General features: G+C 38.9%; 1 protein-coding gene and 2 long non-coding RNA genes across 4 annotated transcripts; 2 read left to right on the plus strand and 1 right to left on the minus strand.

The window, feature by feature from the left end:
• Window positions 1–8,335: 8,335 nt before the first annotated feature.
• Window positions 8,336–9,774, minus strand: LOC144009563 (uncharacterized). The gene is made up of 3 exons (XR_013280963.1): window positions 9,337–9,774; window positions 8,881–8,967; window positions 8,336–8,799 (listed from the first exon to the last, which is right to left on the minus strand). It is a non-coding gene; the product is annotated as an uncharacterized LOC144009563 (long non-coding RNA).
• An 8-nt stretch (window positions 9,775–9,782) lies between these two features.
• Window positions 9,783–59,088, plus strand: alg14 (ALG14 UDP-N-acetylglucosaminyltransferase subunit). 2 transcript variants are annotated; one of them, XM_077509368.1, is made up of 4 exons: window positions 9,783–10,016; window positions 51,125–51,276; window positions 58,458–58,580; window positions 58,699–59,088. In XM_077509368.1, the coding sequence occupies exons 1-4, from the start codon at window positions 9,869–9,871 to the stop codon at window positions 58,927–58,929; spliced, it is 654 nt and encodes a 217-aa protein (XP_077365494.1). In that variant the 5' UTR covers window positions 9,783–9,868; the 3' UTR covers window positions 58,930–59,088. The 2 variants fall into 2 exon arrangements, with proteins under 2 accessions (XP_077365494.1, XP_077365495.1); XM_077509369.1 differs by having other exon boundaries at window positions 51,209–51,276.
• Window positions 41,761–43,037, plus strand: LOC144009562 (uncharacterized). The gene is made up of 3 exons (XR_013280962.1): window positions 41,761–41,956; window positions 42,397–42,627; window positions 42,913–43,037. It is a non-coding gene; the product is annotated as an uncharacterized LOC144009562 (long non-coding RNA).
• Window positions 59,089–72,089: the final 13,001 nt, after the last annotated feature.

Raw genomic sequence — 72,089 nt, forward strand, 5'->3', positions numbered from 1 at the left:
TCGGTGAGTTTTCGTGAATATTTAGGTACCCAAAATCGCGATTGTTTGCGGAGAATAAAGAAGAAGAAGAAGAAGAAGAAGAAGAATTTTTACAAAAACAATAGGGACCTCGCAGCGGTCGCTGCTCGGGCCCTAATAATAATAATAATAATAATAATTTTTACAAAAACAATAGGGACCTCGCAGCGGTCGCTGCTCGGGCCCTAACTAGAGCTGCGAGCAGCTATAAAGGGCCCTCGCAACCCGGGCCACGTTGGGGTACTTGCACGTCGGGGTACTGGCACGTTGGGGTACTGTCAAATAGGACAAGGACCATCTAAAATGTTTTTGACAAGCCTTGTGTGTGCAAAGTTGAATCAAAATGCAAAATATGGTGTGCAATTCCCAAAATAAATTCAAAATGGTGGACTTCCTTTTAGGTTTAGCATACGGCTACAGAATACCTTTTGTAGGTCTTAAGCTAATAGGTATGCCTCCCAGTTTTCATAAATCTTGGTCAAGTCATCTTTAGTTGTGTATCGCTTGAATCATACAATTGGAAATGCTCCGTAAAAATGCATAGAGGGCGCTATTGAGCACAACGTTGGGTTACTTGCACGTCAGGGTACTGGCACGTTGGGGTACTGTTACATGGAACAAGGACCATTTAAAATGTTAGTTTTTTCCATGCCTTGTCTGTGCAAAGTTTAATGAAAAAGGCCAAAAATGATGTATAATTCCCAAAATAAAATCAAAATAGCGGACTTCCTCTTTGGTTTGGCAAATGGCTACATAATACTTTTTTGTAGGTCTAGCATAATCATAAAATCGGAAATGCTTCATAAAAATGTCTAGAGGGCGCTATTTATTGCAAATTGCACAATAAATCTCTGAAAAATTCATGTTCATGACAAGTCTGATGTGTTTCATGAGTTTTCATGTGTATAAAAAAAAAAAAAAAGCAGCACTTGACAACTGTTACATGGAACAAGGACCATTTAAAATGTTAGTTTTTTCCATGGCTTGTCTGTGCAAAGTTTAATGAAAAAGGCCAAAAATGATGTATAACTCCCAAAATAAAATCAAAATGGCAGACTTCCTGTTTGGTTTAGCACATGGTTCCAAGAGACTTTTTTTGTACATCATGGGCTCTTATGTATGCCTGCAAATTATCATAGCGCTAGGTGAAACGTACAACCGGGAATGCTTCGTTAAAGAGGAGTTTTTTAGCTCAAAATGTGATGCCCGGCCCCTGGGGGACTTCCTGTTGGGTTTAGCACATGGCACCAAGAGACTTTTTTGTACATCCTGGGCTGTTACATATGTCTACAATTTTTCGTCGCTCTAGCTGCTTCGTACAACTGGGAATGCTTCATTAAGAAGGATTTTTTTCCTTTGCAAAAAGTGCATGCCACGACAACAGCGTGTGACGAAATAAAAAACTTTCAATAACTTTTCATTTTCAACATCTTAAGATGAATCACACCAAGTTTGAAGATGATCGGATAAACACTGTAGGAGGAGTTCGTTAAAATAAGACCCCAATGAAATGGCCAAAAAAATGGCAACACGTTCCAAAATAAATCAAAACCGTGGACTTCCTGTTAGGTTTAGCATATGGTTCAAAAAGAGTTTTTTGTAGGTCATAGCCTGTTACATATGTGTACCAATTTTCGTAGCTCTAGATTAAACGTACAACCGGCAATGCTTCGTGAAGTAAGAATTTTTAAACTCTAAATTTGATGCGCCGCCGCCGTCATATAGTATATCAAAAACTTTTCATTTTTCACAATGATGTTGTCCCAGGTGTTGAGATGGTACATCCCAAGTTTGAAGTCAATCGGGTTAACCGTGTAGGAGAAGCGGGCAAAAGTATGACCCCTGTAAATGTGCAAAAATTGGCAAAAATTGGACATTTAAATACTCATAGCTCACTTTCTGTCTATTTTAGGGTACACACTTCAAAGAGGTTTTTGTTCATTGGGATGTGCTACAGGTGCCACACAATTTTCATAGCCGTCGGACAATCGTAGCGGGACAGGGATCCGTTTAACCTATGTAGGGGGCGCTAAGGAGCCATTTTTCTGTTATCATGTATGGCGACTTTAAAATATCAAATTTTTCAACAGGCCTGATGTGCGTGTAAAGTTTGGTGAGTTTTCGTTCACGTTTAGTGTCTCAAAAATGCGATTGTTTGCGGAGAAGAAAAAGAATAATAATAAGAAGAATTCCTACAAAAACAATAGGGCCTCGCAGCGGCACCGCCGCCGCCGCTCCTCGGGCCCTAATAATAATTTTTACAAAAACAATAGGGACCTCGCAGCGGTCGCTGCTCGGGCCCTAATAATAACTAGAGCTGCGAGCAGCTATAAAGGGCCCTCGCAGCCCGGGCCACGTTGGGGTCCTTGCACGTTGGGGTACTTGCACATTAGGGTACTGGCACGTTGGGGTACAGGCATATTGGAAGCAAAATTTCTTTGAAAATGGCATAATAAACGTTTACATGTAGAATATTTTTTTTGCCAGTGTCTGTCAAGCTCAACGGGTTTTGGTGATTGTTAAGACCTGCAAAAATCAGCGTCCTTATTTATTTTTAGGCAATGAGTTGCCCTGATTGGTATTTTTTGTAAAAGTGTATATATACATCATCGCTCGTTGTACTCATTGCACAATGTTACTTTTATTGTCCAAAGGGGCAATCAAAAATGAACAAAACAAAATGGAAACGTACATACGTTTGGATCGGTGTGAAGCCAGTGAACAATTTGAGTGGTGGAAACTAAAAGAATATTCATAAATGACTTAGTTATCACACTTAGAATGAGTTTACATTTTTTGTACAAAATACCGTATGTGTTTTATTTTTATTTTTTATATATATTATGCCTCAAGGGCTAGGTGGCGCTGTATTTATAACTGAATGTTGTCATAGAAATACCTTCAGGCCTTGATTATAAGCATACATGTCAAGTGTGGGATTTTTTTTGGAGCATGTACCGTGGAGTTATTATGCATATCCTTCATTCACGATATTGCTTTTAATGTCCACAGAGGCTATCAAAAATAAATAAAACTAGAGCTGCGAGCAGCTATAAAGGGCCCTCGCAGCCCGGGCCACGTTGGGGTCCTTGCACGTTGGGGTACTTGCACGTTGGGGTACTGGCACGTTGGGGTACTGGCATATTGGAAGCAAAATTTCTTTGAAAATGGCATAATAAACGTTTACATGTAGAATATTTTTTTGCCAGTGTGTGTGTCAAGCTCAACGGGTTTTGGTGATTGTTAAGACCTGCAAAAATCAGCGTCCTTTTTTATTTTTAGGCAATGAGTTGCCCTGATTGGTATTTTTTTGTAAAAGTGTATATACACATCATCGCTCGTTGTACTCATTGCACAATGTTTACTTTTATTGTCCAAAGGGGCAATCAAAAATGAATAAAACAAAATGGAAACGTACATACGTTTGGATCGGTGTGAAGCCAGTGAACAATTTGAGTGGTGGAAACTAAAAGAATATTCATAAATGACTTAGTTATCACACTTAGAATGAGTGTACATTTTTTGTACAAAATACCGTATGTGGGGTATTTTTTTTAATTTTTTTAATTTTTTTTTTATATAAGCCTCAACGGCTAGGTGGCGCTGTATTTATAACTGAATGTTGTCATAGAGATACCTTCAGGCCTTGATTATAAACATACATGTCAAGTGTGGGATTTTTTTTGGAGCATGTACCGTGGAGTTATTAAGCATATCCTTCATTCACGATATTGCTTTTAATGTCCATAGAGGCTATCAAAAATAAATAAAAATATATATATGTTTGGATAAGTCTGATGCCAGTGAACATTTTGAGTGGTGGAAACTAAAAGAATATTCATAAATGACTTCGTTATCACACTTAGAATGAGTTTACATTTTTTGTACAAAATACCGTATGTGGGGTATTTTTTTTCATGCCTCAAGGGCTAGGTGGCGCTGCATATATAACTGAATGTTGTCATAGAGATAACTTCAGGCCTTGACGATAAACATACATGTCAAGTTTGGGATTTTTTGGAGCATGTACCGGGGAGTTATCAAGCATATCCTTTTTCATTGCGAAACACAAATTTTGATGCCCCGCCCTCATCATATAGTATTTCGAAAAGTCAAAATTTTTCCCCCTGTCGTTGGCTCAGGTCTTGACATGGTCCAGGCCAAGTCTTAACTCAGTAAGATAACTCAGTGAGATTTTTTGGAGCTTGAACATGGGAGTTATTAAGCATTTGCTCTTTCTGGACAAATGAAATTTTAAAGGCAATATTTGATGCCCCGCCCCCATCATATAGTATTTCGAAAAGGCAAGACTTTTTGCCCAGTTGTTCTCTCAGGTCTTGAGATGATAAATGCCAAGTTTGAAGTTAATTGGATGAAAAATGTTTGCAAAGGGGGGAAAAAGCATGACCACAGTGAATGTGCCAAAATAGGCCAAAATTGGACATAAAAAAGTTCATAGCTCATTTCCTGTACATTTTAGCTACATGGTCCCAATAGACTTTTTTTCTTGTGCGTCTCGGGGTGCTACACGTGCCTGCCAATTTTTGTTGCTCTAGCTCAAACGTACCGGGCTTGGTTTTTATTTTTCTACGCTAGGGGGCGCTATAGAGTCGCGTTGTTATGACGACTTCATAATATCAAATTTTTCGCCGGGCCTGAGGAGTGTGCAAAGTTTGGTGAGTTTTCGTGAATGTTTAGGTACCCAAAATCGTGATCGCTTGCGGAGAATAAAGAAGAAGAAGAAGAAGAAGAATTTTTACAAAAAAAATAGGGACCTCGCAGCGGTCGCTGCTCGGGCCCTAATAATAATAATAATAATAATAATAATAATAATTTTTACAAAAACAATAGGGACCTCGCAGCGGTCGCTGCTCGGGCCCTAATAATTTTTACAAAAACAATAGGGACCTCGCAGCTGTCGCTGCTCGGGCCCTAACTAGAGCTGCGAGCAGCTATAAAGGGCCCTCGCAGCCCGGGCCACATTGGGGTACTTGCACGTTGGGGTACTGGCACATTGGAAGCAGAATTTCTTTGAAATTGGCATGATAAACCATTACGTGGATTTTTTTTTTCCAGGTGTGATGAGTGTGTCAAGCTCAATGGGTTTTGGTGATTGTTAAGATCTGCAAAAAACAGTGTCTTTATTTTTTTTTATTTTTAGGTAATGAGTTGCCCTGATTGGTATTTTTTGCACAAGTACATATACACATCATAGCTCGTACTCATTGCACAATGTTGCTTTTATTGTCCATAGAGCCGATCAAAAAAAAATGAAACTAAATTAAAAAAGTACATATGTTTGGATCGGTCTGATGCCAGTGAACATATTGAGTGGTGGAAAGTAAAAGAATATTCATAAATGACTTAGTTATCACACTTACAATGAGTTTACAATTTTTGTAAAAATACCGTAAGTGAGGCATTTTTTTTTTTTTTGCCTCAAGGACTAGGTGGCGCTATATTTATAACTGAATTTTGTCAATAATAGGCCTTGACTATAAATATACATTTCAAGTATGGGATTTTTTGGAGCATGTACCGGGGAGTTATTAAGCATATCCTTCATTCACAATATTGCTTTTAATGTCCAAACAGGCTATCAAAAATCAATAAAACTAAATAACAAAAATATGTATGTTTGGTTAGGTCTGATGCCAGTGAACATTTTGAGTGGTGGAAAGTAAAAGAATATTCATAAATGACTTAGTTATAACACTTAGAATGAGTTTACATTTTTTGTAAAAATATCGTAAGTGGGGTATTTTTTTTTCATGCCTCAAGGGCTAGGTGGCACTGCATATATAACTGAATGTTGTCATAGAGATTGCTTCAGGCCTTGACTATAAACATACATGTCAAGTTTGGGATTTTTTGGAGCATGTACCGGGGCGTTATTAAGTATATACTTTTTCATTTCGAAACACAAAATTTGATGCTCCGCCCTCATCATATATTATTTCGAAAAGCCAAGATTTTTCCGCCTGTCGTTGGCTCAGGTCTTGACATGGTCCAGGTCAAGTCTGAAGTCAGTCGGTTTAAACGTGTAGGCGAAGTGGGCAAAAGTATGCTCCCTGTAAATGTGCTAAAATCCTAAAAAATGGGACATTCAAAAATTCGTAGCTCGCTTCCTGTTCATTTTAGCACATGGGTCCAAGAGACTTTTTTGTAGGTCTTGGGCTCCCTCATACACCTAAAAATCTCCAAAGATCTTGCTTAAACGTACAAGCGGGGCTGCTTAGATAAGAATTTCTAGGGGGCGCTATTGAGTCATTTTTGTAAAAATAGCACAATACATGATAAAATATTACTCATTTTACCAGGCCAGATGTGTGTGCCAAGTTTCATGAGTTACTGTGCATGTTTAGACCCTCAAAATCGGCGTTGTTTTCTTGGCGAACAGTGCTTTGCCACGCCCACAGCGTTTTGCGAAAACTCACAAACTTCGTGTTGTAACATCATGAAGGCCGAAACCCTCTTCTGAGCAAATATGAGGTAGTTCCACTTCATGTGTTTGGAGAAAAACATTGAAGAAAATTCGTAAGAAAATTTTTTCCCACTTGGTGGCGCAATAAGTAAGATGAAATATAAGTTCGTAGATGTCTTAAGGCCTGGACTCTCATCAAATGTGTGAAATTTTGAGAAGATAGGATCATCTGGGTCAAGTTAAAGCAACTTTTATTGTTACAAAAAATCTTCAGATTTTGCGGCACTGTAACGGCCACGCCCTTTAGCGAAAAGTTACAATATTCGGTGTGGGGCATGATCAACATCTTAAGGCTTTTCTGACCAATTTTCAACTGGATCCCTTCAACGATCTCGGCACAGTAGCTAAAAACGTAAAGTATGACATTTATTGTCACCACTAGGTGGCGCTAAATGTATAACTGAATTTTATTATATAGATGTTTTCAGGCCGTGACTATTAAGTTGCATGAGATGTTTGAGATTTTTTGGAGCTTGTACATGGGAGTTATTAAGCATTTGCTCTTTCTGGACAAATGAAATTTTAAAGGCAATATTTGATGCCCCGCTCCCGTCATATAGTATTTCGAAAAGGCAAGATGTTTTGCCCAGTTGTTCTCTCAGGTCTTGAGATTATAAATGCCAAGTTTGAAGTCAATTGGATGAAAAATGTTTGCAATGGGGGGAAAAGCATGACCACAGTGAATGTGCCAAAATGGGCCAAAATTGGACATTCAAAAATTAATAGCTCATTTCCTGTACATTTTAGGAAATGGCTTCCACTGACTTTTTTTTGTGCGTCTCGGGGTCCGACACGTGCCTGCCAATTTTCGTAGCTCTCGGTCAAACGGGCCGGGATTGGTTTTTATTTTTCTACGCTAGGGGGCGCTATAGAGTCGCGTTGTTATGACAACTACATAATATAAAAATTTTCGCCGGGCCCGAAGAGATTGCAAAGTTTGGTGAGTTTTCGTAAATGTTTAGGTCCTCAAAAATGCGATCGATGCAGCCAGATGGCTCCAGTAACCTGTACCCTCAAGTACCGCTGACATCATTGACTCTGGTATGCCACTCAGAATTCATTACATTGTATGCATGAATGAATGTATGTGTTTATGTTTGTGTGTGTACACGCACCTTATATTTTAGAGACATTTGGAAGTGTTTATAGAAATAAGTATTTGCCTGTAGGAATGTTCATACATTAAAAAATGCAACAAAATGTGTAAATTTCTTTTACACTGACAAAAAAAAAGGCTGGTTACAGGAACAGTACTATATTAAACCTATTACTGGTACCTTTTTTTTTTTGTGATCTTTTTTTTTTTTTAATTTTTATGTCTTTAGGGATCTCATGCCAAACCGACTTGATTGCCAATGACATGATGGAAACGAAGGCGAGCATCAAAGCATTGGAGGAGGACAACATGCGACTGTTTGTTTGGAGCTAATAAAGGCAGCGATTATACAAATTCTATTGTTGGGTTTGTTTACAAAGCTATACATAATACAAATGACAGGATTTGACTCAATGTGCAATATGGTCCCTCTTAAAATAATGGCATAAATCTCTATTATTTCTAAAAACACAAAAAATGAAGTGAATAAAGATTAGATGTAGTATTTTCACGGATAAAATTGAACTGTTAATTAATGTAGTTTATTTTAGCACAGATGCATACCATCCTGAAATATTTACATAAAAAAAATAAAATATATATATATATATATATATTCATTCATTCCTTACTGCTTAACCTCACGAGGGTTGATAATTTGTGTCAAAATATTAGGCCATTATTTCAAGAGTATGACGGTATGATGTAATGTTGATGGGGTACGCAATGACTTTCATTATGCTATGTACAGAGGAAAAAGTTGCTCTCTTTTAAATTTGTTTAATGTAAGACAAGTACCAGTACTGTGTTACAGTTTTCCCAATAATCCTTGTTTCACACTTGTCACAAAACCACTGTCCTTTTGGCAGTCTAGATTGGCACACTTCAAGTGATATCATTTGATTTTACAATCTGCTGCAGCACAAAAAACTACTTTACTCCGCGTCTTTGAAGTACATAAGCAAGTGGTAGGTGACAGCGGCTGAGCAGGAACACTGGAAGTCCACTGCTGATCTAGTAAATGCTCTCCCGAGCAGTTCAGGTAAGGGGGGCTTTTTTGAAAAAAAAAAAAAAAAACTCTGGCTTTTCCAGCTGGCCAAAACGAGCGATCTGGGTGGACTCGCTCAATGTAAATATCACACTTTGTCCACACCACAAAGTCGCAGAAGTCCCGTCCAGTTAAACTCATCTGTGCCTGAATCTGAAAATATTACAAACATTGTAATGAAAATATGAAACATAGAATTAAATAAGAAACTACAAAAAGTAAAGCCATACATACCTGGTAATAATATTGGTGTTGTCGTGACAAGTGATGGGAATTGTTGCCATCCGGCACCAGACAGAAATTGAGTGTTGTGACAGCCTCCTTAACCGTGAGATCATAAGAAAAGCTGTCAGTATGCTCAGTAGTTACCATGAACACGTTTTATTGTACTGGAAACTGAAACTAAAAATACGTCCTCTGAGAGTGGTTAACCTTAACCATTTAGAATAAGTTGATTAAGTAACATGTAACTAGTGAAAGGGTAGCATTAAATTTAATTAAGCCACGGGGAGGCTGTGCATAATTACTTTTTATTCTTATACGCTCTGCCATATTTGCCTGTTATAAATTTGTTAGAAAAACCACATCAGGTAAACCCAGCTGTGCATGTAAACACAATGATAACAGGAAGCCTGAGAACAAATCAACATTTTTGTGTGCAGAATTACCAACACCATGTGGTTTACTTACGTGCAACAACAACAGTTTATTCTGATGCGATGTTAAAGTTTACACTGTATCCACCCGCTTACAAAATAATTGTAAGCCTCCAGGGATTTGTTGGCGCGTTATGGAGCATGTTGTCAACACGAGGTAGTGAAAGATGTCCAGAGAAGTCACATTTGGCCAGCAAGCTTTCTCCGTAAAAAAAAAATCAACCTTGGTCAGGACGTAATTAGGATCAATCCCGCCACACAGAGACACCTTCTGCCTGTATCGTTGTTTTTGATCTTCCGGTAAATCGTGAAAATACTGCGAAAATTACATCAGGTTGATAAGCTCTACCGTGTAACTCGCGAGTGTACCTTGTGAACCGGCGGACCACCCAATATGGCGCCCGAAGAAAAAACTCCCATGATGCATTACGATGTGCAAGCGACCGAAGAAGGAGCGTAATTGTTTGTTTGTTCTAGTGAAGTTGCCGTAGTTGGCGATCCAAGATGGCGTAATCTTGTGCGCATGCGCGTTACCGATCGTGCCGAGTCGCCGTAGAGTGTGGACAATGCCCATAATGTTTGCAGTATTAGGTTGCGTTTTAGTTGTAGCGTGTATGCTACTTATTATCCGTGTATATAGAGTTGTCAGGAATGGGCAAAACAGCAAACCGGGAAACAAAGGTCGGATTACGCTCCTTGTCGTTGCGGGATCAGGTAAGAGATACGTGGCAATGTACTGTGCTGAGGTTGAGGTTGAGGTTGAATGGCACCTGTCGCCTTGTGGTTTGTTGTGGATTCTTGAACGTTTCATGCCTGGAAAGTTCCACGTTATAATTGACCAAACTGCAAATCAATTAACAACCGCTAGATTTTGGGGTGTTTTGTTATTCTTAATTCACCCTACCAGGGCGAGCAGAAATGTGTTTTGTATCGTACCTCCTAGCAAATTTATGAACGCAGTTCTCAATTATGAAACTTGTTGAATTTGAAAGATCGAGAGGCAAGTCGTATTATAAAAAAAAAACCTTACAAACAGCTATCAGTTGGAATTAAAACAAAGCTGAAAGCGTAGTATTTTTTTTAAACAATACCTTATTTAACAAATTGAAATCAAGTGACAGAACATGGCAAACATAAGCAGCACAGTAAACATAGAAGACATCATACATATCAAACTCACAATAGCAATAAAAATGACAGTTGGGAAACAAATCTATTAGGTCTTTGTTCAAAAGGGAAGTTGTGACTGTTCCATATGTGATGTCATACTGCAATAAATTTGTGGAACACATCGACTGGAAAAGGGTCTGGCCGTTACCCAGTCATTATTTGATAACAGACAAAATTAGAGAAATTTCCTATAAACTCATTCATAGATTCTACCCCTCAAATGGTCATATTGTCAAAAGATTCAAGAAAGATATTGATGAGAAGTGCACTTTCTGTTCCACGGAGGTCGAAACTGTGACTCATTTATTTTGGCTCTGCCCCTTTGTACAAAGCTTTTGGAGTGACGTTTGTACATTTATTGCTGAAATGATTGGTGAAGAGTTTTTGTTTTGGAAGGATGTACTATTTGGTCTTTATGACTTTAAAAGAAGTAAATTAAAACACAAGGAAATGTACATGATTAACCTCATCATTCTTATGGCTAAATTTTACATCCATAAGTGTAAATTTTTACATAGGAAAACATATTTTGTTGCATTCCATTGTGATTTCAAACAGTACGTTGAGTCCATTAAATATTCTCATAACCAAAAAGCGATTAAGACTAGAGATAGACCAATAATCGGGGCCGATATTTGACATATTGGTACATATCGGTATCGGTCTGTTTTATTAATCTGACGGCCGATATGAGCGATCCATTTAAAACTCCGTCTTTTCGCTTCGAATGCAGCCCAGAGCGTCTCTGTCTGTTATGGAGTCCAACTCCAGCAATGTAACGCCCATAGCAGCATTTGATTGGTTAGCCGTGCAAGAGCCAGAACCAATCAGTAGTGTATGCCTGTATCACAGTAGCCGGTCACACACGCACCCACGGACACAACGCGACAGACACATGCTTCGAAGGTAAGTTAAAAGAGAAGAGACTCCGCCGATCGTTTCACCATGATAAGCTAAACACATTGAATTATGTTGTGTATTAAATGCACTATATGAATGGAGCTGCATTGCCTTGCATTGAATCCCCGCTAGCTAACAGTGGTGTGTTCAGCTTAGCATGTAGGCTAACACCCAGTAGCTAATTCGCTACTTGAACTACTCGGGGAGGGAATCACACACATTTTCACTTAATTAAGTAAATAATGTTTGTTAGAAAGGTTCCAAATATTAACAGTTGTCATTATTATATTGTCTAGTTCCATGTTAAGAGTAGAGTAATGTCATTATATTTACCTCTCGTGACGCACACATTGCATTCTGTGGTCACGTCCACTACTTGTTGCATAGAGGTTATTATGCAGTGAGATGCCACAGTGACACTAAATAGCGTTTAGTTACTTTATATTGTGTTTATTTGTCGCACTGGTTTGCCATTGTGTGCCTTAAGCTTCGACGTCGATTTGATTGACAGCTCGTTGTGCACCTCGTTAAAGTCCGCTCCGTAACTAATTGTCTCAAACACCGTTTAACTACACGAACGTGTTCTCTTCCGTATGTTTGGCATTAGTAGAGAAGTGCACTAAAGTATAGTGTGCTTATTTGCTTGTTTTGTCTCTCTTTTCACGTCATGTCTGCTGTGAGTTGGGACATTATGCTCTCAATGGATGCCACTAATATGTAACATCTACGGCCGTAGTCGGCTGCAATTAATGTTCAGTGATGTAATTTCGTTACGTGCCTCATACTTTGAATAATGAGCTCATGTTTGGTGTGTTGTATAACTTTCTCGTGTGTTAGTAACTATTCATGTGGACAGCTAAGACAGTGCTTGTTAATGTGAATTAGCAATGTTGCAGCCCAGTTATTATTTAGACAAGTACATCTGTGCCATTAAGTGATACAGTACAGTACAGTAGTGAGAGAATAGTGGGCCCATATACACACACGTGTCTATAAGTGTAAAACACATTAAACAGCAGAAAGTGGCAGCGGTCCACCGCAACAATGTCTGTTTAACCAAGTTATTCTTACTATTATTATAACCACGTTATTTTACTCTACCTTTTTCTGCGTTGATTGGGGCATCCTAAGTGGCAGTAAACTACATGATGAAGTGTCTTTTGACAGTTCTCTTGTAGAGAGGAGTAGCATGATATTGCTGTTCTCGATTTAAGATCCTCAGCTTATCAAAACTGTCTATATGGTAACAATAACAATAATTATAATAAGGTCTACAAGAACTGTATGGTGTTCAGGGATGAATAGTTTTTCTCATGGAATTTTTTTTATTTATTTTTTTGCTGTAGTAATAAGTAATGCCACAGCTGATGCACATTTTGAATGACAGGGTTCCTCCTATTACTTCAAAATATAAAAATATAACATTTATAGAATAAAACTACAAGTATCCCAAATGCTATAAAAGGTAATGTCACATTGGCCCCCACATTTAACTCCCCCCGCCACCAACGTCTTATTGCAGATAGAAGGATGTAAAATGAAAAGTGCAGTGTGAGAATCCATTGTAAAGAAGGGTTAGGGTTTGCATTATTCAAAAATTTGGTGCCAACATTTTAACTTTTACTGCAAATGAATATCGGCTTCAAATATCGGTTATCTGCCTCCTTGACTACCGATAATCGGAATCGGTATCGGCCCTGAAAAAAGCATATCGGTCTATCTCTAATTAAGACATATAATTTGTGTAAACATTTTGGTGTTTTCTTGTAATGTTCACCCCCTGGCATTTTATGTTTTATGTTTTATGTTTTGTTCCTGTTTGTTTCTTTGTAATATCTAAATTTTGTTCTGTATAGACAATATTGTTTCTTGTTTTGATATATAAGCTGTAAGAGTGGCTATTGTAATTTTTTGTGTTGCAATAAAAAAAAAAAAAAAAAAAAAAACGACAGTTAAAAAAAAAAAAAAAAAAGAAGAAATGCCAGGGAAGAGATATTGAAAACACCGAAGTTTGAAAACAAATGATAGTCTTGATCACTTTCTTATTTTTAGAAAGAAATGGAAAGTAAACATACATCTATCTCTTTCAAAAACGGGGAAAGAATAGGTTTTGACAGCAAATTTACATTTATGAATATAAAATTTAGTAAGATATATTAACTCTTTGACTACCAGCCATTTCACTGGATTTTGACTGATCTTGCAACGCGCACAGAATATTGAGTTCTAAAGCTATTTAAAATAAGACTTAGAATTTGACTCATAACAAAAGAAAGATTAGACTCTCTTCTTTCGGAAAAAAAAAGTACATTTCTATCTTATTCCGTTCTTTAGTTATCAGTGTTTTAATATGGCTAGGTTTTGTGAAAATTCCCATTTTTGACCAAGAAATGGGAGAAAATGGGCTTTTTGTAAAAACAGACATTTCAAGCACAACTTTGACTTTAACACTGCTATTTTTTCTTCTGTGACACCTCAATCTAAATAATGTTTTCCTTCGATAAAACATTACAAAAAGTTTGACAACAAAAATAACAGTTTATTGAACATGAAGAAAGATTGAACTAACGACGTGAACTATGTACATAAGTGCCTGACCGTGCATGTGGAATGTCTTCCCCACAACTTCTAGATGCACCACCTGTACATTGTAGAACCATAAACAATTTCAAATATTAGATATTTTATTGCTGCAATATGAAGTATAGTAGGCTACTTTTATTCACCTTTCATTGCACCAGCAAAGGAAGGCCAAGCTCTTTGGCTGCTGGATGCATCTGTAATTGATAAAAAAAAAAAATATATATATATATATATATATATATATATTAGGGCTGGGAATCTTTGACTGTCTCACGATTCGATTCAATTACGATTGGGTCTACGATTCGATTCAGAATCGATTTTTGATATTTAAATGATTTGTTTGACAAATGATTTCTGCTTCAATTTACAGATATGCACAACATTGTCATGATCTACTCCAGTCTGCTTTGCAAGACAAAATAACAGAGACATTAAAGTGCCTTTTTTTTTTTTTACATTTATTAGGGCCCGAGCAGCGGCGGCGCCGATGCCGCTGCGAGGCCCTATTGTTTTTGAAGGAATTCTTCTTATTATTATTATTAGGGCCCGAGCAGCAGTGGCACCGGCGGCGATGCCGCTGCGAGGCCCTATTGTTTTTGAAGGAATTCTTCTTCTTATTATTATTATTAGGGCCCGAGCAGCGGCAGCGGCGGTGCCGCTGCGAGGCCCTATTGTTTTTGTAGGAATTCTTCTTATTAGGGCCCGAGCAGCGACCGCTGCGAGGTCCCTATTGTTCCTGAAGGAATTCTTATTATTATTATTAGGGCCCGAGCAGCGACCGCTGCGAGGTCCCTATTGTTTTTCGTTCGAATTATTATTATTATTATTAGGGCCCGAGCAGCGACCGCTGCCAGGTCCCTCTTGTTTTTGTAAGAATTATTATTATTCTTCCGCTTCTTCTTCTTCTTCTTCTTCTTCTTTATTCTCCGCAAACGATCACATTTTTGAGGACCTAAACATTTACGAAAACTCACCAAACTTTGCAATCTCTTCGGGCCCGGCGAAAAATTTGATATTATGTTGTTGTCATAACAACGCAACTCTATAGCGCCCCCTAGTGTAGAAAAATAAAAACCAATACCGGCCCGTTTGACCTAGAGCTACGAAAATTGGCAGGCACGTGTAGCACCCCGAGACGCACAAAAGAGTCAGTGGAAGCCATTTCCTAAAATGTACAGGAAGTGAGCTATGAATTTTTTTTCTCGTTTTTAGGTGTATGAGGGAGCCCAAGACCTACAAAAAAGTCTCTTGGACCCATATGCTAAAATGAACAGGAAGTGAGCTACGAATTTTTGAAAGTCCCATTTTTGACGATTTTTGCACATTTACAGGGGGCATACTTTTGCCCACTTCTCCTACACGTTTCATCCGACTGACGTCAGACTTGACCTGGACCATGTCAAGACCTGAGCCAACGACAGGCGGAAAAATCTTGACTTTTCAGAATACTATATGATGAGGGCGGGGCATCAAATTTTGTGTTTCGCAATGAAAAAGGATATGCTTAATAACTCCCCGGTGCATGCTCCAAAAAATGCCAAACTTGACAGGTATGTTTATAGTCAAGGCCTGAAAGTATCTCTATGACAACATTGAGTTATATATGCAGCGCCACCTAGCCCTTGAGGCAAAACAAAAAAATACCCCACATACGGTATTTTGTACAAAAAATGTAAACTCATTCTAAGTGTAATAACTAAGTCATTTATGAATATTCTTTTACTTTCCACCACTCAAAATGTTCACTGCCATCAGACTTATCCAAACATGTACTTTATTTATTTTTGATAGCCTCTATGGACATTAAAAGCAATATCGTGAATCAAGGATATGCTTAATAACTCCACGGTACATGCTCCAAAAAAATTCCACACTTGACATGTATGTTTAGAGTCAAGGCCTGAAAGTATCTCGATGACAACATTCCATTATATATACAGCGCCAGCTAGCCCTTGAGGCATTAAAAAAAAAAAAAAAACACTTAATGGTATTTTTACACACAAAAAAAAAAAATCCACATCAAGGTTTATCATGCCATTTTGAAAGAAATTCTTCTTCCAATGTGCCGTACCTCAACTTGCCAGTACCCCAATGTGCCAGTACCCCAACGTGCAAGTACCCTAACGTGGCCCGGGCTGCGAGGGCCCTTTATAGCTGCTCGCAGCTCTAGTTAGGGCCCGAGCAGCGACCGCTGTGAGGTCCCGCTTGTTTTTGTAAGAATTATTAGGGCCCGAGCAGCGACCGCTGCGAGGTCCCTCTTGTTTTTGTAAGAATTATTAGGGCCCGAGCAGCGGCAGCGGCGGTGCCGCTGCGAGGCCCTATTGTTTTTGTAGGAATTCTTCTTATTAGGGCCCGAGCAGCGACCGCTGCGAGGTCCCTATTGTTCCTGAAGGAATTCTTATTAGGGCCCGAGCAGCGGCGGCGGCGGTGCCGCTGCGAGGCCCTATTGTTTTTCAAGGAATTCTTATTATTCTTCTTTTTCTTTATTATTCTTTTCCGCAAACAATCAAATTTTTGAGACACTAAATGTGAACGAAAACTCACCAAACTTTACACACACGTCAGGCCTGGCGAAAAATTTGATATTTTAAAGTCGCCATAGGTGATAACAGAAAAATGGCTCCATAGCGCCACCTACATAGGTTAAACGGATCCCTGTCCCGCTACGATTGTCCGACGGCTATGAAAATTGTGTGGCACCTATAGCACATCCCGATGAACAAAAACCTCTTTGATGTGTGATGGCATATGCTAAACCCAACAAGAAGTCCGCCAGAGGCGGGGCATCAAATTTTGCGTTTCAAAATTCTTACTCAAAGAAGCTGTACGTTTCACCTAGAGTTACCAAAATTTGAAGACATATGTAACAGCCCTCAAGGTACAAAAAAAACCTCTTTTTGAACCATATGCTAAACCTAACAGGAGGTCCACCATTTTGATTTACTTTGGAACGTGTTGCCATTTTTTTGGCCATTTCATAGGGGTCTTATTTTAACGAACTCCTCCTACACTGTTTATCCGATCATCTTCAAACTTGGTGTGATTCATCTTAAGATGTTGAAGATGAAAAGTTATTGAAAGCTTTTTATTTCGTCGCACGCTGTTGACGTGGCATGCCCTGTTTGCAAAGGAAAAAAATCCTTCTTAATGAAGCATTCCCACTTGTACGAAGCAGCAAGAGCTACGAAAATTTGGAGACATATGTAACAGCCCACAATGTACAAAAAAAGTCTTTGAGTGCCATGTGCTAAACCAAATAGGAAGTCCGCCATTTTGATTTACGTTGGGATTTGTAGCCATTTTTTGTGGCCTTTTTTTAGGGGTAATATTTTAATGAACTCCTACAAAATTCCTCCGACTGTCTTCAAACTTGGTGTCTTTCATCTTAAGATGTTTAAGATGCAAAGTTATTGAAAGTTTTTTAGTTTGTCGCACGCTGTTGCCATGGCGATGCATTGTTTGCCAAGTAAAGTGCTGCTTTTTTTTTTTTTTGTCTATACGTGTGAAAACTCATGAAACTTTGCACACACATCAGACTTGTAATGAACATGAATTTTTAGAGATTTCTTGTGCTATTTGCAATAAATCGCGCCCTTTAGACATTTTTACGGAGCATTTCCGATTGTATGATTCAAGCGCTATATAACTAATGACTTGACCTAGATTTGTGAAAACTGGGAGGCATACCTATTAGCCTAAGACCTACAAAAAGTATTCTGTAGCCGTATGCTAAACCTAAAAGGAAGTCCGCCATTTTGAATTTATTTTGGGAATTGTTCACCATCTTTGGCCTTTTGATAAAACTTTGTACACACAAGGTTTGTCAAAAACATTTTAGATGGTCCTTGTCCTATTTGACAGTACCCCAACATGCCAGTACCTCGACGTGCAAGTACCCCAACGTGGCCCAGGTTGCGAGGGCCCTTTATAGCTGCTCGCAGCTCTAGTTCTTCTTCTTCTTTTTGTTAGGGCCCGAGCAGCGACCGCTGCGAGGTCCCTATTGTTTTTGTAAAAATTATTATTAGGGCCCGAGCAGCTACCGCTGCGAGGTCCCTATTGTTTTTCGATCGGATTATTATTATTATTATGATTATTAGGGCCCGAGCAGCGATCGCTGCGAGGTCCCTATTGTTTTTGTAAAAATTATTATTATTATTATTTTTCTTCTTCTTCTTCTTTATTCTCCGCAAACAATCGCGATTTTGGGTACCTAAATATTCACGAAAACTCACCGAACTTTGCACACTCCTCAGGTCCGGCGAAAAATTTGATATTATGAAGTCGTTATAACAACGCGACTCTATAGCGCCCCCTAGCATAGAAAAATAAAAACCAAGCCTGGCACGTTTGAGCTAGAGCAACGAAAATTGGCAGGCACGTGTAGCACCCCGAGACGCACAAAAAAGTCTATTGGGACCATGTAGCTAAAATGTACAGGAAATGAGCTATGAATTTTTTTATGGCCTATTTTGGCACATTCACTGTGGTCATGCTTTTTCCCCCTCTGCAAACATTTTTCTCCTACACGTTTTATCCGACTGAGTTAAGACTTGGCCTGGACCATGTCAAGACCTGAGCCAACGACAGGGGGAAAAATTTTGACTTTTCGAAATACTATATGATGAGGGCGGGGCATCAAAATTTATGTTTCACAATGAAAAAGGATATGCTTGATAACTCCCCGGTACATGCTCCAAAAAATCCCAAACTTGACATGTATGTTTATCGTCAAGGCCTGAAGTTATCTCTATGACAACATTCAGTTATATATGCAGCGCCACCTAGCCCTTGAGGCATGAAAAAAAAATACCCCACATACGGTATTTTGTACAAAAAATGTAAACTCATTCTAAGTGTGATAACGAAGTCATTTATGAATATTCTTTTAGTTTCCACCACTCAAAATGTTCACTGGCATCAGACTTATCCAAACATATATATATATTTATTTATTTTTGATAGCCTCTATGGGCATTAAAAGCAATATCGTGAATGGGAGGATATGCTTAATAACTCCACGGTACATGCTCCAAAAAAAATCCCACACTTGACATGTATGCTTATAATCAAGGCCTGAAGGTATCTCTATGACAACATTCAGTTATAAATACAGCGCCACCTAGCCGTTGAGGCTTATATAAAAAAAATTAAAAAAATACCCCACATACGGTATTTTGTACAAAAAATGTACACTCATTCTAAGTGTGATAACTAAGTCATTTATGAATATTCTTTTAGTTTCCACCACTCAAATTGTTCACTGGCTTCACATCGATCCAAACGTATGTACGTTTCCATTTTGTTTTATTCATTTTTGATTGCCCCTTTGGACAATAAAAGTAAACATTGTGCAATGAGTACAACGAGCGATGATGTGTATATACACTTTTACAAAAAAATACCAATCAGGGCAACTCATTGCCTAAAAATAAATAAGGACGCTGATTTTTGCAGGTCTTAACAATCACCAAAATCCGTTGAGCTTGACAGACACTGGCAAAAAAAATATTCTACATGTAAACGTTTATTATGCCATTTTCAAAGAAATTTTGCTTACAATATGCCAGTACCCCAACGTGCCAGTACCCCAACGTGCAAGTACCCCAACGTGCAAGTACCCCAACGTCGCCCGGGCTGCGAGGGCCCTTTATAGCTGCTCACAAATATTCACGAAAACTCACCGAACTTTGCACACTCCTCAGGTCCGGCGAAAAATTTGATATTATGAAGTCGTCATAACAACGCGACTCTATAGCGCCCCCTAGCATAGAAAAATAAAAACCAAGCCCGGCACGTTTGAGCTAGAGCAACGAAAATTGGCAGGCACGTGTAGCACCCCGAGACGCACAAAAAAGTCTATTGGGACCATGTAGCTAAAATGTACAGGAAGTGAGCTATGAATTTTTTAATGTCCAACTTTGGCCTATTTTGGCACATTCACTGTGGTCATGCTTTTTCCCCCTATGCAAACATTTTTCATCCCATTGACTTCAAACTTGGCATTTATCATCTCAAGACCTAAGAGAACAGTTGGGCAAAAAGTCTTGCCTTTTCGAAATACTATATGACGGGGGCGGGGCATCAAATATTGACTTGAAAATTTCATTTTTCCAGAAAGAGCAAATGCTGAATAACTCCCATGTACAAGCTCCAAAAAATCTCAAACTTCTCAGGCAACGTAATAGTCACGGCCTGAAAACATCTATATGACAAAATTCAGTTATACATATAGCGCCACCTAGTGGTTACAATAAATGTCATACTTTACGTTTTTAGCTACTGTGCTGAGCTCGTTGAAGGGATCCAGTTGAAAATTGGTCAGAAAAGCCTTAAGATGTTGATGATGCCCCACACCGAATATTGTAACTTTTCGCCAAAGGGCGTGGTCGCTACGGTGACGCAAAGTCTGAAGATTTTTCGTGACAATAAAAGCTGCATTAACTTGACCGAGATGATCCTATCTTCTCAAAATTTCACACATTTGATTAGAGTCCAGCCCTAAAGACATCTACTAACTTATATTTCATCTAACTGATAGCGCCACCTAGTGGCAATTTTTTTTCTTACGAATTTTCTTCTACGTTTTTCTCCAAACACGTTAACTGGACCTACCTCATATTTGCTCAGATGAGGGTTTCGGCCTTCATGATGTCACAACACAAGTTTGTGAGTTTTCGCGAATTGCTGTGGGCGTGGCTAAGCGCTGTTCGCCAAGAAAACAACGCCAGTTTTGAGGGTCTAAACATGCACAGAAACTCCTGAAACTTGGCACACACATCTGGCCTGGTAAAATGAGCAATATTTTATTGTTGATTGTGCTATTTTTAAAAAAAATGACTCAATAGCGCCCCCTCGAAATCTTTAACGAAGCAGCCCCGGTTGTACGTTTAAGCAAGAACGACGAATATTTTTAGGTGTATGAGGGAGCCCAAGACCTACAAAAAAGTCTCTTGTACCCATGTGCTAAAATGAACAGGAAGTGAGCTACGAATTTTTGAATGTCCCATTTTTGACGATTTTTGCACATTCACAGGGGGCAGACTTTTGCCCACTTCTCCTACACGTTTCATCCGACTGAGTTAAGAGTTGGCCTGGACCATGTCAAGACCTGAGCCAACGACAGGGGGAAAAATTTTGACTTTTCGAAATACTATATGATGAGGGCGGGGCATCAAAATGTGTGTTTCGCAATGAAAAAGGATATGCTTGATAACTCCCCGGTACATGCTCCAAAAAATCCCAAACTTGACATGTATGTTTATCGTCAAGGCCTGAAGTTATCTCTATGACAACATTCAGTTATATATGCAGCGCCACCTAGCCCTTGAGGCATGAAAAAAAAATACCCCACATACGGTATTTTGTACAAAAAATGTAAACTCATTCTAAGTGTGATAACTAAGTCATTTATGAATATTCTTTTAGTTTCCACCACTCAAAATGTTCACTGGCATCAGACTTATCCAAACATATATATATTTTTATTTATTTTTGATAGCCTCTATGGACATTAAAAGCAATATCGTGAATGAAGGATATGCTTAATAACTCCACGGTACATGCTCCAAAAAAAAATCCCACACTTGACATGTATGCTTATAATCAAGGCCTGAAGGTATCTCTATGACAACATTCAGTTATAAATACAGCGCCACCTAGCCGTTGAGGCTTATATAAAAAAAATTAAAAAAATACCCCACATACGGTATTTTGTACAAAAAATGTACACTCATTCTAAGTGTGATAACTAAGTCATTTATGAATATTCTTTTAGTTTCCACCACTCAAATTGTTCACTGGCTTGACACCGATCCAAACGTATGTACGTTTCCATTTTGTTTTATTCATTTTTGATTGCCCCTTTGGACAATAAAAGTAACATTGTGCAATGAGTACAACGAGCGATGATGTGTATATACACTTTTACAAAAAAATACCAATCAGGGCAACTCATTGCCTAAAAATAAAAAAGGACGCTGATTTTTGCAGGTCTTAACAATCCCCAAAACCCGTTGAGCTTGACACACACTGGCAAAAAAATATTCTACATGTAAACGTTTATTATGCCATTTTCAAAGAAATTTTGCTTCCAACGTGCCAGTACCCCAACGTGCCAGTACCCCAACGTGCAAGTACCCCAACGTGCAAGGACCCCAACGTGGCCCGGGCTGCGAGGGCCCTTTATAGCTGCTCGCAGCTCTAGTTATTATTCTTCTTCTTCTTCTTCTTCTCCGTAAACGATCGCATTTTTGAGGACCTAAACATTCACGAAAACTCACCAAACTTTGCACACTCCTCAGGCCCGGCGAAAAATTTTATATTATGAAGTCGTCATAACAACGCGACTCTATAGCGCCCCCTAGCGTAGAAAAATAAAAACCAAGCCTGGCACGTTTGAGCTAGAGCAACGAAAATTGGCAGGCACGTGTAGCACCACGAGACGCACAAAAAAAGTCTATTGGGACCATGTAGCTAAAATGTACAGGAAATGAGCTATGAATTTTTTTATGTCCAATTTTGGCCTATTTTGGCACATTCACTGTGGTCATGCTTTTTCCCCCTCTGCAAGCATTTTTCATCCAATTAACTTCAAACTTGGCATTTATCATCTCAAGACGTGAGAGAACAACTGGGCAAAAAGTCTTGCCTTTTCGAAATACTATATGATGGGGGCGGGGCATCAAATATTGCCTTTAAAATTTCATTTGTCCAGAAAGAGCAAATGCTTAATAACTCCCATGTTCAAGCTCCAAAAAATTTCAAACTTCTCAGGCAACGTAATAGTCACGGCCTGAAAACATCTATATGATAAAATTCAGTTATACATATAGCGCCACCTAGTGGTAACAATAAATGTCATACTTTACGTTTTTAGCTACTGCGCTGAGCTCGTTGAAGGGATCCAGTTGAAAATTGGTCAGAAAAGCCTTAAGATGTTGATCATGCCCCACACCGAATATTGTAACTTTTCGCCAAAGGGCGTGGTCGCTACGGTGCCGCAAAGTCTGAAGATTTTTCGTGACAATAAAAGCTGCATGAACTTGACCGAGGTGATCCTATCTTCTCAAAATTTCACACATATGATGAGAGTCCAGCCCTAAAGACATCTACGAACTTATATTTCATCTTACTGATAGCGCCACCTAGTGGCAATTTTTTTTCTTACGAATTTTCTTGTACATTTTTTCTCCAAACACGTTAACTGGACCAACCTCATATTTGCTCAGATGAGGGTTTCGGCCTTCATGATGTCACAACACGAAGTTTGTGAGTTTTCGCGAATCACTGTGGGCGTGGCTAAGCACTGTTCGCCAAGAAAACAACGCCAGTTTTGATGGTCTAAACATGCGCAGAAACTCATGAAACTTGGCACACACATCTGGCCTGGCAAAATGAGCAATATTTTATCATGTATTGTCCTATTTTTAAAAAAATGACTCAATAGCGCCCCCTAGAAGTTTTTAACGAAGCAGCCCCGGTTGTACGTTTAAGCAAGAACGACAAATATTTTTAGGTGTATGTGGGAGCTCAAGACCTACAAAAAAGTCTCTTGTACCCATATGCTAAAATGAACAGGTAGTGAGCTACGAATTTTTGAATGTCCCATTTTTGACGATTTTTGCACATTCACAGGGGGCAGACTTTTGCCCACTTCTCCTACACGTTTCATCCGACTGAGTTAAGACTTGGCCTGGACCATGTCAAGACCTGAGCCAACGACAGGGGGAAAAATTTTGACTTTTCGAAATACTATATGAGGAGGGCGGGGCATCAAAATGTGTGTTTCGCAATGAAAAAGGATATGCTTGATAACTCCCCGGTACATGCTCCAAAAAATCCCAAACTTGACATGTAGGTTTATCGTCAAGGCCTGAAGTTATCTCTATGACAACATTCAGTTATATATGCAGCGCCACCTAGCCCTTGAGGCATGAAAAAAAAATACCCCACATACGGTATTTTGTACAAAAAATGTAAACTCATTCTAAGTGTGATAACTAAGTCATTTATGAATATTCTTTTAGTTTCCACCACTCAAAATGTTCACTGGCATCAGACTTATCCAAACATATATATATTTTTATTTATTTTTGATAGCCTCTATGGACATTAAAAGCAATATCGTGAATGAAGGATATGCTTAATAACTCCACGGTACATGCTCCAAAAAAAAATCCCACACTTGACATGTATGCTTATAATCAAGGCCTGAAGGTATCTCTATGACAACATTCAGTTATAAATACAGCGCCACCTAGCCCTTGAGGCTTATATATAAAAAAATAAAAAATACCCCACATACGGTATTATGTACAAAAAATGTACACTCATTCTAAGTGTGATAACTAAGTCATTTATGAATATTCTTTTAGTTTCCACCACTCAAATTGTTCACTGGCTTCACACCGATCCAAACGTATGTACGTTTCCATTTTGTTTTATTCATTTTTGATTGCCCCTTTGGACAATAAAAGTAACATTGTGCAATGAGTACAACGAGCGATGATGTGTATATACACTTTTACAAAAAAATACCAATCAGGGCAACTCATTGCCTAAAAATAAAAAAGGACGCTGATTTTTGCAGGTCTTAACAATCACCAAAACCCGTTGAGCTTGACACACACACTGGCAAAAAAATATTCTACATGTAAACGTTTATTATGCCATTTTCAAAGAAATTTTGCTTCCAATATGCCAGTACCCCAACGTGCCAGTACCCCAACGTGCAAGTACCCCAACGTGCAAGGACCCCAACGTGGCCCGGGCTGCGAGGGCCCTTTATAGCTGCTCGCAGCTCTAGTTAGGGCCCGAGCAGCGACCGCTGCGAGGTCCCTATTGTTTTTGTAAAAATTATTATTATTAGGGCCCGAGCAGCTATCGCTGCGAGGTCCCTATTGTTTTTCGATCGGATTATTATTATTAGGGCCCGAGCAGCGACCGCTGCGAGGTCCCTATTGTTTTTGTAAAAATTATTATTATTATTATTATTATTATTATTATTATTATTATTATTATTCTTTATTCTCCGCAAACGATCGCGATTTTGGGTACCTAAACATTCACGAAAACTCACCGAACTTTGCACACTCCTCAGGCCCGGCGAAAAATTTGATATTATTAAGTCGTCATAACAATGCGACTCGATAGCGCCCCCTAGCGTAGAAAAATAAAAACCAAGCCCGGCACGTTTGACCTAGAGCAACAAAAATTGGCAGACACGTGTAGCACCCCGAGACGCACAAAAAAGTCTATTGGGACCATGTAGCTAAAATGTACAGGAAGTGAGCTATGAATTTTTTTATGTCCAATTTTGGCCTATTTTGGCACATTCACTGTGGTCATGCTTTTTCCCCCTTTGCAAACATTTTTCATCCAATTGACTTCTAACTTGGCATTTATCATCTCAAGACCTGAGAGAAAAACTGGGCAAAACATCTTGCCTTTTTGAAATACTATATGACGGGGGCGGGGCATCAAATATTGCCTTTAAAATTTCATTTGTCCAGAAAGAGCAAATGCTTAATAACTCCCATGTTCAAGCTCCAAAAAATCTCAAACTTCTCAGGCAACGTAATAGTCACGGCCTGAAAACATCTATATGATAAAATTCAGTTATACATATAGCGCCACCTAGTGGTTACAATAAATGTCATACTTTACGTTTTTAGCTACTGTGCTGAGCTTGTTGAAGGGATCCATTTGAAAATTGGTCAGAAAAGCCTTAAGATGTTTATCATGCCCCACACCGAATATTGTAACTTTTCGCCAAAGGGCGTGGCCGCTACTGTGACGCAAAGTCTGAAGATTTTTCGTGAAAATAAAAGCTGCATTAACTTGACCGAGATGATCCTATCTTCTCAAAATTTCACACATTTGATGAGAGTCCAGCCCTAAAGACATCTACTGACTTATATTTCATCTAACTGATAGCGCCACCTAGTGGCAATTTTTTTTATTACGAATTTTCTTCTACGTTTTTCTCCAAACACGTTAACTGGACCTACCTCATATTTGCTCAGATGAGGGTTTCGGCCTTCATGATGTCACAACACGAAGTTTGTGAGTTTTCGCGAATTGCTGTGGGTGTGGCTAAGCGCTGTTCGCCAAGAAAACAACGGCAGTTTTGAGGGTCTAAACATGCACAGAAACTCATGAAACTTGGCACACACATCTGGCCTGGTAAAATGAGCAATATTTTATTGTTGATTGTGCTATTTTTACAGAAATGACTCAATAGCGCCCCCTAGAAGTTTTTAACGAAGCAGCCCCGGTTGTACGTTTAAGCAAGAACGACGAATATTTTTAGGTGTATGAGGGAGCGCAAGACCTACAAAAAAGTCTCTTGGACCCATATGCTAAAATGAACAGGAAGTGAGCTACGAATTTTTGAATGTCCCATTTTTGACAATTTTTGCACATTCACAGGGGGCAGACTTTTGCCCACTTCTCCTACACGTTTCATCTGACTGAGTTAAGACTTGACCTGGACCATGTCAAGACCTGAGCCAACGACAGGGGGAAAAATCTTGACCTTTCGAAATACTATATGATGAAGGCGGGGCATCAAAATTTGTGTTTCGCACTGAAAAAGGATATGCTTAATTACTCCCCGGTACATGCTCCAAAATATCCCAAACTTGACATGTATGTTTATCGTCAAGGCCTGAAGCTATCTCTATGACAACATTCAGTTATATATGCAGCGCCACCTAGCCCTTGTGGCATAAAAAAAAAATACCCCACATACGGTATTTTGTACAAAAAATGTAAACTCATTCTAAGTGTGATAACTATGTCATTTATGAATATTCTTTTAGTTTCCACCACTCAAAATGTTCACTGGCATCAGACTTATCCAAACATATATATATTTTTATTTATTTTTGATAGCCCCTGTGGACATTAAAAGCAATATCGTGAATGAAGGATATGCTTAATAACTCCACGGTACATGCTCCAAAAAAAATCCCACACTTGACATGTATGCTTATAATCAAGGCCTGAAGGTATCTTGATGACAACATTCAGTTATAAATACAGCGCCACCTAGCCCTTGAGGCTTATATAAAAAAAAAAAACCACATACGGTATTTTGTACAAAAAAATGTAAACTCATTCTAAGTGTGATGACTAAGTCATTTCTGAATATTCTTTTAGTTTCCACCACTCAAATTGTTCACTGGCTTCACACCGATCCAAACGTATGTACGTTTCCATTTTGTTTTATTCATTTTTGATTGCCCCTTTGGACAATAAAAGTAACATTGTGCAATGAGTACAACGAGCGATGATGTATATATACACTTTTACAAAAAATACCAATCAGGGCAACTCATTGCCTAAAAATAAAAAAGGACGCAGATTTTTGCAGGTCTTAACAATCCCCAAAACCCGTTGAGCTTGACACACACTGGCAAAAAAAATATTCTACATGTAAACGTTTATTATGCCATTTTCAAAGAAATTTTGCTTCCAATATGCCAGTACCCCAACGTGCCAGTACCCTAACGTGCAAGTACCCCAACGTGCAAGGACTCCAACGTGGCCCGGGCTGCGAGGGCCCTTTATAGCTGCTCGCAGCTCTAGTTATTATTATTATTCTTCTTCTTTATTCTCCGCAAACAATCGCGATTTTGGGTACCTAAACATTCACGAAAACTCACCGAACTTTGCACACTCCTCAGGCCCGGCGAAAAATTTGATATTATTAAGTCGTCATAACAATGCGACTCGATAGCGCCCCCTAGCGTAGAAAAATAAAAACCAAGCCCGGCACGTTTGAGCTAGAGCAACAAAAATTGGCAGGCACGTGTAGCACCCCGAGACGCACAAAAAAGTCTGTTGGGACCATGTAGCTAAAATGTACAGGAAGTGAGCTATGAATTTTTTTATGTCCAATTTTGGCCTATTTTGGCACATTCACTGTGGTCATGCTTTTTCCCCCTTTGCAAACATTTTTCATCCAATTGACTTCAAACTTGGCATTTATCATCTCAAGACCTGAGAGAAAAACTGGGCAAAACATCTTGCCTTTTTGAAATACTATATGACGGGGGCGGGGCATCAAATATTGCCTTTAAAATTTCATTTGTCCAGAAAGAGCAAATGCTTAATAACTCCCATGTTCAAGCTCCAAAAAATCTCAAACTTCTCAGGCAACGTAATAGTCACCGCCTGAAAACATCTATATGATAAAATTCAGTTATACATATAGCGCCACCTAGTGGTTACAATAAATGTCATACTTTACGTTTTTAGCTACTGTGCTGAGCTTGTTGAAGGGATCCATTTGAAAATTGGTCAGAAAAGGCTTAAGATGTGGATCATGCCCCACACCGAATATTGTAACTTTTCGCCAAAGGGCGTGGCCGCTACGGTGACGCAAAGTCTGAAGATTTTTCGTGAAAATAAAAGCTGCATTAACTTGACCGAGATGATCCTATCTTCTCAAAATTTCACACATTTGATGAGAGTCCAGCCCTAAAGACATCTACTGACTTATATTTCATCTAACTGATAGCGCCACCTAGTGGCAATTTTTTTTATTACGAATTTTCTTCTATGTTTTTCTCCAAACACGTTAACTGGACCTACCTCATATTTGCTCAGATGAGGGTTTCGGCCTTCATGATGTCACAACACGAAGTTTGTGAGTTTTCGCGAATTGCTGTGGGTGTGGCTAAGCGCTGTTCGCCAAGAAAACAACGCCAGTTTTGAGGGTCTAAACATGCACAGAAACTCCTGAAACTTGGCACACACATCTGGCCTGGTAAAATGAGCAATATTTTATTGTTGATTGTGCTATTTTTACAAAAATGACTCAATAGCGCCCCCTAGAAGTTTTTAACGAAGCAGCCCCGGTTGTACGTTTAAGCAAGAACGACGAATATTTTTAGGTGTATGAGGGAGCCCAAGACCTACAAAAAAGTCTCTTGGACCCATATGCTAAAATGAACAGGAAGTGAGCTACGAATTTTTGAATGTCCCATTTTTGACAATTTTTGCACATTCACAGGGCGCAGACTTTTGCCCACTTCTCCTACACGTTTCATCTGACTGAGTTAAGACTTGACCTGGACCATGTCAAGACCTGAGCCAACGACAGGGGGAAAAATCTTGACCTTTCGAAATACTATATGATGAAGGCGGGGCATCAAAATTTGTGTTTCGCACTGAAAAAGGATATGCTTAATAACTCCCCGGTACATGCTCCAAAAAATCCCAAACTTGACATGTATGTTTATCGTCAAGGCCTGAAGCTATCTCTATGACAACATTCAGTTATATATGCAGCGCCACCTAGCCCTTGAGGCATGAAAAAAAAATACCCCACATACGGTATTTTGTACAAAAAATGTAAACTCATTCTAAGTGTGATAACTAAGTCATTTATGAATATTCTTTTAGTTTCCACCACTCAAAATGTTCACTGGCATCAGACTTATCCAAACATATATATATTTTTATTTATTTTTGATAGCCTCTGTGGACATTAAAAGCAATATCGTGAATGAAGGATATGCTTAATAACTCCACGGTACATGCTCCAAAAAAAATCCCACACTTGACATGTATGCTTATAATCAAGGCCTGAAGGTATCTCGATGACAACATTCAGTTATAAATACAGCGCCACCTAGCCCTTGAGGCTTATATAAAAAAAAACCCACATACGGTATTTTGTACAAAAAAATGTAAACTCATTCTAAGTGTGATGACTAAGTCATTTCTGAATATTCTTTTAGTTTCCACCACTCAAATTGTTCACTGGCTTCACACCGATCCAAACGTATGTACGTTTCCATTTTGTTTTATTCATTTTTGATTGCCCCTTTGGACAATAAAAGTAACATTGTGCAATGAGGACAACGAGCGATGATGTATATATACACTTTTACAAAAAATACCAATCAGGGCAACTCATTGCCTAAAAATAAAAAAGGACGCTGATTTTTGCAGGTCTTAACAATCACCAAAACCCGTTGAGCTTGACACACACTGACAAAAAAAAATATTCTACATGTAAACGTTTATTATGCCATTTTCAAAGAAATTTTGCTTCCAATATGCCAGTACCCCAACGTGACAGTACCCCAACGTGCCAGTACCCTAACGTGCAAGTACCCCAACGTGCAAGGACTCCAACGTGGCCCGGGCTGCGAGGGCCCTTTATAGCTGCTCGCAGCTCTAGTTAGGGCCCGAGCAGCGACCGCTGCGAGGTCCCTATTGTTTTTGTAAAAATTATTATTATTATTATTATTCTTCTTCTTTATTCTCCGCAAACAATCGAGATTTTGGGTACCTAAATATTCACGAAAACTCACCGAACTTTGCACACTCCTCAGGTCCGGCGAAAAATTTGATATTATGAAGTCGATATAACAACGCGACTCTATAGCGCCCCCTAGCGTAGAAAAATAAAAAACAAGCCCGGCACGTTTGAGCTAGAGCAACGAAAATTGGCAGGCATGTGTAGCACCCCGAGACGCACAAAAACGTCTATTGGGACCATGTAGCTAAAATGTACAGGAAGTGAGCTATGAATTTTTTAATGTCCAACTTTGGCCTATTTTGGCACATTCACTGTGGTCATGCTTTTTCCCCCTATGCAAACATTTTTCATCCCATTGACTTCAAACTTGGCATTTATCATCTCAAGACCTAAGAGAACAGTTGGGCAAAAAGTCTTGCCTTTTCGAAATACTATATGACGGGGGCGGGGCATCAAATATTGCCTTTAAAATTTCATTTTTCCAGAAAGAGCAAATGCTGAATAACTCCCATGTACAAGCTCCAAAAAATCTCAAACTTCTCAGGCAACGTAATAGTCACGGCCTGAAAACATCTATAGGACAAAATTCAGTCATACATATAGCGCCACCTAGTGGTTACAATAAATGTCATACTTTACGTTTTTAGCTACTGTGCTGAGCTCGTTGAAGGGATCCAGTTGAAAATTGGTCAGAAAAGGCTTAAGATGTTGATCATGCCCCACACCGAATATTGTAACTTTTCGCCAAAGGGCGTGGCCGCTACGGTGACGCAAAGTCTGAAGATTTTTCGTGAAAATAAAAGCTGCATTAACTTGACCGAGATGATCCTATCTTCTCAAAATTTCACACATTTGATGAGAGTCCAGCCCTAAAGACATCTACTGACTTATATTTCATCTAACTGATAGCGCCACCTAGTGGCAATTTTTTTTATTACGAATTTTCTTCTACGTTTTTCTCCAAACACGTTAACTGGACCTACCTCATATTTGCTCAGATGAGGGTTTCGGCCTTCATGATGTCACAACACGAAGTTTGTGAGTTTTCGCGAATTGCTGTGGGTGTGGCTAAGCGCTGTTCGCCAAGAAAACAACGCCAGTTTTGAGGGTCTAAACATGCACAGAAACTCATGAAACTTGGCACACACATCTGGCCTGGTAAAATGAGCAATATTTTATTGTTGATTGTGCTATTTTTACAAAAATGACTCAATAGCGCCCCCTAGAAGCTTTTAACGAAGCAGCCCCGGTTGTACGTTTAAGCAAGAACGACGAATATTTTTAGGTGTATGAGGGAGCCCAAGACCTACAAAAAAGTCTCTTGGACCCATATGCTAAAATGAACAGGAAGTGAGCTACGAATTTTTGAATGTCCCATTTTTGACAATTTTTGCACATTCACAGGGGGCAGACTTTTGCCCACTTCTCCAACACGTTTCATCCGACTGAGTTAAGACTTGGCCTGGACCATGTCAAGACCTGAGCCAACGACAGGGGGAAAAATTTTGACTTTTCGAAATACTATATGATGAGGGCGGGGCATCAAATTTTGTGTTTCGCAATGAAAAAGGATATGCTTGATAACTCCCCGGTACATGCTCCAAAAAATCCCAAACTTGACATGTATGTTTATCGTCAAGGCCTGAAGTTATCTCTGTGACAACATTCAGTTATATATGCAGCGCCACCTAGCCCTTGAGGAATAAAAAAAAAATACCCCACATACGGTATTTTGTACAAAAAATGTACACTCATTCTAAGTGTGATAACGAAGTCATTTCTGAATATTCTTTTAGTTTCCACCACTCAAAATGTTCACTGGCATCAGACTTATCCAAACATATATATATTTTTATTTATTTTTGATAGCCTCTATGGACATTAAAAGCAATATCGTGAATGAAGGATATGCTTAATAACTCCACGGTACATGCTCCAAAAAAAATCCCACACTTGACATGTATGCTTATAATCAAGGCCTGAAGGTATCTCGATGACAACATTCAGTTATAAATACAGCGCCACCTAGCCCTTGAGGCTTATATAAAAAAATAAATAAATACCCCACATACGGTATTTTGTACAAAAAATGTACACTCATTCTAAGTGTGATAACTAAGTCATTTATGAATATTCTTTTAGTTTCCACCACTCAAATTGTTCACTGGCTTGACACCGATCCAAACGTATGTACGTTTCCATTTTGTTTTATTCATTTTTGATTGCCCCTTTGGACAATAAAAGTAACATTGTGCAATGAGTACAACGAGCGATGATGTGTATATACACTTTTACAAAAAAATACCAATCAGGGCAACTCATTGCCTAAAAATAAAAAAGGACGCTGATTTTTGCAGGTCTTAACAATCACCAAAACCCGTTGAGCTTAACACACACACTGGCAAAAAAATATTCTACATGTAAACGTTTATTATGCCATTTTCAAAGAAATTTTGCTTCCAATATGCCAGTACCCCAATATGCCAGTACCCCAACATGCAAGTACCACAACGTGCAAGGACCCCAACGTGGCCCGGGCTGCGAGGGCCCTTTATAGCTGCTCGCAGCTCTAGTTATTATTCTTCTTCTTCTTCTTCTTCTTCTTCTTCTTTATTCTCCGCAAACGATCCCGATTTTGGGTACCTAAACATTCACGAAAACTCACCGAACTTTGCACACTTCTCAGGCCCGGCGAAAAATTTTATATTATGAAGTCGTCATAACAACGCGACTCTATAGCGCCCCCTAGCATAGAAAAATAAAAACCAAGCCCGGCACGTTTGAGCTAGAGCAACGAAAAGTGGCAGGCACGTGTAGCACCCCAAGATGCACAAAAAAGTCTATTCGGACCATGTAGCTAAAATGTACAGGAAATGAGCTATGAATTTTTTAATGTCCAATTTTGGCCTATTTTGGCACATTCACTGTGGTCATGCTTTTTCCCCCTCTGCAAGCATTTTTCATCCAATTAACTTCAAACTTGGCATTTATCATCTCAAGACGTGAGAGAACAACTGGGCAAAAAGTCTTGCCTTTTCGAAATACTATATGATGGGGGCGGGGCATCAAATATTGCCTTTAAAATTTCATTTGTCCAGAAAGAGCAAATGCTTAATAACTCCCATGTTCAAGCTCCAAAAAATTTCAAACTTCTCAGGCAACGTAATAGTCACGGCCTGAAAACATCTATATGATAAAATTCAGTTATACATATAGCGCCACCTAGTGGTAACAATAAATGTCATACTTTACGTTTTTAGCTACTGCGCTGAGCTCGTTGAAGGGATCCAGTTGAAAATTGGTCAGAAAAGCCTTAAGATGTTGATCATGCCCCACACCGAATATTGTAACTTTTCGCCAAAGGGCGTGGCCGCTACGGTGCCGCAAAGTCTAAAGATTTTTTGTGACAATAAAAGCTGCATTAACTTGACCGAGATGATCCTATCTTCTCAAAATTTCACACATTTGATGAGAGTCCAGCCCTAAAGACATCTATGAACTTATATTTCATCTTACTGATAGCGCCACCTAGTGGCAATTTTTTTTCTTACGAATTTTCTTCTACGTTTTTCTCCAAAAACGTTAACTGGACCTACCTCATATTTGCTCAGATGAGGGATTCGGCCTTCATGATGTCACAACACGAAGTTTGTGAGTTTTCATGAATCGCTGTGGGCGTGGCTAAGCACTGTTCGCCAAGAAAACAACGCCAGTTTTGAGGGTCTAAACATGCGCAGAAACTCATGAAACTTGGCACACACATCTGGCCTGGTAAAATGAACAATATTTTATTGTTGATTGTGCTATTTTTACAAAAATGACTCAATAGCGCCCCCTAGGAATTTTTAATGAAGCAGCCCCGGTTGTACGTTTAAGCAAGATCTACGAAAACTTTTAGGTGTATGAGGGAGCCCAAGACCTACAAAAAAGTCTCTTGTACCCATATGCTAAAATGAACAGGAAGTGAGCTACGAATTTTTGAATGTCCCATTTTTGACGATTTTTGCACATTCACAGGGGGCAGACTTTTGCCCACTTCTCCTACACGTTTCATCTGACTGAGTTAAGACTTGGCCTGGACCATGTCAAGACCTGAGCCAACGACAGGGGGAAAAATTTTGACTTTTCGAAATACTATATGATGAGGGCGGGGCATCAAAATGTGTGTTTCGCAATGTAAAAGGATATGCTTGATAACTCCCCGGGACATGCTCCAAAAAATCCCAAACTTGACATGTATGTTTGTCGTCAAGGCCTGAAGTTATCTCTATGACAACATTCAGTTATATATGCAGCGCCACCTAGCCCTTGAGGCAAGAAAAAAAAATACCCCACATACGGTATTTTGTACAAAAAATGTAAACTCATTCTAAGTGTGATAACGAAGTCATTTATGAATATTCTTTTAGTTTCCACCACTCAAAATGTTCACTGGCATCAGACCTATCCAAACATATATATATTTTTATTTATTTTTGATAGCCTCTATGGACATTAAAAGCAATATCGTGAATGAAGGATATGCTTAATAACTCCACGGTACATGCTCCAAAAAAAATCCCACACTTGACATGTATGCTTATAATCAAGGCCTGAAGGTATCTCTATGACAACATTCAGTTATAAATACAGCGCCACCTAGCCCTTGAGGCTTATATAAAAAAAATAAAATACCCCACATACGGTATTTTGTACAAAAAATGTACACTCATTCTAAGTGTGATAACTAAGTCATTTATGAATATTCTTTTAGTTTCCACCACTCAAATTGTTCACTGGCTTCACACCGATCCAAACGTATGTACGTTTCCATTTTGTTTTATTCATTTTTGATTGCCCCTTTGGACAATAAAAGTAACATTGTGCAATGAGTACAACGAGCGATGATGTGTATATACACTTTTACAAAAAAATACCAATCAGGGCAACTCATTGCCTAAAAATAAAAAAGGACGCTGATTTTTGCAGGTCTTAACAATCACCAAAACCCGTTGAGCTTGACACACACACTGGCAAAAAAATATTCTACATGTAAACGTTTATTATGCCATTTTCAAAGAAATTTTGCTTCCAATATGCCAGTACCCCAATGTGCCAGTACCCCAACGTGCAAGTACCCCAACGTGCAAGGACCCAAACGTGGCCCGGGCTGCGAGGGCCCTTTATAGCTGCTCGCAGCTCTAGTTATTATTATTATTCTTTATTCTCCGCAAACGATCGCGATTTTGGGTACCTAAACATTCACGAAAACTCACCGAACTTTGCACACTCCTCAGGCCCGGCGAAAAATTTGATATTATTAAGTCGTCATAACAATGCGACTCGATAGCGCCCCCTAGCGTAGAAAAATAAAAACCAAGCCCGGCACGTTTGAGCTAGAGCAACAAAAATTGGCAGGCACGTGTAGCACCCCGAGACGCACAAAAAAGTCTATTGGGACCATGTAGCTAAAATGTACAGGAAGTGAGCTATGAATTTTTTAATGTCCAATTTTGGCCGATTTTGGCACATTCACTGTGGTCATGCTTTTTCCCCCTCTGCAAACATTTTTCATCCAATTGACTTCAAACTTGGCATTTATCATCTCAAGACCTGAGAGAACAACTGGGCAAAACATCTTGCCTTTTTGAAATACTATATGACGGGGGCGGGGCATCAAATATTGCCTTTAAAATTTCATTTGTCCAGAAAGAGCAAATGCTTAATAACTCCCATGTTCAAGCTCCAAAAAATCTCAAACTTCTCAGGCAACGTAATAGTCACGGCCTGAAAACATCTATATGATAAAATTCTGTTGTACATATAGCGCCACCTAGTGGTTACAATAAATGTCATACTTTACGTTTTTAGCTACTGTGCTGAGCTTGTTGAAGGGATCCATTTGAAAATTGGTCAGAAAAGCCTTAAGATGTTGATCATGCCCCACACCGAATATTGTAACTTTTCGCCAAAGGGCGTGGCCGCTACGGTGACGCAAAGTCTGAAGATTTTTTGTGAAAATAAAAGCTGCATTAACTTGACCGAGATGATCCTATCTTCTCAAAATTTCACACATTTGATGAGAGTCCAGCCCTAAAGACATCTACTGACTTATATTTCATCTAACTGATAGCGCCACCTAGTGGCAATTTTTTTTCTTACGAATTTTCTTCTACATTTTTCTCCAAACACGTTAACTGGACCTACCTCATATTTGCTCAGGTGAGGGTTTCGGCCTTCATGATGTCACAACACGAAGTTTGTGAGTTTTCGCGAATTGCTGTGGGTGTGGCTAAGCGCTGTTCGCCAAGAAAACAACGCCAGCTTTGAGGGTCTAAACATGCACAGAAACTCATGAAACTTGGCACACACATCTGGCCTGGTAAAATGAGCAATATTTTATTGTTGATTGTGCTATTTTTACAAAAATGACTCAATAGCGCCCCCGAGAAGTTTTTAACGAAGCAGCCCCGGTTGTACGTTTAAGCAAGAACGACGAATATTTTTAGGTGTATGAGGGAGCCCAAGACCTACAAAAAAAGTCTCTTGGACCCATATGCTAAAATGAACAGGAAGTTAGCTACGAATTTTTGAATGTCCCATTTTTGACTATTTTTGCACATTCACAGGGGGCAGACTTTTGCCCACTTCTCCTACACGTTTCATCTGACTGAGTTAAGACTTGACCTGGACCATGTCAAGACCTGAGCCAACGACAGGGGGAAAAATCTTGACCTTTCGAAATACTATATGATGAAGGCGGGGCATCAAAATTTGTGTTTCGCACTGAAAAAGGATATGCTTAATAACTCCCCGGTACATGCTCCAAAAAATCCCAAACTTGACATGTATGTTTATCGTCAAGGCCTGAAGCTATCTCTATGACAACATTCAGTTATATATGCAGCGCCACCTAGCCCTTGAGGCATAAAAAAAAATACCCCACATACGGTATTTTGTACAAAAAATGTAAACTCATTCTAAGTGTGATAACTAAGTCATTTATGAATATTCTTTTAGTTTCCACCACTCAAAATGTTCACTGGCATCAGACTTATCCAAACATATATCTATTTTTATTTATTTTTGATAGCCTCTGTGGACATTAAAAGCAATATCGTGAATGAAGGATATGCTTAATAACTCCACGGTACATGCTCCAAAAAAAATCCCACACTTGACATGTATGCTTATAATCAAGGCCTGAAGGTATCTCGATGACAACATTCAGTTATAAATACAGCGCCACTTAGCCCTTGAGGCATAATATATATAAAAAAAAAAAAACACATACGGTATTTTGTACAAAAAATGTAAACTCATTCTACGTGTGATGACTAAGTCATTTATGAATATTCTTTTAGTTTCCACCACTCAAATTGTTAACTGGCTTCACACCGATCCAAACGTATGTACGTTTCCATTTTGTTTTATTCATTTTTGATTGCCCCTTTGGACAATAAAAGTAACATTGTGCAATGAGTACAACGAGCGATGATGTATATATACACTTTTACAAAAAATACCAATCAGGGCAACTCATTGCCTAAAAATAAAAAAGGACGCTGATTTTTGCAGGTCTTAACAATCCCCAAAACCCGTTGAGCTTGATACACACTGGCAAAAAAAATATTCTACATGTAAACGTTTATTATGCCATTTTCAAAGAAATTTTGCTTCCAATATGCCAGTACCCCAACGTGCCAGTACCCTAACGTGCAAGTACCCCAACGTGCAAGGACCCCAACGTGGCCCGGGCTGCGAGGGCCCTTTATAGCTGCTCGCAGCTCTAGTTCTTCTTCTTCTTCTTCTTCTTCTTCTTCTTCTTCTTCTCCGTAAATGATCTCATTTTTGAGGGCCTAAACATTTACGAAAACTCACCAAACTTTGCAGTCTCTTCGTGCCCGGTGAAAAATTTGATATTATGTAGTTGTCATAACAACGCAACTCTATAGCGCCACCTAGCGTAGAAAAATAAAAACCAATCCCGGCCCGTTTGAGCTAGAGCTACGAAAATTGGCAGGCACGTGTAGCACCCCGAGACGCACAAAAAAGTCAGTGGAAGCCATTTCCTAAAATGTAAAGGAAGTGAGCTATGAATTTTTGAATGTCCAATTTTGGCCCATTTTGGCACATTCACTGTGGTCATACTTTTTCCCCCTTTGCAAATATTTTTCAGCCAGTTGACTTCAAACTTGCCATGTATCATCACAAGACCTGAGACAACAACTGGGCAAAATATCTTGACTTTTTGAAATACTATATGACGGGGGCGGGGCATCAAATATTGCCTTTAAAATTTCATTTGTCCAGAAAGACAAAATGCTGAATAACTCCCATGTACAAGCTCCAAAAAATCTCAAACTTCTCATGCAACTTAATAGTTACGGCCTGAAGACATCTATATGATAAAATTCTGTTATATATATAGCACCACCTAGTGGTGACAATAAATGTCATACTTTACGTTTTTAGCTACTGTGCCAAGCTCTTTGAAGGGATCCAGTTGAAAATTGGTCAGACAAGCCTTAAGATGTTGATCATGCCCTACACCGAATATTGTAACTTTTCGCCAAAGGGCGTGGCCGCTACGGTGCCGCAAAGTCTGGTAATTTTTCGTGGCAATAAAAGCTGCTTTAACTTGACCCAGATGATCCTATCTTCTCAAAATTTCACACATTTGATGAGAGTCCAGCCCTTAAGACATCTACGTACTTATACTTCATCTTACTGATAGCGCCACCTACTGGCAATTTTTTTTCTTACGAATTTTCTTCTACGTTTTTCTCCAAACACGTGAACTGGACCTACCTCATATTTGCTCAGATGAGGGTTTCGGCCTTCATGGTGTCACAACACGAAGTTTGTGAGTTTTCGTGAATTGCTGTGGGCGTGGCTAAGCGCTGTTTGCCAAGAAAACAACGCCAGTTTTGAGGGTCTAAACATAAACAGAAACTCATGAAACTTGGCACACACATCTGGCCTGGTACAATGAGCAATATTTTATTGTTGATTGTGGTATTTTTGAAAAAAAGACTCAAAAGCGCCCCCTAGAAATTTTTAATGAAGCAGCCCCGGTTGTACGTTTAAGCAAGAACGACAAATATATTTAGGTGTATGAGGGAGCCCAAGACCTACAAAAAAGTCTCTTGGAACCATATGCTAAAATGAACATGAAGTGAGGTACGAATTTTTGAATGTCCCATTTTTGACGATTTTTGCACATTTACAGGGGGCATACTTTTGCCCACTTCTCCTACACGTTTCATCCGACTGAGTTAAGACTTGACCTGGACCATGTCAAGACCTGTGCCAACGACAGGGGGAAAAATCTTGACTTTTCGAACTACTATATGATGAGAGCCGGGCATCAAAATTTGTGTTTCGCACTGAAAAAGGATATGCTTAATAACTCCCCGGTACATGCTCCAAAAAATCCCAAACTTGACATGTATGTTTATAGTCAAGGCTTGAAGCTATCTCTATGACAACATTCAGTTATATATGCAGCGCCACCTAGCCCTTGAGGCATGAAAAAAAAATACCCCACTTACGGTATTTTTACAAAAATTGTAAACACGTTTCACAATGAAAAAGGATATGCTTGATAACTCCCCGGTACATGCTCCAAAAAATCCCAAACTTGACATGTATGTTTATCGTCAAGGCCTGAAGTTATCTCTATGACAACATTCAGTTATATATGCAGCGCCACCAAGCCCTTGAGGCATAAAAAAAAAAATACCCCACATACGGTATTTTGTACAAAAAATGTAAACTCATTCTAAGTGTGATAACTAAGTCATTTATGAATATTCTTTTAGTTTCCACCACTCAAAATGTTCACTGGCATCAGACTTATCCAAACATATATATATTTTTATTTATTTTTGATAGCCTCTATGGACATTAAAAGCAATATCGTGAATGAAGGATATGCTTAATAACTCCACGGTACATGCTCCAAAAAAAATCCCACACTTGACATGTATGCTTATAATCAAGGCCTGAAGGTATCTCTATGACAACATTCAGTTATAAATACAGCGCCACCTAGCCCTTGAGGCATATTATATAAAAAAAAAAATACCCCACATACGGTATTTTGTACAAAAAATGTAAACTCATTCTAAGTGTGATAACTAAGTCATTTATGAATATTCTTTTAGTTTTCACCACTCAAATTGTTCACTGGCTTCACACCGATCCAAACGTATGTACGTTTCCATTTTGTTTTATTTATTTTTGATTGCCCCTTTGGACAATAAAAGTAACATTGTGCAATGAGTACAACGAGCGATGATGTGTATATACACTTTTACAAAAAATACCAATCATGGCAACTCATTGCCTAAAAATAAATAAGGACGCTGATTTTTGCAGGTCTTAACAATCACCAAAACCCGTTGAGCTTGACACACACTGGCAAAAAAAAATATTCTACATGTAAACGTTTATTATGCCATTTTCAAAGAAATTTTGCTTCCAATATGCCAGTACCCCAACGTGCCGGTACCCTAACGTGCAAGTACGCCAACGTGCAAGGACCCCAACGTGGCCCGGGCTGTGAGGGCCCTTTATAGCTGCTCGCAGCTCTAGTTAGGGCCCGAGCAGCGACCGCTGCGAGGTCCCTCTTGTTTTTGTAAGAATTCTTCTTCTTCTTCTTTATTCTCCGCAAACGATCGCATTTTTGAGGACCTAAACATTTACGAAAACTCACCGAAATTTGCACACTCTTCGGGCCCGGCGAAAAATTTTATATTCTGATGTTGTCATAACAACGAGACTCTATAGCGCCCTCTAGCATAAAAAAATAAAAACCAATCCCGGCACGTTTGACCTCGAGCTACGAAATTTGGCAGGCACTTGTAGCACCCCGAGACGCGCAAAAAGTCAATGTAGCAAAAATGTACAGGAAGTGAGTTATGAATCTTTGAATGTCAAATTTTGGCCCATTTTTGCACATTCACTGTGGTCATACTTTTCCCCCCTTTGCAAACAGTTTTAATCTGTTTGACTTCAAACTTGGCATGTATCATCTCAAGACCTGAGAGAACAACTGGGCAAAACATCTTGCCTTTTCGGAATACTATATGACGGGGGCGGGCCATCAAATTTCATTTGTCCAGAAAGACAAAATGCTTAATAACTCCCATGTACAAGCTCCAAAAAATCTCAAACTTCTCATGCAATTTAATAGTCATGGCCTGAAAACATCTATTGAATAAAATTCAGTTATACATATGGCGCCACCTAGTGGTGACAATAAATGTCATAATTTACGTTTTTAGCTACTGTGCCGAGCTCGTCGAAGGGATCCAGTTGAAAATTGGTCAGAAACACCTTAACATGTTGATCATGCCCCACACCGCATATTGTAACTTTTCGCCAAAGGGCGTGGCCGTTATGGTGCCGTAAAGTCTGAAGATTTTTCCTGACAATAGGTCGCTTGCACATGTCGTCACTCCCACCACGGATTTGTTGTTGTCGCCATCCTGGGTGGTCTCCACCATCCACGTAGTGATTCGTTCAAACTCGTATCACGTTTGTTGTCTGCGGTTAAAATGGCACATTGTTGCTGCATTATTGGCTATTCGAACAAAGCCAAGGGAGAAAATGGTCGGTCTTTCTTTTCCGAATTCCGAAAATAATTAGGAACCAGGGCCTGGAGACAGAGGAGTGCGGACTCCGGAGGGAAGTCGTTACTTTGGGCTCGTGTGTGCAGCGATCACTTTGTGAGCGGTAAGCTTGTTTACCTTTATTTAATGCATGAGGATTAATAACGTTTCGACCGCCCATATATGGGCAAGTTGCTTATTTTTTGGAGTCATGAGCAAGCAAGTTCGGTAGTACAAGCTGGCTAGCGGACGTTAGCCGAAAGCTAACATCGAACATTTTCACCCAAAGTAGTGCCAGTGCAAAGTGTTTACTGCCGAAATTGGATGGATTAATCTTGGGCTCTTAATGCCGATAACATGTTTTTTGGTGGCAAAATGTAAACTTGGACAAAAAGAGACAGAAGGGGGTGATGCAAGAAAACAGACCCCCGGGGGTGATCCAAGAAAACAGACCCCCGGTAGCCTACACATCATGCTAAAGAACTTATTCACGGCCACCCTACTGCGGCAAAATAACCAGTCTTTCCATATTTTATTTGTTTATATATTTGTTTATTTTAACAGGTCGCCCTGCGCCCGTTTTTCTGTCCAATCATCCCGACTGGGCTCCAACATTAAAGTTGGGTCCCAAGTTACAACATCTATGTCTCAGCCCAGTCGGTGCCAAGATATGAACGTGCACAGGAGACAAGCAAAGAAAAGACGACTCGAAGTGGCAGAGAGTTTGTTGCAGTTATGCAGCCAGATGGCTCCAGTAACCTGTACCCTCAAGTACTGCTGACATCATTGACTCTGGTATGCCACTCAGAATTCATTACATTGTATGCATGAATGAATGTATGTGTTTATGTTTGTGTGTGTACACGCACCTTATATTTTAGAGACATTTGGAAGTGTTTATAGAAATAAGTATTTGCCTGTAGGAATGTTCATACATTAAAAAATGCAACAAAATGTGTAAATTTCTTTTACACTGACAAAAAAAAAAGGCTGGTTACAGGAACAGTACTATATTAAACCTATTACTGGTACCGTATTTTTTTTGTGATCTTTTTATTTTTTTATTTTTATGTCTTTTAGGGATCTCATGCCAAACCGACTTGATTGCCAATGACATGATGGAAACGAAGGCGAGCATCAAAGCATTGGAGGAGGACAACATGCGACTGTTTGTTTGGAGCTAATAAAGGCAGCGATTATACAAATTCTATTGTTGGGTTTGTTTACAAAGCTATACATAATACAAATGACAGGATTTGACTCAATGTGCAATATGGTCCCTCTTAAAATAATGGCATAAATCTCTATTATTTCTAAAAACACAAAAAATGAAGTGAATAATGATTAGATGTAGTATTTTCACGGATAAAATTGAACTGTTAATTAATGTAGTTTATTTTAGCACAGGTGCATACCATCCTGAGATATTTACATAAAAAAAAAAATATATATATATATATATATATATATATATATATATATATATATATTCATTCATTCCTTACTGCTTATCCTCACGAGGGTTGATAATTTGTGTCAAAATATTAGGCCATTATTTCAAGAGTATGACGGTATGATGTAATGTTGATGGGGTACGCAATGACTTTCATTATGCTATGTACAGAGGAAAAAGTTGCTCTCTTTTAAATTTGTTTAATGTAAGACAAGTACCAGTACTGTGTTACAGTTTTCCCAATAATCCTTGTTTCACACTTGTCACAAAACCGCTGTCCTTTTGGCAGTCTAGATTGGCACACTTCAAGTGATATCATTTGATTTTACAATCTGCTGCAGCACAAAAAACTACTTTACTCCGCGTCTTTGAAGTACATGAGCAAGTGGTAGGTGACAGCGGCTGAGCAGGAACACTGGAAGTCCACTGCTGATCTAGTAAATGCTCTCCCGAGCAGTTCAGGTAAGGGGGGCTTTTTGGAAAAAAAAAAAAAAAATACTCTGGCTTTTCCAGCTGGCCAAAACGAGCGATCTGGGTGGACTCGCTCAATGTAAATATCACACTTTGTCCACACCACAAAGTCGCAGAAGTCCCGTCCAGTTAAACTCATCTGTGCCTGAATCTGAAAATATTACAAACATTGTAATGAAAATATGAAACATAGAATTAAATAAGAAACTACAAAAAGTAAAGCCATACATACCTGGTAATAATATTGGTGTTGTCGTGACAAGTGATGGGAATTGTTGCCATCCGGCACCAGACAGAAATTGAGTGTTGTGACAGCCTCCTTAACCGTGAGATCATAAGAAAAGCTGTCAGTATGCTCAGTAGTTACCATGAACACGTTTTATTGTACTGGAAACTGAAACTAAAAATACGTCCTCTGAGAGTGGTTAACCTTAAGCATTTAGAATAAGTTGATTAAGTAACTTGTAACTAGTGAAAGGGTAGCATTAAATTTAATTAAGCCACGGGGAGGCTGTGCATAATTACTTTTTATTCTTATACGCTCTGCCATATTTGCCTGTTATAAAATTGTTAGAAAAACCACATCAGGTAAACCCAGCTGTGCATGTAAACACAATGATAACAGGAAGCCTGAGAACAAATCAACATTTTTGTGTGCAGAATTACCAACACCATGTGGTTTACTTACGTGCAACAACAACAGTTTCTTCTGATGCGATGTTAAAGTTTACACTCTGTATCCACCCGCTTACAAAATAATTGTAAGCCTCCAGGGATTTGTTGGCGTGTTATGGAGCATGTTGTCAACATGAGGTAGTGAAAGATGTCCAGAGAAGTCACATTTGGCCAGCAAGCTTTCTCCGTCAAAAAAAATCAACATTGGTCAGGACGTAATTAGGATCAATCCCACCACACAGAGACACCTTCTGCCTGTATCGTTGTTTTTGATCTTCCGGTAAATCGTGAAAATACTGCGAAAATTACATCAGGTTGATAAGCTCTACCGTGTAACTCGCGAGTGTACCTTGTGAACCGGCGGACCACCCAATATGGCGCCCGAAGAAAAAACTCCCATGATGCATTACGATGTGCAAGCGACCTATAAAAGCTGCATTAACTTGACCCAGATGATCCTATCTTCTCAAAATTTCACACAATTGATGAGAGTCCATCCCTTAACTCATCTACAAACTTATATTTCATCTTAATTATAGCGCCACCTAGTGGCAATTTTTTTCTTCAACGTTTTTCTCCAAACACGTTAACTGGACCTACCTCATATTTGTTCAGAAGAGGGTTTCGGCCTTCATGATGTCGCAACACGAAGTTTGTGAGTTTTCGCGAAACGCTGTGGGCGTGGCTAAGCACTGTTCGCCAAGAAAATACGCCGATTTTGAGGGTCTAAACATGCACAGAAACTCATGAAACTTGGCACACACATCTGGCCTGGTAAAATGAGTAATATTTTATCATGTATTGTGCTATTTTTAAAAAAATGACTCAATAGCGCCCACTAGAAATTTTTAACTAAGCAGCCCCGCTTGTACGTTGAATCAAGATCTTTGGAAATTTTTAGGTGTATGTGAGAGCCCAAGACCTACAAAAAGGTCTCTTGGACCCATGTGCTGAAATGAACAGGTAGCGCTACAAAATTTTGAATGTCCCATTTTTGACGATTTTAGCACATTTACAGGGGGCATACTTTTGCCCACTTCTCCTACACGTTTCATCCGACTGACTTCAGACTTGACTTGGACCATGTCAAAACCTGAGCCAACGACAGTGGGGAAAATCTTGACTTTTCGGAATACTATATGATGAGGGCGGAGCATCAAATTTTGTGTTTCGCAATGAAAAAGGATATGCTTAATAACTCCCCGGTACATGCTCCAAAAAATCCCAAACTTGACATGTATGTTAATATTTAAGGCCTGAAGTTATCTCTATGACAACATTCAGTTATATATGCAGCGCCACCTAGCCCTTGAGGCATGAAAAAAAAATACCACACTTACGGTATTTTTACAAAAAATGTAAACTCATTCTAAGTGTTATAACTAAGTCATTTATGAATATTCTTGTACTTTCCACCACTCAAAATGTTCACTGGCATCAGACCTAACCAAACATACATATTTTTGTTAATTAGTTTTATTGATTTTTGATAGCCTCTATGGACATTAATAGCAATATCGTGAATGAAGGATATGCTTAATAACTCCCCGGTACATGCGCCAAAAAATCCCATACTTGAAATGTATATTTATAGTCAAGGCCTGAAGGTATCTCTATGACAAAATTCAGTTATAAATACAGCGCCACCTAGTCCTTGAGGGAAAAAAAAAAATATGCCTCACTTACGGTATTTTTAATTTTTTTACGGTGAATTTTCACGAATCGGTGTGGGCGTGGCTAAGCACTGCTCGCCAAGAAAACAATGCCAATTTTGAGGGTCTAAACATGCACAGAAACTCATGAAACTTGGCACACACATCTGGCCTGGCAAAATGAGCAATATTTTATCATGGATTGTGCTATTTTTACAAAAATGGCTCAATAGCGCCCCCGAGAAAAATTTCACGAAGCAGCCCCCGTTGTACGTTTAAGCAAGATCTATGGAAATTTTTAGGCGTTTGGGGGAGCCCAAGACCTACCAAAAAAAAGTCTCTTGGACCCATATGCTAAAATGAACAGGAAGTGAGCTACAAATTTTTGAATGTCCCATTTTTGAAGATTTTTGCACATTTACAGGGGGCATACCTTTGCCTACTTCTCCTGCATGTTTCATCTAATTTGCTTCAAACTTAACCTGGACCATGTCAAGACTTAAGCCAACGACAGGGGAAAAAAATCTTGACTTTTCGGAATACTACATGATGAGGGCGGGGCATCAAATTTTGTGTTTTCAGATTAAAAAGGATATGCTTAATAACTCCCCGGTACATGCTCCAAAAAATCCCAAACTTGACAGGTATGTTTATAGTCAAGGCCTGAAGGTATCTCTCTGACAACATTCAGTTATATATGTAGCGCCACCTAGCCCTTAAAAAAATACCTAAAAAATACCCCACTTACAGTATTTTTACAAACATTGTAAACTCATTGTAAGTTTGATAACTACGTCATTTATGAATATTATTTTACTTTCCACCACTCAATATGTTCACTGGCATCAGACCAATCCAAACATATGTACTTTTTTATTTAGTTTCATTTTTTTTTATCGCCTCTACGGACAATAAAAGCAACATTGTGCAATGAGTACGAGCGACGATGTGCATATGTACTTTTGCAAAAAATACCAATCAGGGCAACTCACTGCCTTAAAATTAAAAAAAAGACGCTGATTTTTGCAGACCTTAACAATCACCAAAAACCATTGAGCTTGACACACTCATCACACCTGGCAAAAAAAAAAATAAAATCCATGTAATGGTTTATCATGCCATTTTCAAAGAAATTCTGCTTCCAATGTGCCAGTACCCCAACGTGGCTCGGGCTGCGAGGGCCCTTTATAGCTGCTCGCAGCTCTAGTTAATTTTGTATTCTAAGTGCCTTTTTTTCCCACAAAAACAGCATGTGGGCTGCAACTGCCCTTTCCCCTTCTTCTTCTTTTCTAATTTTAATAAAATTGATTTTTGGATATTAATATCGATTTGATTCATAAATGAGAATCTCGATTCTTTTATGAATCGATTTTTTTTGGCACACCCCTAATTATGAGTAGCGCTAGGAATCGATTCCGATTTCCAGGATTTTTTCAATTCACAAGTGCCGGATTCGTATTCAATACACGATTCACAACGATTTTCGATCCATTTGTGGAATTCATGCAGCACCTATTTTAGACAGTTAAAAGTACCAGTGCTGCAAATAGTAGAAACTTCTTGCATGAGTAAAAATATTAATATTTACATTAAGAATTTGAATCCATTGCAGTTACATTAATACAGTGGTACCTCTACTTAAGAAATTAATTGGTTCTGGAAGAAAGTTCTTAAGTAGAAACATTTTCCATGTAAATGCCCTAATCCGTTCCAAGCCTCCCAAAATTCAGACATAAATGTTTTATAAAGCATAAAAATGCATCAAAACATGTAACAAATACATGTTACAATTAGATTATTACACAATAAATGAGTGCATAATGTAAATAACAAAGAATAGAGTAGAGAATAAAAATGATGGTCATTTACCTTTTTAACTGCTGTCCTCATCGTTTTTTTTTGCCCTCTGGTTCATGTTCTCCTCTCTCAGAAGTGTTTTTTTTTTTTTTTTTTTTTTTTTTGCCTGGTGTTTTGTAAAGAACTGATCCATGGATGTTTTTTGTTGTTGTTTTTTTTGTTTTTTTTTAAAAAACAATCCTTCGTAAATGTCCAAGGCAAACATCATCTTAGTGAGCAAACGCCCGACTGGTGAACACTTTTTCTGGGTGATTCTTTTAAACAAATTCTGAAACTTCATGGAAACTTCCGGTATGGCGAGGCATTTTTTTTTTTTTTTTAAAAAGGCCCGTCTCGTCGCAATTAAAAACTTGACGCTGTATAGACACCGATCTAGTATACGCTCATAGATACCGATGGTAGAGGTTCCTCTTAGCCAATGGGATGCCAGAACGATGCACAAACACCGATCTAGTATACGCTCATAGGTACCTATGGTAGGAAATACCCATAGCCGAAAGTATGTTGCGTTCGGTAATGTATTTTTACCTTTCGTATCTAGAAATTTCTTCCGTAACGAGGCAATATTTTCCCGTTGAGGCGTTTCGTAACTCGAAAATTTCGTATGAAGTTCGTAAGTAGAGGTTCCACTGTACTCTGTTTTATTTAACATGGCCTTATAAAAACAATAAATAATTATTTAAATCACAACCACAGTACGGAATGTTCGGAAGCATTTGTTTGCGTGTGTTAGATGTGTGTGTGGGTTGGGGGCGGGGTCAATATATCGATACATGGTTTTATGTATCGATATTGGGATATGAAAAGGTGTATCGATACTATATCGATATTTTGAACCCAGCCCTAATTCTTAGTATTACTGGCAACTTTATTTTATGGTAGAAAATGATGCATATAACTGCCTTATGAGGGCATTGGAGTTGTGAGCTACGAAGGGGAACTGAGCAAGTTAGAAGGTCTTCTTACCTCCTCGTTCTAGGGCCGGGTTCGGCAACTCCTTTCTGCTTCAACTCCAATCTGAAGGCACATTCTCATCTGAAAGGTCAGGATCCAAATCTGGCTTATACTCGTCATCCTCCAAATCGGTGTGATTGTCGTGATGATCGGTCATCCTCCCGGTAGTTGTCCTCGCTGGACGCGGCCGGCGGAGCGTCACTCAACGGCTGCTCGACACGTTTCTTTGACGTGAAACTTGATCGCCGCCATCATCCTTTGATGACGATGCTTTTACAGCCGAAAATAATGGGGGTAGACCGATTATCGGCCGGGCCGATTATCGGCATGTTGACAAATATCGGCATCAGCCTATTTACGAATCTGAAGGCTGATAAATCTGGAATCTCGCCGAACAGTGAATGCTTGAGAACGTATAGCAATTTTTTTTTTTTATCAGGATTTGTAAGATGTTCACAGGCAATTTTTTACTTGTTGCTAAGACATTTCGAACATATTCAGACAATTTGTCACTGTCTGCAAAGATCTTTTGACGAAAACCCAAAATTAGATACATTTCAATTTAAATACATTTGTCACTATATTTACCATTTATTTATTCACTGCAAACACTGGGAAGTCCCAACCCTATTTAATTCATAAAAAATAAATTAATTTAGAAATTATATTGAAATTTTGGAAAAATATTATTAACAGTAGAACACAGTAGAAAACTATTTACTTATTCACTGCAAACACTGGGAAGTCCCAACACTTTTTAATTCATAAAAAAAGCTAATAATTTTGGCTCCTCATCAGGCGCTAAACTCTCCACGCGTGAATCGATACTGCAAGTGCTGCTGTTCATGTCTGTGTAAGGGACTCAGCCAATCACGTAACTGGCTCCGCCTCATGTCATTTGATTGACAGACCAAATCATTCGGCTTTAAAACGCCATTATGTAAAAGAAGACCATTGTGGAAAAGGACATTATGAAATAAAAACTGACTTTGTAAAACGTTTTATCTTATAAAACCTTGAAAATAAATGAAATGTCCTTATTTTTAAAAAGTATGACGTTGTTAAAATAATCATTATGAAATATTTAATCAAAATAAAATGGTTGTTACATATTAAAGAATAGCATAACACTTTTCATAATAATACTAACACCTCATTTTAAAATTTAATGTCTATATTACATAATTGTCTGTTATTTATCAAAAGGATAGTTATTTCAAAAAGGCCTTTTTATTTATTGAATTTTGACACTTTTGGGCTTCCATAGGAGTGAGCCCAAGCCTATTATCTTGAGATGTGAGGCCTATTTTATTAACAACTCCACAAAATATCTCATACGAGTTCAACTGAAAGTGTCGATGTGTTCACTGCAACAGTAGAGCGGCCTCAGCTGCGTCATGGCGCATCCGAGAACTTAACAAAATAAAAGCATCCAACATCGTGAAAAGAGTCACTATAACACAATTTAGCAGTAATAAATTAAATGATACTGCATATGTTTGTGGGGACTGGCGTCAAGTTGTATTTTACAATTTTAAAATGTCCAGAAGCTAGCAAGTTACTTCTTGTTTAAAATTACATAGCTCTTAATATGAAAAGAACACATCGATCGTTTCTGGTTCCTATGCAGTAAAGATTTGTCATTTTACAATGCACATCCTATTGAAATTAAAATAAAAGCATTCAGCGAATGCATATATTTGTGGGGATGTTGTATTTTACAGTTTTTTTTTTTTTTAAATTGCATAATTTCACAAGTTACTTCATGTTAAAAATTAGGCAGCTCCTAATATGAAAAGAAAAATGCACTGAGCTGTCACCATTGTCTTCCAAATGTATTTATGCCATGTTGTAGTGACAGAAAAATGACCAAAACAAATCAGTCACACTTTGTTTGTTTTTTTACAGTACAGTACATATTTTATTTTTTTAACTTTTTTTTTTTTTTTTTCAATTGCTATGAAATTACTGTATCAATGACTAAAAAATAAACCCATATTTAAATTAGGGGGAAAAATTGTACATTTCATTGTAAATTTAAATATAAATTGTGCGATTAATTATTGAAGTCATTCGATTATTTTAAAATTTGTAATCGACTGACACCTCTAGTTTTCACACATCCATTGCTCCCTTGAAAGGAGCTTTATAAATCTAAGTTGCTTTTATCATTATTTGTTATTGTTGTTGTTGTTCTTTGTTGGTGACAACCAGTTCTATGCGTTTTCAGGTGGTCACACTGCGGAAATCCTGCGATTGATGAGGAGCCTGTCTAGTGCTTACTCACCACGATTTTATGTCATTGCGGATACAGACAAGATGAGTGAAGAGAGAATCCGTGCATTTGAAAAATCCAAACATCTCTTGGACTCTGATCCGCAGGTACTTTGCCCATTTTTCTTGTCTTGTCGTTAGGTTAGACCACTTTCTTGTTTGTAAAAGATTATGTGTGTATTAATAAAATTGCATGTGCAAAATAAAGTAGTATACAGACATGCCACTATTTGGATCAACATATTAATACAATAGCATAGTGGTCCCAAGTGTTCTTAAAAATGAGGTAGAAGTTTTATTCCTAAAATACACTTGCATTTATTCTTCTAGATAGGCCACTGCAACATCATGCACAGTTTAAACATCACACTGTACTTGAATGTAGGAAAATAAAAGTGGACTTAAGTCATGATTACATTCGGATGTATTCAGAATATTGAAGGGAAATCATACTCCGGTTAATGTACAGGTTGATGTTATTTCCTGCTTGGCATTGCTGCCTGTCGCACCTCCTCCGGTGCCCATGGGTCAGCTGCAGGGTCATCAGCCAGGAACCACCAGTCATTGATGTTTCGCCCCTTTAATCCTGGGTAGTGATTCCAGGTATTTTTTGCCAAGTGTCTTTTTGTCAAGTATTTGCAGCGATTTCAAGTATCTTTTATAAAATATTTATAGTGATTCCAACTGTCTTTTGCAAAGTATCTTTTATCAAGTTTTTACGGTGATTTTTACTTTTGTGGGGCTATGGGTTTAGAATAAGTTAGTATTGTATTTTGAATATATAAGTTTTGGCAATAAAGTATTTAAAATGTATAAGTTTTGGCAATAAAGTATTTTAAATGTATAAGTTTTGACTACAAAGTATTTTAAATGTATAAGTTTTGACTACAAAGTATTTTAAATGTATAAGTTTTGACTACAAAGTATTTTAAATGTATAAGTTTTGACTACAAAGTATTTTAAATATATAAGTTTTGGCAATAAAGTATTTTAAATATATAAGTTTTGACAATAAAGTATTTTAAATGTATAAGTTTTAAATATATAAGTTTTGACTACAAAGTATTTTTTTACTACAAAGTATTTAGAATGTATAAGTTTTAAATGTATAAGTTTTGACTACAAAGTTTTTTAAATGTATAAGTTTTGACTGCAAAGTATTTAGAATGTATAAGTTTTAAATGTATAGGTTTTAACTACAAAGTATTATAAATGTCGAAGTTTTGACTACAAAGTATTTAGAATGTATAAGTTTTAAATGTATAAGTTTTGACTACAAAGTATTTAGAATGTGTAAGTTTTAGCAATAAAGGATTTTAAATGTATAAGTTTTGACTACAAAGTATTTTAAATATATAAGTTTTGGCAAGAAAAGTATTTTAAATGTATAAGTTTTAGCAATAAAGTATTTTAAATATATACGTTTTGACAATAAAGTATTTTAAATGTATAAGTTTTAAATATATAAGTTTTGACTACAAAGTATTTTTTGACTACAAAGTATTTAGAATGTATAAGTTTTAAATATATAAAAGTTTTGACTGCAAAGTATTTAGAATGTATAAGTTTTAAATGTGTAAGTTTTGGCAATAAAGTATTTTAAATGTATAAGTTTTGACTACAAAGTATTTTAAATGTATAAGTTTTAAATGTGTAAGTTTTGGCAATAAAGTATTTTAAATATATAAGTTTTGACTAGTTAATGTACAGGTTGATGTTATTTCCTGCTTGGCATTGCTGCCTGTCGCACCTCCTCCGGTTCCCATGGGTCAGCTGCAGGGTCATCAGCCAGGAACCACCAGTCATTGATGTTTCGCCCCTTTAATCCTGGAACGTCTCCTGGTGGCGGAGCAGTGACAGGGACGTCTCCCTGTCACCCCCTGCAGCTGATGTCGGGGTTAGCTCTTTCCCCAGCTCCTGTCCTTCCTCCTCAGCCAGAGCCAAAAGCTGCCTTTCTCTGCCTCCTCTGCCAGATCTTTTATTGCCTTTCGGAGCTTCCCTCCAGTCACTCCTGCATCCCTCAAGAGGCGTGTGGCAGACAGCCCCACATAGCCTCGGTAGCCAACTTCTACTGGATAGATGGTGGTCTTCCAGCCTACTTCCCGGCACTCAGCAGCCAGCTCAGAGTACTTGGCCTTCTTGCCCTCAAATGCGGCCTCGATCTCCCCCTCTGCTGGTACAGTCAGCTCGATGAGGTGAACCACTCTTGCCTCGGTGGACCACACTACGATGTCAGGGCGGAGAGACGTAGTGATGATCTCTGTGGGGAACCGGAGCTGCCTATTGAGGTCAACCCTCATGTTCCACTCATGGCTGGGGGAAAAGGGCCTTGTGATGTTTCTGGGCCTGGTGTACCTTTGCCCCCCTTCTGTGACAAAGCTGGTAAAGTTCTCTGCCGATGGTGATTCTTTGCAGCCCTGTCGACACCCCTCCAGCACCTCAGCAAGCTTCCTCAGGACCTGGTCATGGCGCCATCTATAGCGCCCCTGAGAGAGTGCAGTCTTGCAGCCCGACAAGATGTGCTGGAGCCTTGCGTTGCACGAATGAGGAAGCTGATCCTTGCCTGTGGGATCTTCCACAGGTCGGACCAACTGATGTTTCGGTTGACAACTCCCTCCCATGTTGTCCAGCTTCCTTGTCGGCCCTGTGATACGGCCTTGATCTTGTAGCGCTCCTCCTCCATCCTTGCCACCTCCGCCACCACCATCTGCTTTTGCTCCTTGCGGTTTGCCTTGGACCAGAAGCGTGGTGCTTCTCCCCATCCTAGGCCTGCTCTTCCTGCCTGGACTCTGCCCAGGATCTCTTGGTGATGCAGTCTACTGACAGCTTGGTCAACCTCAGACTGGGCGTTCCACTTTCGGCCAGTAGGAACCTTCGCGTTGGCGTTCCTCACTGACTGATCAGTGGACTCTCTTAGCTCGAGAACCAGCCTGGACTTCTCTTGCATGTAGCCCAAACTGATCGACTGCAGGGGCAACTGCCCATGAGACCCGTCTCAGAAAGGCACCGTGGCAGTCCCAGCCACTCTCTGATGAATGAATTGGCTTTTCCATCCATCTTACTCACGGCGGATGAGGGGATCTCGCTCATTTTCAAGGGCCACATCACCCTCCTGTAGAGTACGAACTGGTAGCACCAGACTTTGTACTTCCCAGGGAGCTGGCTTTGGTCGATTCTTGACAGGCCGTCTGTGAGCTGTTTCATGATGGTCCTCCCCATCTGTTTGTCAGACAGCTCTGCAGTGTACTGCCTCCCCAGGCTTTTGATGGGTTGCTCAGACAAGAGGGGGATTTTCTCTCCCCCGGCGACAAAGATGGTGTTGTCGTTCTTGACTCCCCTTCTGAGTGACAGGCTACGGGATTTGGAGGGTTTGATCCTCATTCTGGCCCATGACATCAACTCATCCACCCTTCTCAGCAGTCGGGATGTACATGCTGCTGTCTGCAGGAGGCTGGTGACGTCGTCCATGTAGCACCTCAATGGGGGTAATCTCTGTCCAGATGGTAGTTTGGTTCCTCCAACCATTTGCCTTGCTCCGATGAGAATTATCTCAAAGGGTGCCACAAATAAGACTGGAGAAATGGCACACCCCATTGCGATTCCCACTTCTAGCTGCTGCCACCCGGTGGTGAAATCCTGGAGGGCAAAGCACATCTGCAGATCGCTGAAGTATCGCGCTATTAGCTTCTTGATGCAGGGAGGCATGTGGAAGAACTCCAGGGCGTAGTTGATCAGCTGGTGTGGGACCGATCCGTACGCATTACCGAGGTCAGGCCAGATGACGTGCAGGTCGGTCTTCTCCCGCTTGGCCTTCTGGAAATCATACTCCAATAAATGTTTAAAAAAAATAAAAAAAATAAAAAAAAAAAGGGGGAGAAAAAGTATGATCATAGTGAATGTGCCAAAATTGGACATTTAAAAATTCATAGCTTACTTCCTGTACATTTTAGCTACATGGTCCCAATAGACTTTGTGCGTCTTGTGGTGCTACCACGTGCCTGCCAATTTTCGTAGCTCTAGGTCAAACGTGCCGGGATTGGTTTTTATTTTTCTACGCTAGGGGGTGCTATAGAGTTATGACAACTTCAAAATTTCAAATTTTTCGCCGGGCCCGAAGAGTTTGCAAAGTTTGGTGAGTTTTCGTGAATGTTTAGGTCGTCAAAAATGCGATCTTTTGCGGAGAAGAATAAATAATAATAATAACTAGAGCTGCGAGCAGCTATAACGGGCCCTCGCAGTCCGGGCCAGTTTTGGGTACTTCCACGTTGGGGTACTGGCACATTGGAAGCAGAATTTCTTTAAAAATGGCATAATAAACCTTCACATATGGATTGATGGATGGATGGATGTGTGATGAGTATGTAAAGCTCAATGAGTTTTGGTGAATGTTAAGATCTGCAAAAATTTGCGTCCTTTTTTATTTTTAGGCAAGGAGTTGCCCTGATTGGTATTTTGTAAAAGTATATATACACATCATCGTTTGTTGTACTCATTGCACAATATTACTTTTGTTGTCCATAGAGGTTATCAATAAAAATAATAATAATAATTATAAAGTACATATGTTTGGATACGTCTGCTGCCAGTGAACATTTTGAGCGGTGGAAAGTAAAAAAACATTCATAAATGTTCTCACGCAATTTGTAAACAACTTTTCTACAAAATACCGGATGTGGGCTAATTTATTTTTTTTTTCGTTCCAAGCGCTAGGTGGCGCTGTATTTCTAATTGAATGTTGTCATAGAGATACCTTCAGGCCTTGACTCTAAACATACATGTCAAGTGTGGGATTTTTTTGGAGCATGTACCGTGGAGTTATTAAGCATATCCTTCATTCACGATATTGCTTTTAATGTCCATAGAGGCTATCAAAAATCAATAAAACTAAATAACAAAAATATGTATGTTTGGTTAGGTCTGATGCCAGTGAACATTTTGAGTGGTGGAAAGTACAAGAATATTCATAAATGACGATATATATATATATATATATATATATATATATATATATATATATATATATATATATATATATATTTATATAAAAACACTTAGAATGAGTTTACATTTTTTGTACAAAATACCGTATGTGGGGTATTTTTTTGTTTTGCCTCAAGGGCTCGGTGGCGCTGCATATATAACTGAATATTGTCATAGAGATACTTTCAGGCCTTGACAATAAACATACCTGTCAAGTTTGGGATTTTTCGGAGCATGCACCGGGAAGTTATTAAGCATATCCTTTTTCATTGCGAAACGTGTTTACAATTTTTATAAAAATACCGTAAGTGGGGTATTTTTTTTTCACGCCTCAAGGGCTAGGTGGCGCTGCATATATAACTGAATATTGTCATAGAGATACCTTCAGGCCTTGACTATAAACATACATGTCAAGTTTGGGATTTTTTGGAGCATGTACCGGGGAGTTATTAAGCAAATCCTTTTTCATTGCAAAACACAAATTTTGATGCCCCGCCCTCATCATTTCGAAAAGTCAAGATTTTTCCCCCTGTCGTTGGCTCAGTTCTTGACATGGTCCAGGTCAAGTCTTTCCTCAGTCGGATGAAACGTGTAGAAGTGTGCAAAAGATGCCCCCTGTAAATGTGCTAAAATCGTAAAAAATGTGACATTCAAAAATTCGTAGCTCACTTCCTGTTCATTTTAGCATATAGGTCCAAGAGACTTTTTTGTAGGTCTTGGGCTCCCTCATACACCTAAAAATTTCCAAAGATCTTGCTTAAACCTACAACCGGGGCTACTTCGTTAAAAATTTCTAGGGGGTGCTATTGAGTCATTTTTGTAAAAATAGCACAATCCACAATAAAATATTGCTCATTTTGCCAGGCCAGATGTGTGCGCCAAGTTTCATGAGTTTCTGTGCATGTTTCGGCCCTCAAAATTGGCGTTGTCTTCTTGGCGAACAGCGCTTAGCCACGCCCACAGCGATTCGCGAAAACTCACAAACTTAAAAAAATATCCAAATGTAAAGGTTTATCATGGCATTGTCAAAGAAATTCTGCTTCCAATGTACCAGTACCCCAACGTGCAAGTACCCGAACGTGGCCCGGGCTGTGAGGGCCCTTTATAGCTGCTCGCAGCTCTAGTTATTATTATTATTATTATTATTATTATTATTATTATTATTATATCTCAAATGAAGGGGTTTAAAACAAATGGTTGTGAAGGTGTTTGTCGCTGAGGTTGTATTTACCTAGGTTTAAAAGCTGTCAAGCTCAGATGAAAATTAGGGGTGTGCCATCTAAGGCGCCCCACGATTCGATTCGATTGCGATTAAGGGTGATACGATTCAATTATTGAACGATTATCACGATGATCATCACGATTTTCGATGCATCTTTTTTTCTCCTTTCAGGATTTTTTTCTTACTTTGTGGCTACTTCATACTTTTAAGGCTGGGGTGTCATGTTAGCTCAGGGGCTGCATGGAAGATATATTATCAAGTGGGCCGCATCGGTAAAATAACGGTATATAACTTAAAAACGATTGCTGTCAGTTATATGCAGATTTTCGATATTTGTGTGCCAGCCCTAAATTACGAAGCTCAGCTATAATTATATTGTTCCAAAAAATAATACAAATGGAATGCGGCAACACTGAGTTCTAGACGTGTTAAATTGAACGGTTTTGCATAAATATTGTTCCCAGAATCCATTGCGTGGCGCAGTTAATGACCTTATAAGGACGCCTAATCCTTGTCATATCTATTTGTGTTACCAGTAATTGAATTTGTGTCATGTTTAACACGTTTGTCGGTCTATGACTAAAAAAATAATAATAATTAAACAAACCGTAACTTTAAGTTGCGTGTAAAATAATGACATCCAGGACGATTATCCCGTACAAGTTGCATTGCTCATCTGAGGACTGCTTGTGAAATTATAAATTTGATATATTTTGATTGTGGCCGGCTGATTAATTAGTCTGACATAACAATTTTTATTTATTTATTTTTTTAACTTTACAAAATCATCTCGCGGGGCCGGATTGAACCCCTTTGCAGGCCTGATCCAGCCTTATGTTTGACACCCCTGTTTTAAGGTATATTTTTTAGTATTCATTAATTAAAGTAGTAGGGGTGTAAAAAAAAAAAAAAAAAAGTCAATTCGGCAATATATCGCAATATTACATCGCGCAATTCTCGAATCGATTCAATAGGCGGCCAAATCAATTTTTTAACATCCATTTTTGATGGAAAAATATTCACCAAAACGTCTTGTTTTCATCCTGCATTCATACATTAGCAATGAAACAAATGCCATGTTTTCTAGTGTACCATTCATTGGATCACACGGAGCCGAGAGGTACATCAATCATGGAGTTCTTCAGTTGTAAGCACACTGAATGCCCACTTTTATTCTATACCCCTGATCTTCAGACTCAGACCAGACATGGTGAGTAAGCATTCTGATAAGTGTGTGCGGGTGTCTGTATAGATAGATATTCCATATCTTGGAAATGTACTCACTGCGCATGTTGCCTCCCTTCCCTTTGTATATTTTGTTGTTTCAGGTGCTGTGCAACGGGCCTGGGACCTGTGTTCCCCTTTGTATAGCAGGACTCCTGCTTGGAATTCTGGGAATTAAGAAAGTTGTAATTGTTTTTATTGAAAGTATTTGTCGGGTGGAGTCACTGTCGCTCACAGGGAAAATTCTTTATCACTTTTCAGACTATTTTTTTGTGCAGTGGGCCAGTCTGAGGGACAGCTATCCAAAGTCCATTTTCCTTGGCAGAATCGTGTAAACGTCTTTTGCAGCAAGACAGAATGTACAGACTAGGGCTGTCAAAGTTAAAGTGTTAATAGATTAACTAGAAAAATTTCCACGGAAATTTTGGATGTGACTGTTGACTCTTGCAAAAAATAAAAAAATAAAAATTGGGAATGAGCTGAACAGTTTAAAATTTGAATGGTTTTAATTGATCAAGAAATGTGGAAGTTAAGCCATAATCGACTAACTGAAAAATAGTTACTGTCTCTTTAACAAATATGCACATTCACGCACACACATTTCGTTATTACCTGGTGGGCAAACATTTTGCTTCAACTGAGTTCTATGAGAAAGCGCACACCTCGAACAAAAGGCTCTCACGACTCACGGTTTAAGATACAGATTTCAGAAATGGCCCGTTCTCATTTTTTTATATCAGATGAAAAATGACCAAATTAGAGCAGGTTGAAACCGTGTGACTTAAAAAAAAAAAAAAATGACAAGAAAAAAGTGGCCAAAATTACATAGGGTTGAATGGCCGAAAAATGTGACTTCTTCTCGCTTGAAGTCAAATAAAAGGTACTAAACGACACTGCCAAAAATGTCAGCAATTTGATGGCAAAATGGCAGAAAATAAGTTAAAAAAAAATAAACACATAAAAAAAAAGACGAGAATGTCAAGAAAGGAAAGTAGAGGCAGAAAATTACCATATGTCCATAAAATTGCCAAAAATGTCAGAAATTTTAGACAAAGGCAGAAAAGTCTAAAAATGTATGAAAAATTACACACACAAAAAAATTCCAAAACTGAAGACAAAAGGTAGAAGAAAATGAATGTCAAAGTATTGGATGCATATTTAGGGCCCGAACAGCGACCGCTGCGAGGTCCCACTTGTTTTTGTAAGAATTCTTCTTCTTCTTCTTCTTCTTCTTCTTCTTCTTCTTTTTTAGGTGTATGAGGGAGCCCAAGACCTACAAAAAAGTCTATTGGACCCATGTGCTAAAATGAACAGGAAGCGAGCTACGAATTTTTGAATGTCACATTTTTTACGATTTTAGCACATTTACAGGGGGCATACTTTTGCCCACTTCTCCTACACGTTTCATCCGACTGAGTTAAGACTTGACCAGGACCATGTCAAGACCTGAGCCAACGACAGGGGGAAAAATCTTGGCTTTTCGAAATAATATATGATGAGGGCGGGGCATAAAAATTTGTGTTTCGCAATGAAAAAGGATATGCTTAATAACTCCCCGGTACATGCTCCAAAAAATCCCAAATTTGACATGTATGTTTATAGTCAAGGCCTGAAGCTATCTCTATGACAACATTCAGTTATATATGCAGCGCCACCTAGCCCTTGAGGCATGAAAAAAAAATACCCCACTTATGGTATTTTTACAAAAAATGTAAACTTATTCTAAGTGTTATAACTAAGTCATTTATGAATATTCTTGTACTTTCCACCACTCAAAATGTTCACTGGCATCAGACCTAACCAAACATACATATTTTTGTTATTTAGTTTTATAGATTTTTGATAGCCTCTATGGACATTAAAAGCAATATCGTGAAAGAAGGATATGCTTAATAACTCCCAGGTACATGCTCCAAAAAATCCCATACTTGAATACTTGAAATGTATATTTATAGTCAAGGCCTGAAGGTATCTCTATGACAAAATTCAGTTATAAATACAGTGCCACCTAGTCCTTGAGGCAAAAAAAAAAAAGAAAAAAAAAAGCCTCACTTACGGTATTTTTACAAAAATTGTAAACTCATTGTAAGTGTGATAACTAAGTCATTTATGAATATTCTTTTACTTTCCACCACTCAATATGTTCACTGGCATCAGACCGATCCAAACATATGTACTTTTTTATTTAGTTTCTTTTTTCTTTTTTTGATCGCCTCTATGGACAATAAAAGCAACATTGTGCAATGAGTACGAGCGATGATGTGTATATGTACTTTTGCAAAACAAATACCAATCAGGGCAATTCACTCCCTAAAAATAAAATAAGACGCTGATTTTTGCAAATCTTAACAATCACCAAAACCCATTGAGCTTGACACACTCATCACACCTGGCAAAAAAAAAAAAATCCACGTAATGGTTTATCATGCCATTTTCAAAGAAATGCTGCTTCCAATGTGCCCCAACATGCAAGTACCCCAATGTGGCCCGGGCTGCGAGAGCCCTTTATAGCTGCTGGCAGCTCTAGTTTTATGTTGTTTTTGGTGCAACTCTCTAATTGGCTTTGGAGCCCTCAGTACTCAGTAAAGTACTAACACAGGGGTCAGTAGGAGGGGGTCAGCAAGCTTTCATGTCAAAAGAGCCATTTGAGGCCAAATAAATAAGCAAAATTGTTTTCTGGAGCCGCAAAACAAAACATTTGAAGATTGTGATGAAGGCAACAATGTGTCAGTGATGGTACTTTCCTGAGTACTCTGAACCAGTTCCAAATGACTGGGACTAGCTGCAATCTACACACGGACATTCAAGATGAACTGAGCAAGCAGTGTCTGAGATGGTATGGGATGGATAACGATAAAAATTAATAACTATTCTAAATAATGTATATGACTGATGCGTTACAGTTATGGATGGATGGGGACGGGTCTCGAATAAACTTCGGCTTCTACCTGTCAGCCCTTCTTTCGGATGTCAATGTTGCAAATGATGTGATGTGATCAGTGTTGGGCAATTACTTTAAAAATGTAATTAGTTATAGTTACAAATTACTTCTTTTAAAAAGTAATTGCGTTAGTAACTCCCTTACTGCTTTCTGAAAGTAATTAGTTATTCAGCTAAGTAATTAGGGCCCGAGCAGCGACCGCTGCGAGGTCCCTATTGTTTTTGTAAAAATTATTATTATTAGGGCCCGAGCAGCGACCGCTGCGAGGTCCCTATTGTTTTTGTAAAAATTATTATTAGGGCCCGAGCAGCGACCGCTGCGAGGTCCCTATTGTTTTTGTAAAAATTATTATTAGGGCCCGAGCAGCGACCGCTGCGAGGTCCCTATTGTTTTTGTAAAAATTATTATTATTATTATTATTATTAGGGCCCGAGCAGCGACCGCTGCGAGGTCCCTCTTGTTTTTGTAAGAATTATTATTAGGGCCCGAGCAGCGACCGCTGCGAGGTCCCTATTGTTTTTGTAAAAATATTATTATTATTATTATTATTATTAGGGCCCGAGCAGCGACCGCTGCGAGGTCCCTATTGTTTTTGTAAAAATTATTATTATTAGGGCCCGAGCAGCGACCGCTGCGAGGTCCCTATTGTTTTTGTAAAAATTATTATTATTATTATTATTATTATTATTATTATTATTATTAGGGCCCGAGCAGCGACCGCTGCGAGGTCCCTATTGTTTTTGTAAAAATTATTATTATTATTAGGGCCCGAGCAGCGACCGCTGCGAGGTCCCTATTGTTTTTGTAAAAATTATTATTATTAGGGCCCGAGCAGCGACCGCTGCGAGGTCCCTATTGTTTTTGTAAAAATTATTATTATTATTAGGGCCCGAGCAGCGACCGCTGCGAGGTCCCTATTGTTTTTGTAAAAATTCTTCTTCTTCTTCTTCTTCTTCTTCTTCTTCTTCTTCTTCTTCTTCTTCTTCTTCTTCTTCTTCTTCTTCTTCTTCTTCTTCTTCTTCTTCTTCTTCTTCTTCTTCTTCTTCTTCTTCTTCTTCTTCTTCTTCTTCTTCTTCTTCTTCTTTATTCTCCGCAAACGATCGCGATTTTGGGTACCTAAACATTCACGAAAACTCACCGAACTTTGCGCACTCTTCGGGCCCGGCGAAAAACTTGATATTATGAAGGCGTCATAACAACGCGACTCTATAGCGCCCCCTAGCGTAGAAAAATAATAACCAAGCCCGGCACGTTTGAGCTAGAGCAACGAAAATTGGCAGGCACGTGTAGCACCCCGAGACGCACAAAAAAGTCTATTGGGACCATGTAGCTAAAATGTACAGGAAATGAGCTATGAATTTTTTAATGTCCAATTTTGGCCTATTTTGGCACATTCACTGTGGTCATGCTTTTTCCCCCTTTGCAAACATTTTTCATCCAGTTGACTTCAAAATTGGCATTTATCATCTCAAGACCTGAGACAACAACTGGGCAAAAAACCTTGACTTTTTGAAATACTATATGACGGGGGCGGGGCATCAAATATTGCCTTGAAAATTTCATTTGTCCAGAAAGAGCAAATGCTTAATAACTCCCATGTTCAAGCTCCGAAAAATCTCAAACTTCTCAGAAAACGTAATAGTCACGGCCTGAAAACATCTATATGATAAAATTCAGTTATACATATAGCGCCACCTAGTGGTAACAATAAATGTCATACTTTACGTTTTTAGCTACTGTGCTGAGCTCGTTGAAGGGATCCAGTTGAAAATTGGTCAGAAAAGCCTTAAGATGTTGATCATGCCCCACACCGAATATTGTAACTTTTCGCCAAAGGGCGTGGCCGCTACGGTGACGCAAAGTCTGAAGATTTTTCGTGACAATAAAAGCTGCATTAACTTGACCGAGATGATCCTATCTTCTCAAAATTCCACACATTTGATGAGAGTCCAGCCCTAAAGACATCTACGAACTTATATTTCATCTTACTGATAGCGCCACCTAGTGGCATTTTTTTTTTCTTACAAATTTTCTTCTACGTTTTTGTCCAAACACGTTAACTGGACCTACCTCAGATTTGCTCAGATGAGGGTTTCGGCCTTCATGTCGTCACAACACGAAGTTTGTGAGTTTTCGTGAATTGCTGTGGGCGTGGCTAAGCGCTGTTCGCCAAGAAAACAACGCCGGTTTTGAGGGTCTAAACATGCACAGAAACTCATGAAACTTGGCACACACATCTGGCCTGGTAAAATGAGCAATATTTTAATGTTGATTGTGCTATTTTTACAAAAATGACTCAATAGCGCCCCCTAGAAAATTTTAACGAAGCAGCCCCGGTTGTACGTTTAAGCAAGATCTACGAAAAATTTTAGGTGTATGAGGGAGCCCAAGACCTACATAAAAGTCTCTTGGACCCATATGCTAAAATGAACAGGAAGTGAGCTACGAATTTTTGAATGTCCCATTTTTGATGATTTTTGCACATTTACAGGGGGCATACTTTTGCCCACTTCTTCTCCACGTTTCATCCGACTGAGTTAAGACTTGACCTGGACAATGTCAAGACCTGAGCCAACGACAGGGGGGAAAATCTTGACTTTTCGAAATACTATATGATGAGGGCGTGGCATCAAGATTTGTGTTTCGCAATGAAAAAGGATATGCTTGATAACTCCCCGGTACATGCTCCAAAAAATCCCAAACTTGACATGTATGCTTATAATCAAGGCCTGAAAATTATCTCTATGACAACATTCAGTTATATATGCAGCGCCACCTAGCCCTTGAGGCATAAAAAAAAAAATACCCCACATACGGTATTTTGTACAAAAAATGTAAACTCATTCTTAGTGTGATAACTCAGTCATTTATGAATATTCTTTTAGTTTCCACCACTCAAAATGTTCACTGGCATCAGACTTATCCAAACATATATATATTTTTATTTATTTTTGATAGCCTCTGTGGACATTAAAAGCAATATCGTGAATGAAGGATATGCTTAATAACTCCACGATACATGCTCCAAAAAAAATCCCACACTTGACATGTATGCTTATAATCAAGGCCTGAAGGTATCTCTATGACAACATTCAGTTATAAATACAGCGCCATCTAGCCCTTGAGGCATATTATATAAATAAAAAAAAAAAACACATACGGTATTTTGTACAAAAAATGTAAACTCATTCTAAGTGTGATAACTAAGTCATTTATGAATATTCTTTTAGTTTCCACCACTCAAATTGTTCACTGGCTTCACACCGATCCAAACGTATGTACGTTTCCATTTTGTTTTATTCATTTTTGATTGCCCCTTTGGACAATAAAAGTAACATTGTGCAATGAGTACAACGAGCGATGATGTCTATATACACTTTTACAAAAAATACCAATCAGGGCAACTCATTGCCTAAAAATAAAAAAGGACGCTGATTTTTGCAGGTCTCAACAATCACCAAAACCCGTTGAGCTTGACACAGACTGGCAAAAAAAAAAATCTACATGTAAACGTTTATTATGCCATTTTCAAAGAAATTTTGCTTCCAATATGCCAGTACCCCAACGTGCCAGTACCCTAACGTGCAAGTACCCCAACGTGCAAGGACCCCAACGTGGCCCGGGCTGCGAGGGCCCTTTATAGCTGCTCGCAGCTCTAGTTAGGGCCCGAGCAGCTACCGCTGCGAGGTCCCTATTGTTTTTCGATCGGATTATTATTATTATTATTAGGGCCCGAGCAGCGACCGCTGCGAGGTCCCTATTGTTTTTGTAAAAATTATTATTATTAGGGCCCGAGCAGCGACCGCTGCGAGGTCCCTATTGTTTTTGTAAAAATTATTATTATTATTATTATTATTATTATTATTAGGGCCCGAGCAGCGGCGGCGGCGGTGCCGCTGCTTGGCCCTATTGTTTTTGTAGGAATTCTTCTTATTCTTCTTCTTTTTCTTCTCCGCAAACAATCGCATTTTTGAGACACTAAACGTGAACGAAAACTCACCAAACTTTACACGCACATCAGGCCTGGCGAAAAATTTGATATTTTAAAGTCGACATACATGATAACAGAAAAATGGCTCCTTAGCGCCCCCTACATAGGTTAAACGGATCCCTGTCCCGCTACGATTGTCCGACGGCTATGAAAATTGTGTGGCACCTGTAGCACATCCCAATGAACAAAAACCTCTTTGAAGTGTGTACCCTAAAATAGACAGAAAGTGAGGTATGAGTATTTAAATGTCCAATTTTTGCCAATTTTTGCACATTTACAGGGGTCATACTTTTGCCCGCTTCTCCTACACGGTTAACCCGATTGACTTCAAACTTGGGATGGACCATCTCAACACCTGGGACAACATCATTGTAAAAAATCTAAAGTTTTTGATATACTATATGACGGCGGCGACGCATCAAATTTAGAGTTTAAAAATTCTTACTTCACGAAGCATTGCCGGTTGTACGTTTAATCTAGAGCTACGAAAATTTGTACACATATGTAAAAGGCTATGACCTACAAAAAACTATTTTTGAACCATATGCTAAACCTCACAGGAAGTCCGCCATTTTGATTTATTTTGGAACGTGTTGCCATTTTTTTGGCCATTTCATTGGGGTCTTATTTTAACGAACTCCTCCTACAGTGTTTATCCGATCATCTTCAAACTTGGTGTGATTCATCTTAAGATGTTGAAGATGAAAAGATATTGAAACCTTTATATTTCGTCGCACGCTGTTGTCATGGCATGCACTGTTTGCAAAGGAAAAAAAATATCCTTAAAGAAGCATTCCCATTTGTACGAAGCAGCGAGAGCTACGAAAATTTGTAGACATATGTAACAGCCCAAGATGTACAAAAAAGTCTCTTGGTGCCCTGTGCTAAACCCAACAGGAAGTCCCCCAGGGGCCGGGCATCACATTTTGAGCTAAAAAACTCCTCTTTAACAAAGCATACCCGGCTGTACGTTTCACCTAGAGTTACCAAAATTTGTAGAGGTATATAACAGCCCTCGAGGTACAAAAAACTCTTTTTGAACCATATGCTAAACCTAACAGGACGTCCGCCATTTTGATTTACTTTGGAATGTGTTGCCATTTTTTGGGCCATTTCGTAGGGGTCTTATTTTAACGAACTCCTCCTACAGAGTTTATCCGATCATCTTCAAACTTGGTGTGACTCATCTTAAGATGTTGAGGATGAAAAGTTATTGAAAGCTCTTTATTTCGTCGCACGCTGTTGTCGTGGCATGCACTTTTTGCAAAGGAAAAAAATCCTTCTTAATGAAGCATTCCCAGTTGTACGAAGTAGCTAGAGCTACAAAAATTTGTAGACATATGTAACAGCCCACAATGTACAAAAAAGTCTCTTGGTGCCATGTGCTAAACCCAACAGGAAGTCCCCCAGGGGCCGGGCATCACATTTTGAGCTAGAAAACTTCTCTTTAACGAAGCATTCCCGGTTGTACGTTTCACCTAGCGCGATGATAATTTGCAGGCATACATAAGAGCCTACGATGTACAAAAAAGTCTCTTGGAACCATGTGCTAAACCAAACAGGAAGTCCGCCATTTTGATTTACGATGGGATTTGTTGCCATTTTTTGTGGCCTTTTTCAGGGGTCATATTTTAACGAACTCCTCGTACAAAGTTCATCCGACCGTCTTCAAACTTGGTGTCTTTCATCGTAAGATGTTTAAGATGCAAAGTTATCGCAAGTTTTATTTTGTCGCACGCTGCTGCTATAGCGATGCATTGTTTGCCAAGTAAAGTGCTGCTTTGTTTTTTTATCTATACATGTGTGAAAACTCATGAAACTTTGCAAACACATCAGACTTGTCATGAACATGAATTTTTAGAGATTTATTGTGCAATTTGCAATAAATAGCGCCCTCTAGACATTTTTATGAAGTATTTCCGGTTGTATGATTCTGCTAGATTTGTGAAAATTAGGACAGACCCCTATCAGCATAATACCTACAAAAAAGTATTATGTAGCCATTTGCCAAACCAAAGAGGAAGACCGCTATTTTGATTTTATTTTGGGAATTATACATCATTTTTGGCCTCTTTCATTAAACTTTGCACAAACAAGGCACGGAAAAAACTAACATTTTAAATGGTCCTTGTTCCATGTAACAGTACCCCAACGTGCCAGTACCCTGACGTGCAAGTAACCCAACGTTGTGCTCAATAGCGCCCTCTATGCATTTTTATGGAGCATTTCCAATTGTATGATTCAAGCGATACACAACTAAAGATGACTTGACCTAGATTTGTGAAAACTGGGAGGCATACCTATTAGCTTAAGACCTACAAAAAGTATTCTGTAGCCGTATGCTAAACCTAAAAGGAAGTCCGCCATTTTGAATTTATTTTGGGAATTGCACACCATCTTTGGCCTTTTGCACTCACAAAGCTTGTCAAAAACATTTTAGATGGTCCTTGTCCGATTTGACAGTACCCCAACGTGCCAGTACCCCGACGTGCAAGTACCCCAACGTGGCCCAGGTTGCGAGGGCCCTTTATAGCTGCTCGCAGCTCTAGTTATTATTATTATTCTTTATTCTCCGCAAACGATCCCGATTTTGGGTACCTAAACATTCACGAAAACTCACCGAACTTTGCACACTCCTCAGGCCCGGCGAAAAATTTGATATTATGAAGTCGTCATAACAACGTGACTCTATAGCGCCCCCTAGCGTAGAAAAATAAAAACCAAGCCCGGCACGTTTGAGCTAGAGCAACGAAAATTGGCAGGCACGTGTAGCACCCCGAGCTGCACAAAAAAAGTCTATTGGGACCATGTAGCTAAAATGTACAGGAAATGAGCTATGAATTTTTTAATGTCCAATTTTGGCCTATTTTGGCACATTCACTGTGGTCATGCTTTTTCCCCCTCTGCAAACATTTTTCATCCAATTAACTTCAAACTTGGCATTTATCATCTCAAGACGTGAGAGAACAACTGGGCAAAAAGTCTTGCCTTTTCGAAATACTATATGATGGGGGCGGGGCATCAAATATTGCCTTTAAAATTTCATTTGTCCAGAAAGAGCAAATGCTTAATAACTCCCATGTTCAAGCTCCAAAAAATCTCAAACTTCTCAGGCAATGTAATAGTCACGGCCTGAAAACATCTATATGATAAAATTCAGTTATACATATAGCGCCACCTAGTGGTAACAATAAATGTCATACTTTACGTTTTTAGCTACTGCGCTGAGCTCGTTGAAGGGATACAGTTGAAAATTGGTCAGAAAAGCCTTAAGATGTTGATCATGCCCCACACCGAATATTGTAACTTTTCGCCAAAGGGCGTGGCCGCTACGGTGCCGCAAAGTCTGAAGATTTTTCGTGACAATAAAAGCTGCATTAACTTGACCGAGATGATCCTATCTTCTCAAAATTTCACACATTTGATGAGAGTCCAGCCCTAAAGACATCTATTAACTTATATTTCATCTTACTGATAGCGCCACCTACTGGTAATTTTTTTTCTTACGATTTTTCTTCAATGTTTTTCTCCAACCACATTAACTGCACCTTCCTCATATTTGCTCAGATGAGGGTTTCGGCCTTCATGATGTCACAACATGAAGTTGGTGAGTTTTCGCGAATCGCTGTGGGCGTGGCTAAGCGCTGTTCGTCAAGAAAACTACACCAATTTTGAGGGCCGAAACATGCACAGAAACTCATGAAACTTGGCGCACACATCTAGCCTGGCAAAATGAGCAATATTTTATCGTGTATTGTGCTATTTTTACAAAAATGACTCAATAGCGCCCCCTAGAAATTTTTAACGAAGCAGCCCCGATTGTACGTTTAAGCAAGATCTTTGGAAATTTTTAGGTGTATGAGGGAGCCCAAGACCTACAAAAAAGTCTCTTGGAACTATATGCTAAAATGAACAGGAAGTGAGCTACAAATTTTGGATTGTCCCATTTTTGACGATTTTAGCAAATTTACAGGGGTCATACTTTTGCCCACTTCTCCGACACGTTTCATCCGACTGACTTCAGACTTGACCTCGGCCATGTCAAGACCTGAGCCAACGACAGGGGAAAAAATCTTGACTTTTTGAAATACTATATGATGAGGGCGGGGCATCAAAATTTGGTTTCACAATGAAAAATAATATGCTTAATAACTCCCCGGTACATGCTCCAAAAAATCCCAAACTTGACATGTATGTTTATAGTCAAGGCCTGAAGCTATCTCTATGACAACATTCAGTTATATATGCAGCGCCACCTAGCCCTTGAGGCATGAAAAAAAAATACCCCACTTACGGTATTATTACAAAAAATTTAAACTCATTCTAAGTGTGATAACTAAGTCATTTATGAATATTCTTTTACTTTCCACCACTCAAAATGTTCACATATTTTTGTTATTTAGTTTTATGTATTTTTGATAGCCTCTATGGACATTAAAAGCAACTTTGTGCAATGAGTACGAGCGATAATGTGTGTATATATACTTTTACGAAAAATACCAATCAGGGCAACTCATTGCCTAAAACTAAAAAAAAGACGCTGATTTTTGCAGATCTTAACAATCACCAAAACCCATTGAGCTTGACACACTCATCACACCTCGCAAAAAAAATACAAATCCACATGTAATGGTTTATCATGCCATTTTCAAAGAAATTCTGCTTCCAATGTGCAAGTACCCCAATGTGCAAGTACCCCAACGTGCAAGTACCCCATCGTGGCCCGGGCTGCGAGGGCCCTTTATAGCTGCTCGCAGCTCTAGTTCATTTTTGATTGCCCCTTTGGACAATAAAAGTAAACATTGTGCAATGAGTACAACGAGCGATGATGTGTATATACACTTTTACAAAAAAATACCAATCAGGGCAACTCATTGCCTAAAAATAAATAAGGACGCTGATTTTTGCAGGTCTTAACAATCACCAAAATCCGTTGAGCTTGACAGACACTGGCAAAAAAAATATTCTACATGTAAACGTTTATTATGCCATTTTCAAAGAAATTTTGCTTCCAATATGCCAGTACCCCAACGTGCCAGTACCCCAACGTGCAAGTACCCCAACGTGCAAGGACCCCAACGTGGCCCGGGCTGCGAGGGCCCTTTATAGCTGCTTGCAGCTCTAGTTAGGGCCCGAGCAGCGACCGCTGCGAGGTCCCTATTGTTTTTGTCAAAATTATTATTATTATTATTATTATTATTATTATTAGGGCCCGAGCAGCGACCGCTGCGAGGTCCCTATTGTTTTTGTAAAAATTATTATTAGGGCCCGAGCAGCGACCGCTGCGAGGTCCCTATTGTTTTTGTAAAAATTATTATTATTATTATTATTATTATTATTATTATTATTATTATTCTTCTTCTTCTTCTTCTTTATTCTCCGCAAACGATCGCGATTTTGGGTACCTAAACATTCACGAAAACTCACCGAACTTTGCACACTCCTCAGGCCCGGCGAAAAATTTGATATTATTAAGTCGTCATAACAATGCGACTCGATAGCGCCCCCTAGCGTAGAAAAATAAAAACCAAGCCCGGCACGTTTGAGCTAGAGCAACAAAAATTGGCAGGCAGGTGTAGCACCCCGAGACGCACAAAAAAGTCTATTGGGACCATGTAGCTAAAATGTACAGGAAGTGAGCTATGAATTTTTTAATGTCCAATTTTGGCCTATTTTGGCACATTCACTGTGGTCATGCTTTTTCCCCCTTTGCAAACATTTTTCATCCAATTGACTTCAAACTTGGCATTTATCATCTCAAGACCTGAGAGAACAACTGGGCAAAACATCTTGCCTTTTTGAAATACTATATGACGGGGGCGGGGCATCAAATATTGCCCTTAAAATTTCATTTGTCCAGAAAGAGCAAATGCTTAATAACTCCCATGTTCAAGCTCCAAAAAATCTCAAACTTCTCAGGCAACGTAATAGTCACGGCCTGAAAACATCTATATGATAAAATTCAGTTATACATATAGCGCCACCTAGTGGTTACAATAAATGTCATACTTTATGTTTTTAGCTACTGTGCTGAGCTTGTTGAAGGGATCCATTTGAAAATTGGTCAGAAAAGCCTTAAGATGTTGATCATGCCCCACACCGAATATTGTAACTTTTCGCCAAAGGGCGTGGCCGCTATGGTGACGCAAAGTCTGAAGATTTTTTGTGAAAATAAAAGCTGCATTAACTTGACCGAGATGATCCTATCTTCTCAAAATTTCACACATTTGATGAGAGTCCAGCCCTAAAGACATCTACTAACTTATATTTCATCTAACTGATAGCGCCACCTAGTGGCAATTTTTTTTCTTACGAATTTTCTTCTACGTTTTTCTCCAAACACGTTAACTGGACCTACCTCATATTTGCTCAGATGAGGGTTTCGGCCTTCATGATGTCACAACACGAAGTTTATGAGTTTTCGCGAATTGCTGTGGGCGTGGCTAAGCGCTGTTCGCCAAGAAAACAACGCCAGTTTTGAGGGCCTAAACTGGCACAAAAACTCCTGAAACTTGGCACACACATCTGGCCTGGTAAAATGAGCAATATTTTATTGTTGATTG

Source organism: Festucalex cinctus, chromosome 20 (genome assembly GCF_051991245.1).
Source record: "Festucalex cinctus isolate MCC-2025b chromosome 20, RoL_Fcin_1.0, whole genome shotgun sequence".
Taxonomy (NCBI): domain Eukaryota; kingdom Metazoa; phylum Chordata; class Actinopteri; order Syngnathiformes; family Syngnathidae; genus Festucalex; species Festucalex cinctus.

Bases quoted from the DNA above. Each gene is read 5' to 3' on its own strand.
- alg14 (XM_077509368.1), top strand. From the start codon at position 9,869: ATGCCCATAATGTTTGCAGTATTAGGTTGCGTTTTAGTTGTAGCGTGT. The intron at 10,017-51,124 runs GTAAGAGATACG...ATGCGTTTTCAG, and splicing joins CCTTGTCGTTGCGGGATCAG to GTGGTCACACTGCGGAAATC. The intron at 51,277-58,457 runs GTACTTTGCCCA...CATGTTTTCTAG, and splicing joins TCTTGGACTCTGATCCGCAG to TGTACCATTCATTGGATCAC.